At 44.9% G+C, this 72,089-nt stretch overlaps 1 protein-coding gene across 1 annotated transcript; it reads right to left on the bottom strand.

The window, feature by feature from the left end:
• Window positions 1-36,673: 36,673 nt before the first annotated feature.
• Window positions 36,674-69,655, bottom strand: LOC4576272 (polycomb group protein Psc). Its single transcript, XM_001237807.3, has 5 exons — window positions 67,164-69,655; window positions 65,785-65,875; window positions 46,246-46,446; window positions 43,250-43,463; window positions 36,674-43,119 (listed from the first exon to the last, which is right to left on the bottom strand). Exons 1-5 carry the CDS (start codon window positions 67,516-67,518, stop codon window positions 38,860-38,862), a joined length of 5,121 nt encoding a protein of 1,706 aa, XP_001237808.3. The 5' UTR covers window positions 67,519-69,655; the 3' UTR covers window positions 36,674-38,859.
• Between the last annotated feature and the right edge of the window lie 2,434 nt (window positions 69,656-72,089).

Below are 72,089 nucleotides of genomic sequence, written 5' to 3'. Positions count from 1 at the left end.
TTAATCGGAAGTGAAAAGTCAGCAGCGGCAGACAGATTTTGTGGCCACCTGGCTTTCTTCCCACTCTCAACCGTCTCCCCAAATAATCAGGCTGGCTCCATTTTCTTGCGTGATGTACTGCTCCCAAGAAAGTGGTTTCCGTCCTGAGGCGGTGGTTTGAATGGTGTCAGCTTAATGTCACTACACTTGGAAGGTGATGGCTCCCAGTCCTTCCTAGTCTGCTGCGGGGAAAATGAGAAGATAAATGTTCCCTTACACACACATCAACGCAGGAACAATCCGTGCATCCCGTCAGGCTGGCAGGCTGATGGAAGGAATGCCGATTTATGCGTGGAAAGCCTGAACGTCCTTTTCAAAGGTGAAGAGGGATGCGTGGTGCTGAGAGCGGGGAAAGAAATAAATGAAAACAGATTAAAACAAACAAACGCGTCAACAACGGCGAGGACACCGTAGTCACCGTAATCGAACCGATCGAGCGCACACCAATCGAAGCTGACGGTCGCCTGATGTCTAATGAAATTAATTAATTTAATCGAACAACATAAATTGGGTGATTGGGAGAACACTCGCCACGCCACAACGCTGCCCACCTCCACACCACCCCCTCAGGCTTTTCGAGCTGAAGCTAAATTACATACGCACACGCACCCAAAAAAACGCACGTCGGCTGGATGATGCGCCGCACATTAAGGGTGATGACGGATGGAAGAGAGGGAAACATAAATTCCACCTCGTTAAAGCCATGTTTATGGTCGCTTCTCTTAACTTTATTGAGCGGCGGCGGCGGCCGGGCTGTTTACGCGCGCGCCTTCAATGAAGGAAGAAGAATGCGTGTGTGTTGTGTGTAAAAAAAGATAAACAGGTTTAAAAAAATGCATCCGATATGGTGTGCTGCTGAACTGGGCATTTTGAAATAAAGATTTTATTCGATCGTTACGGCACATTATGGTCGATTTTGTAACGAGTTGAGGTGTCATTTGTGACATCCATACTTTTATGAGAAAAGTTTCCATTTTTTTTTTCAAATAACCAGAATTTTGTTTTTGAATCAATTAATAAGGATTGCGTACTATCCGTTCCTAGGTTTATTACAAATAAACGTTTCAAAAAAGTTTAAATTGAATGCTGTCCTGAAATTAACTTTACACTCTTTGGTAATACGTTTATAGTCCTGTGCTCTCATATGGTATGCTATACCGTCCATAAAAACCGTCCCATATGGTGTAACGCACACAAACGGTCATTTTATGGCAGTTTTTTTGTTATCTGTCTACATTTTTGCTGTTTCAGAGTTCGATGGTTGTTTTATGGCCAAAAGTAATAAAATTATAGATGATCGAAATCTCAGCCAAACTAGGCTCTAAGTGCTGGACTGTCGCTTTCAAGGGAATTAACCTTTTTGCCTGTGTTTTACCATAATATAACTGGTAATAGGCTCAATAACTGTAAGCATATCCGGAAGACTGACGAAGGAAAAATACGATTTCTTACTTCAGAGGATTCTTACTTCACATAGTTTTAGAGAAATAATTAATATGATCATCTTATTTATTTATACATGGAATCCACATTGTTTATATATTTCAGATAGATGACTGGTATACTGACAACCCTAACGCAGTTAATGAAGTTTTTGTCATAAAAAAAAACAATAACGATGATTCTAATTCTAACAATTGTTTAAGCGTCTATGAGGAGGAAATTGAGTATGACTCTGTTAGTATTTATCTGCATTCTTCTTTTTCTTATTATTATTATTATTATTATTATTATTATTTGGCACAACAACCGCTGTCGGTCAAGGCCTGCCTGTACCCGCTGGTGAAGTGAGCTTGGCTTTCTTTGACTAATTGTTACCATAGCAGGATAGTCAGTTCTACGTATGGGGACACGGTCTTTTTGGGATTTGAATCCATGACGGGCATGTTGTTACGTCGTACGGGTTGACAACTGTACCACCAGACCGGCCCGATCTGTATTCTTAGTACCTCTTAATTCAGAAGGTTGGATTAGAGATCCAAGCAACAGAAGCATATCTTATGATAGGGAAACAAGGCAGCAGTAAGGTGATTTTAAGAAACAATTTTAAGCTTTTAAGTAATGAACTATTTACCTGTTCGATAGTACATAGTATCTATCTGTCAACTTCCTACCCTTTTCCCTTCCTTGCCCCTTCAAAGAGGCGAAAGAGACCCACGAGGTTCAAAACCTCTGTAATTCTACAACAACAACATCTATCTGTTTACAGATATACAAATATACTTAGATTTTAACCACCTCATTCCGATACTACGTGAAACCTGCTCTGCAGGAGTGCTACGGAGCAATAGTATCTCTTTTATGAATTAGTATGTCCCTATTAAAATCATAATTATCTTTCCCATGCGAGCAGGAACATTCATGCACCATGTCTATATCTATTAATTGTAAGCCAGGCTTTGGGTGTAAGATTAACACGTCATACTGATGCGTGACGTCCATTGAATAGACTTGTTTTACAATGATTTGAGCTTAATCTGGCATCAAAAGACCAGGCATCGGACGATGAAACCCAACCCTCACACGCACACTTCTGCCCCAAAAACTTGCCCCGATGTAAACTGCAGTGACACGAGCACAACAAGCCAAAACAACACGCCCTTATCGTAGAATATTTAATAATTCCCATCACTATCAGCCCGATTCCATCCTGGCCTGCCTTGTGCCTGCAGCACTCATCCCCCCTGAATGCATGATTTATCGAGTCAAAAAGTTTAGCGTAAAAGTCGAAATCATGATTTATAAATTACTCTTACTCCCACCTCCTCTCTCCCTCACGCCATTGCTTTGCGCCGGTCATCCGTGATCAAGCCGGATGTAATCGTCACTTGGCAGCATCGTTATGGACGTACCGGGCGAACACTTGTGAAGAAAGCTCCAGAAAACTCGCAAAACTCCCAAAAACTAAACTCCCACTCCCACTATTGTTGTGCGGAACTTTATCCTTGTGCATCCTTCCGGCTAAAATTTGACCATTCCACGCGCGGCACCATGTGTGTGTGTGTGTGTGTGCACGGGAGAGTGGCAAGGGAAGAATGCGTTCGTGTGGACAGCACAAGTTTCTGAAGGCTTTCGAAACAACTGCTCTTCCGTGTCGCCGGAGATGCAACGAGTTCGTTTGTTCAGAGTTCCCCGAAGATCCTTCACAGTGTCTTCTCCGAACTTCTAGCCTCCAACTCCCGCCCCTTAGTGTGGTCTCTCTTGTTACTGCTTCCCGCCTGTTGTCCCAACAGAGTGGTGGCCACATTAGCCATATGATGTACGCCAAGCTAACCTCGGACAGCAGAACCCCTTGGTTCTTGGCTCGTTCCACAGCGAAGGGGAAACCCGTGCAACGGATATTGAAGCGTTTCGCTCACTTCGGCCCGGAAGGAAGTAAAGTTTTTATCTGTTAAACATACATTTGCGGTCGAGACGTGGATTAAGACTACCGGCCAATGCTCTACCGTTTCCCGGGGGGGTACGGGCTTAAAATGTTTAAAGCGTTGCTCTTGCGGTGTCCGTGTGTATGCATGCAGTTTTGCATGTGCTAACCAATATTTTAGAACCATCCGGGCCACTTGAGCTGTACCCAGCACCGTCGTACCACGTACCCAGGAAAAACCCGCCTTATCACGTTGCATATAGCAGCAGCTTGTACAGCGTTTAACGTATTTAGGGGTTTTTGCGTTTAGCCTTAACTATTGCCAACGTTTTTGTCCAATAATATTTAATCCTTGCTTTCGCATTCGGTCACATAGACACACACACACAAACAACGACCAGCTTGGAATGCAAGGGGGCGTTCTGTTGGCTAGCTTTTGCATCTTCCACCGGACCGAGAAACAGCGTTTGAATTGACCAAAGATTTAGAAGTTTTTCCGGACCGTTCGCTGCTCGCTGTGAAGAGGGTTTGTATTTTGGGGATTGCCAACAAGCATCGATTTTTTAATGGAATTTAGTGAAAGGATGTGGGAAAGGTTGGGTATGGAAAGTTTATTTTATTTTTCACACAATAGGTGGAGCTGTTGAAAATTAATTTCACGATAAAATGTGGCTCCTTGTGGGCTATTTTGTTGTATGAAATGTTGTCGGCTTAGTGTAGAGAGTAGAATGAAAAATGTTTTTATAAAGAAAATGAAGCTTGGAATTATGAATGGCATGAAACAATGAAAGTATCTTTCATTAAAGATAATATTGTTGATTGAAAATGAAAATGACATAATATAATTCCATCGAAACTCGAACCCCATGACGCTGTATGTAACAGGAAGAAATAGTAAATAGTTATCTATTTTTATAAAGTTATAAAAGAGCTTTTAAAATCTATGAGACATTCGATGAAATACAAGAAATCGATATTTTAATACTTTATTATTGAGGTTATATGGAGTCATTTACCGAGCTTGTAATTGTGTAGATGTTGATCTCAAAAAGCACTAAACCGTTTATACAATTGACAAATAAATCATGCCAACACGCAAAAGATCATGCAATTAGATCGTCCCAATCCAAATTCGATACTTGCACAACATTACATACGAAGTTAAAATCATTACTCTCTCTAATATCCAAAATAAGATTTGATATTAAAGTAAAAATATTACAATTTAAAGAAATCTTTTCTAATTAATGCACTTAATAGCCAAATTCTAAATCCTTTAACGATTCTTTTAAGCTGCAATCTTGACAGCGCTTTCAACGACAAACAAACGCACGAAAAATCAAAACCTTCAAAAATCTGATTGATGTTTTCTAAATTGATTTTCTTTCAAAAAACAGCTTTTTGTTTCACTTTGCTTCATCCGCGGCTGTTGCACCGTGCGACAAAATTACGATTTCCATCCAACGCAATCGCAATTGTTGCACACGCAGCGGGACCGTTTGAGTCAAATTCAATCGAATCTGCTGCTGAAATTTAGTTTGTTACCCAAGCAACCCAACCCAGAAGCAAAACAGCGCACAGTACCAAATCCACACACACACTCACACAAAAAAGCCTTTTTATTTGCACTACAAACCTGAAACCAACTAAATACCAACCGAGAACAAAAAAAACAGGTGAACTTAAACTAGAAATACTTCTAACCGTGAACGTAAACAGTCGTACCCCCCGCATTCAGCTGGGTCGGGTCGGGCGCACTAGTTTCGGTATTAGATCGGAACGCTCACTGAACACAATTTACATATTCCTCTTGCACCATCCCGCACCGCAGCCCGGCAAACCATTTCCAATAGCCAAATGGCTGCAGAAAGCTGCGGCATGGGGGGACGATTTAGAATTTAAATCTACACAACACGCCGACAGCGAAGCTACGACACAACGAAAACGATTGCTCGCCATTTAATTGAATCAGGAATGCACTTTGTTGCAGCATGCAGATTTCCGGCCTGATGGGACAGCATTAGAGTCCGGGGCCGAGGCAGAGAATGCATTTTCAAATCGCATTTTGCACTGGGGACAGCTTCGGACAAAAACCAACTTACACACACACTCTCTCTAACGACGACAAACTCTCCGAACTGAACATGGACCACCACGGTTGGTATGTTTGTAAAATAATAACGACATTTTTATGGCTCGTGTCTGTGTGTCCGTGGCAGTAAGTCTGGCAACCAGAATGGATGGGAAGCTTAGAGCTTTTCCTCCCGCGTGGCTGTTCTATGCGTCCCATGACTCGCCTGGCAGCGGTGGAAGCGTACCGGCAGATTCATTTCCGTCGGAATTTGTTATCTTCCGAGTGTGGAGATACTTCCTTTTTTTTGCTTTTGCTCCCCCATTCGGCTAGTCTTTGTGTTTTCGCATTCTCTTTATAACAATTGCACGGAAGGATGTATTGGAACACGGACGTTCAGATGGATCATTTTCACCCAGGCAAACAAAAGTCCCGGAAAAAAATGAAGGACGACAAGCGTACACACACATAAAATTGTAAAGTGAATTAATATTATTCAATTCGACGGTGTGCACACCGAATTTTCCTCGTCCTTTCTTTGTGTGACGCAAGCGTGGATGGATCCCCGGGATCTGGATGGGAAAAGACAACATAATTTCCACTGACAATGTCCACAAGGAATAAGCTCACTCCATTCGAAAGGAAGTGTTACTTTCGACGTGACAGCGTCACCCGAGCCTGCCAAACGCTGATGAACCATTTTTTGGACCGAGTGGAGGCCTTTGGAGGCGCAACTCCCTTCGCTTTCCCTCCCAATAAAAAAAAGTCCGTAAAACGTGCGTCGAATGGTAATGCTGCGCCCACCTGCCAATGATTTCTATAACTAACAGCACCGTTTGGAGTTAAAATTCCCCAAGAATCAACTGAACTGGGCATGAAAAACACTACGGCGGCCTCGAGCGTCAGCCGCTGCTATCTGACTGGTGTGGAATATCTATTTGGAAATTGTCCCTTTTCCATCCCACTTTCACTCGCACTTTATCCCTCTCACTCGGTCTCTCTCTTTCTCGTTTGTTATTATTATGGTAATCATTCGCTGAAATGTATTCCACCAAAGACACGTAGCGCCGGGGACGACTGGGTTTGGAGGTAGTTAAAAACCAGGCCCAGAAAGTCTCATTGTAACACAGGACTAACTGGGATAGCGAACAGGGCATTTGAAGCTTTGGAAAAAAATACACCCAAAAGCGTGTGGAGTTGGGACCGTTCCCTTTTGTGTGTGTGTGTGTGTGTGTGTGTGTGTATAAATACATGATCCTAACTGCTGACTCTAGGACTCGATTAAAAAACACACAGTTTGATCTGAGCCCTTTTTCCAGGGATATACATAAAAAAGGACAACGGAATGGAGTGAATTTGAAAATTGAATAAAATAATTGATTGAATTGATATTTGATTGATCCCACTGCTCGATTTGATATCGATTCAGCCCACCCAGCGTTGCTGGCGATCGGGAACGGGAATGGTTTTCCCAATATATCTTTTTTTTCCTTTCCCTTTTAGGGACTGTTTTGATTCACTGTTACCCAGGACACGCACACAGCCATACATGCACGCCCTTACGAGGGAGGGAAAAAGTCCTTACGGGTACGGTTTGTTTGTTTGTGTAAAATCCGACGATCGATAACAAAATGGAGCATAATTGGTAGCGTAGACTCGTATTTGAAGTCTGACCCCGGGTCTGACCATCTGTTGCCGGGTGAAATGGATAGCCTTTTTGTCTGTGGTGAAAGTAAGTGAAAAACGTGCATTACTATTGCAAAGCATAGCTGTGGGATATAGTTAGAAGTGAATAGAAAAATGTAATTAGCACAGTAAAGGAGAGGGGTTTCTAGGGAGGACTTATATTGAGCAACTAGAGAGTATTAGACTAGATAAATTGATCTATGAATCAATCGTACTGTAACTATAAGAAAAGCTTAGATGAACTACTGCTTACTATCTATCTGTAAATAAACAATACAATAACGTACCGCCTTTACCGCCTTAAAATTGGTCTAAACTACCCTTAATCCCAATCTCAACCATGTGGTCCCATCGTATGTTTTATCAAAATACCCATAATGGATTGAAATCCCATATTTGCTTAGGCGCCTAGAAGACACAGATGTCCAAGCTCTTAAATATATTAAACCAGACAAGTTTTGTGCCCTCTGGAGAGTTGGATTAGCTCCGGCAATATCGGAACCACTTGATCCAACTGAGGTCGTAGTCACCCGGAGTCGGCCGAAGTAGGCTGAAGCCGTCCGAAGTCAGCTAAAGTCGAGTAGAACCGACTCTGGGCTGCTCCGAAAGTATCGGGACGACTCCGAATGACTTCGGAGGATTCCGGGAAACTCCAACTCCGGACACGATTCCGGACGGCTCCAAATTATGTTGGGTGAACCTACCTTTCAAAGTCCTATCAGAGTCGACTCAGAATTTTTGCCAACTTTACTCATCACTAGACGCGACATGTAACGCGAGAGAAATAGAACAATGTTGTAAAATTCAAAGGAATGTTAAACACTTCAAGCCACATATTCTTGACTCTTTCTTTCGTTTTCTTATTAACGACAATCAAACTCTCACCAGCTGCAAATGTTCATCACGGTGTAGCACACCGATACCTAAGTACGTTGACAGATTGGCTCCCTTCTATTCCAAATTAGTATCCTGACATCTAAGTGTAAGCAATGTCTTCTACGCTTTGGAAAAGTATGTGCCTTTCGTCTGATGAAGTGAGAAATACTGTGAAATATAGCCAAATGATGGCTTTGCCGTTGGATTATAACACATTCAGCAAATCAGATCATACCACAGCAACACACGCGGAAGAGTTCAGGCCACAACCAAAACGCTCTACATATACAGAAACAGTTTATACGTCATAACCCAAAGCAGGAACAGTATATGCTTTCAACCCCACAGGAACATAGTAGCAAGAACCATCGTGAAAACAATAACTTTTCATCGTTCAGCCCGAATCCAAATTATACGAAACCCATAACTTTTTTAAGATATAAATAAAACCAACTCCGAACATGGCAAGTCAGATTCGATCGGACTGTCAGGATAGTAATATGTCCATCGTACATCTATCGACTTTAAAGATTTAAAGACATATGACTCTAGGCAGTCAAAGTCTATAGAGAGAGTAATAATGCTTTACGAAACAAACGTTTGAAGAACATAGGACGATACATCTCCTCTCGCAAACTAGAAGGAGTAGAAGAATCTATTGACTTCCCATTTAAAGAGTTTAGTTATGTCCCCCTACCCAAAGTAAGCCTTCTAAACTGCAACGTTTCCAGTAAGGGAAACCTCTTATAGGGTCCTATGAATGCCTAGACGATCAAGTGTCATAAGTTCGCTTCGAAACAGTGTCCACCTTAGTTCTGTCTATTTCTGCAAAACAATGATCTTCCTTAACGATGTTTGACGGCCATCATCGCCAGCGAGAGTTCAAAGTTATTACATGGCGATCGTATCCAAAATCTAACTTACGACATCATGATCATGATCGTTCCCCACAAACTCAATATAAACCCAATAAAATACCACTTTTATGCCGAGTGTTTGAGCTTAAGAGTTATTCCGAAAATCAAACAATCTCAATTTTGGATATATTAGAGTGTAATCAAACAGCAAGATTATGAATTATGGTAAAGTTAAAATAAAAATCTATTAAAATTATATAAACTTCATTAGTTCGTTCAGCAGAAGACGTGTTTTCTATACTAAAATTTACTGAAATGTATTCTTCAAGTAAGAATTCTCTCTATAAAGGTTATTAAGTAGTAAGAAACATAAAGTTGTTCCAATAGTAAACGCACACAATGCAAAACTCCACTTGATTGTTCCACAAAAGGAAATAAAATGATAAAAACAGAGAACCCAAATGCCCTGCTATCTCATTAATCCGACCCGGGCGAAAGCACTCAACTGCAAAGACGCTAAATCGCGAACAATCCGACGCGCTCCTTTTATTTTCCGTACGATTGCGATTGCTTAATTACCTTTAAATGTTTGCCAGTAGACAGCAGACAACATCGGATGTGAAATATATATTTAAAAAAAACCACACACACCCATACATACAGAAAAATTGTGTGCTTCCGTCGCTAGCACGGTGCTGATGAACTCGTTTAAGCTCGCAGGGTTAGGATCATTAAGACCAAGTTGAGCATAATCCGTTTTCATCCTCAGCTCACTGCGGCTGTGTCTGCAGTTTTCCACCAGCGTCTCGTTTTTTCTACTATCCACACCCCATTCCGTCTCCATGCATTATAATAGTTTTTCCTCTTTTTGTCTGTCTGTGTGTGTGTTTATGTGCCTGTGTTTCCGCGGGTAAACTTTCAAATTGTTCTTTTGCCACAGTTTGGCGCGATTTTGCTTGCCCGTGTCGTGTTTTAGTGTCGCAGTTTGAGGCTCGATTTATGTTGTCCCTTTCGCGGGCTCGGGACGAATGCTGGACAGTGGGAAAATGCATTCACAAGATGATGAAGATAAACCCCCGCGACAAAGCCACCACCGCACAAAACCTTCCGCACAGCGCCGCCTTTGACCGGAGTCAACACGCTAATGGCAAACGAAAGCTAGAACCAGCGAACCACTAAGGCAATAAGCAAACAAACATACAGCACAAACAAACAGCACAAACAAACAAGCAAGCAAGCAAAACGAACGGATAAATAAACAGACAAACAGAACACGGAGCGAAACATGCAAATTAGCATCGTTTGGTGTGGCCTTTTGCCTGTACATACGGTGAGAATCGTTGCACAATTCGAATCCACGAATTTTCCACTAGTTTCGCGCACCAGAGAGTGGGTGGGTGAACATTATGTTATCCAATCCTGTTTCGCCCTTCGCCCCAAACCCCATTTAACCTTTTCAACTTGGCACATAGAAAGCTGGCATGCACCTGTGCTAAGTACAGGTGGAATTGGACACTCACACGCTGCTTGTGGCGTTGTGGCCCACCCTACACACTCACACTCTGAGTGGTTTGTGCAAAAATCGAGCAAGAAAATGAGCAGTTTGGGGAGTTAGGTTTTGAAAAGAAGTTCTTTGTTTTTTGGGAAATTGGATCCTTTATTTCGGCAGTAAGAGCCAACCAATCTATTGAAACCAGTTAACGACCCAGAACGGGGGTTGAGTTTTGGGTTCCATTTTGGAGCCCCGTTTTGATGGCACCCAACAACGGCTGCAAACTTCATAAGCGTCATAATGGGATAAGTTTTAATGCGATACGGCCGTGCGCGCTCCTAACACCTACTAGCAAAAGCACGCAAAATACCATTTTCAAAGTTCTGGCTACAACTATCAACATCGCTTGCCACTTCTCTTAAAATAAAGAGAAAAAAAACACAGCAGAAAGTAAAGTCGCTACGAACTTTCGTGCTGGCAGATTTGCAATTAAAACTACTCGAAAATCACTTCCCCGCGGTTGAGCCGTACATCAGCATGCCGCTGGTTCGTGGTTCGGGCCCGGGTCCGGTTATCACGCCGAGAGTGGCAAAAACCGGAAGCAGTTGCAAAGTGTCATTCGAGCTGCGGACGCATCAAACCTCTAGAAGCTTTTGTTGATGAATTAGAAATGAATCCGTTCGTTGCTGTTGTGCCGTGGGTATGGGCGAACTGTTAGTAGCTCGCTGGATGGGATGAAGAAGGATGGGAGAAAATTCAATTAAAATAAATGATGAGATAGCAGAGATGATGTGCGCGATGTGGTACGTGTGGTATATAGATAAGGAAGATGGAGATTTGCTAGCAAAAGTAAAAAAAAGAAAGAATGAAAACCCCGTACTGAAGGACACAACCCACTTAAAATGGGTGGAAAATGACGGGAGACAGCAGACACATCGTCAAAGCACGTTTACGTCGGTAGTAATTACGTATTCATCCAGTTGTAGTTTGTAAAAGGGACAGTCGTCGTGTGGATGTGGAGTGCCCAGTGGGCAACGGGGAAAGGGAAAGGATCGTGGGAAGAGATGGGTTGAGACAGGGTGAGATCAAGGCACGATTATCCGCTGAACAGCGAGTTGATAATCATTTCGCGATCTACTTTGAAGCGGTGAACTAATGGGAAAGTAATCGACGGTGGTGTTAAAGAAACAGTTGCCAGTGTACTCAGCTAGTGTTAGTGTACGATGTGCCACGTTTAATGATATTTTACTGTTTGAGAGTTTTTTGTAATTTTATAAATTTATGCGTTATTTCGAATAGTATTCTATATTAAGAGTATCTTTAATGTCATTTTTATTACTGTTATTGATTGATTCATTGTATTCATTTTCATGTTTACATCTTTAGTTCTTTGGTTCAGTTTTGTACTTCTATCTTTCATTTAAACCTTGAATAATTGTTTGTTTTTGCATCTAAAATAATCTTTGTTTCCAATTTATACTCTTTTGTTTCACTTTTCTTTAATTGCAATAACTACGAGCTCGTTTATGTTTATTTGTTTGTTTTTTGTCATTAAATTTAATTCAAATTGTCAATTACCTAAACTTTTTTGTAGTTTTTGTCATCTCACAAGGAACTAAAGGTTTTAATCAAACATGTAATGACATAGGGTTTATTTCCGCTTACATTTTACAATCATAATGAGCTTTAAAGCTTTTCGGACGCATAAAGGTCCTGTTTTGTCTTTAAATCTGGCACAGCATTTTTTAAATAATATTTTTAATTAAAACTGCATTACAAAACGACCCCTCGCTGAATTAATAAATGGATACCATTTTTACCTTCATTCGCATCTGCTTTTCTCTGCAAGGCCACTGAGCAATAAAAAAAAGCAACCAACGGAAGCATATTTTTGGACCTCATTTCATTAACCAGCACTTCGCTTCGCTTCCGCGAATATCAAGCGTTAAGAAAATCAGTGCCCGACGGCCATACACGCGAGCGACCGTAACCCGCCCAGAAGGTGCCAACAGTGATTGATGCAATAAAGAAAGCTAATCCAATTTGTTTCTCATTTTTCGCACTTCCATTTCGGCGCTGACCAGCATTGGTTATGCCGGTAGCCACTCCAAGCTTCACTCCAGCCGCTCCTTACTGGCGCGTAATCGCGTCGACGGTTCTTTCCGGTTTTAAGAATTCCAGACATCAACTCGAGTGCTTTCTTTACCAGCTGGTTGCGAAGGGAAGCACATTCAAACACACAGAGAAAAAAGAAAAACCCCAGCACAGTTCTGGCATTGGCGTCAATTTAATTGAAATTAACTCACACAGTGGGAAAAGCGATAAAGAAAGAAAGCGAAAAAAAAAACAAAAACGCCAACGTAACGCGAAACTGCAACGCTGCTCGGCTTTCTTTGCCGCACCCCGGGCTTTCCTTTCGCCGGGTATTATCGGTGCATTCCGTTGGATTTCAATTTTAATTACTGGGCATTATTATTCCAATCTCGCATTCGTCAAGTGGGGCAGCGGTGAGGGCGGATAGGATTAAAATAATAATAACAATAATTGAAAGTGAGCACTGGCATGGAATGGATCGGGTTCAGTGTTTTCCCCTTACGGGTTGGTACCACCGGTACAGTGCTGTGTTTTGCCGCACGGTGTTCGACAAGGCTGTGAAAGGATGCTCTGTCTGTGTTAAAATTTGCCCAAAAGTGGTGGTAAAGAAATGGCTGCTGGATTACACAGCGAACATGCAAAGCGAGGATTCTCATTAGGCCGATTTGTAATGAAAATAATTCTTCAAAAGATGCACAAATTCACAAATGGGGGGAAGGGCACATAATCCCTCAAAAGAGTTTGAATAATTTGCAAAAATAAAGAAACAAGACGGACTGACAACAGGATTGAAATGTGAATTCTTTCTTTTTGAGCATCAGTTTCGACTGACAGGATAATGAGTCTGAAATAATATTACAGATGAGTCATTTTCTACAACGCAGCCAAGCCAACTTATGTTGTCATAAAAGCTACCAAATAAAATTGAACTTTTCTAGTTTTTTTTGTTTTCTCCTTGGCGTTCTTCTTATACATATCGTTCGACATTATGTCCTACCTATGACCATGACTCATGGCATTAAAGGTTTCCTATACTCATCAGTACCACACACCACCTGATAGACAGATGGATAGCAAGACAATCTTCTGATGGGAATGCAACCCTTGTGGCCTGATCCTACAACACTATCGTCATCAACAGTTCCCAATAAAATGTTACTCAATATCGATTGATTGATCTATCCAACTGCTCTGTTCAACATCTAAAAGGCAAGGGAATTATAAAAAATACATCTTGATTAAATACTAATCCACTAAACATCACAGCTGATTTACCGCTTCAAACTCTGTGTAGTATATAACAAGCTTTTATAAATTATTCGCTCTGCTTAGTGATCATGAAGAAGCCTACCTAAAAGATATTTATGATGGATCACGAAAGGACTTAAAGAAGACACACGATATCTTACTGACGATCACATGAAGACCTTCTGCTAGAGGTCCAGCTTGTGGAAAAATAAATGTTTAATTTGGCCATATCATTTCTGGACGAGACTTACTACATTTGGTCGGGTTTTACGGATGGAGAAACAAAGCCAGGACGATAGATTACTGTCGAGCTGTAGGTAGGTTGTAGCTAAACAAACAAACGGGCCGATTCTTCTTTGTAAGGAATCATTTAAAACATTATGGCCTGACAAGAATATGACGACCTAAAAGAATACAGGGTAGATTTAAGACAAAAGTCAGAATTTGAGCGAAGAATGCAAAGAGTGATAAGATACATCTTGCACTTAACGAAAGCAACAACTACGTCTCAACCTACACCCAAATTCGCAAATGCATTGGACAGGAAAAGCGGCGCATTCTTCGATTGTGTTCTGGTCAGTGATCAACCCAGTGAAACATTAACAAGAATATAATGCTAGATTCTATGTTTTGCAGAAAAAAGAATGATGCAATAGGATACAGGATCATAACCTGAACCAGAACATCAGTTTCTGAAACATTGTCATTTCAACTTCAACATACCTTAATGTGAGATAAAAAGTTTGACCACATCTAATGAAACTCGTCTCCTTCAAGAAAATATAGCAAAAACATATCATGGATTTAAGACCAAATGCTCCAACATTCTTGTTTTGCTCAGAATTTGTGTTATACTACTGCTCATAAACATTAGATCTTTGGTAGAAAATAACTCACAATAACCTTATTACTTCAAGTTCAACGTTCTTTATAGAGATTTTTACATTCAATGACAATATATCTTCTAATTCACTAAATCCATCCTTCGCTGTATGCAAGAAAACAACCATAACAGCTATTAAAGTCATTTCTGTACGCTCAGATTGCCCAACCTACACCCTCGAGCGTACATGTAAATCCACCGTGAACGCTGCACCAGCAAGTTTACGATCATGCTTGCCCATAAATCTGACCTTTGTCACTCTCGCCACCTCGCAAAGATAGCGTTGAGGGTTAGCCAAGTGTGCCGCGCATCAAAAGCCGTGAACATTTTGAAAGATTACATCATCTCCCCACACTCGCGGCGATTGGCGATCTTACTTTGACGAATTATTAACCGTATCTTTGACGGAAAAGCCACCATCGATATGCTTAATTCCGTCTTAAGTCTGTTTATAATTTTCACCTTACTGATCCTACCCAAAGCAGCGAGGAGTTTCGTTCTACGAATGATTTCTCGTTAAACGAATGATACCTTGAGCGGAATCATTTCGAAAAAAGAAAACCCCCAGCATAAGAACCACTCCACGAGCGGTAATAAAAATCCTAACTCCGAGAGTTATCATCGAGTTAAGAGCAGTTGGATTCACCCAACACAATGGTTCGTTCTGTGGCGCAGAGTATCGCATCTTCAAAAGGGCCATTTTATGTGCGTGAAATTTGAACCATGCCCAGCTTGCTCGCATGCTACAAGCGATGCCCTTTAGTCGACGATGATGATGATGATGACGCTGCGAGCTGGCAGTGTCGAGCAACTTCTGGGCCGAATACGCTCGGTGCATATCCAGGGGGCACCAGACACCACATGTGAGAAATTTTAAACACCACCGAGACGAAGGAAAAACGCTTCTCCAGACGCTGCTCTTTTTGCTTGGGCCCCTTTGCACGCTTTCCTCCACGCTTCCAGCACGAAGTGTGCTATAAATTGGCGGACACAGTGCAAAGCGAACGGTGTGTGGCACCAGACCGACCGGGGCAAGTCGTAAAAGATCGTGCTCTCTCCGGGATCAATTCTTTTCAACCGCCGGTCGAGTAGAAGAAAACGGATAAGAAATCTTCTCCTTCACCCCACGGGTCTGGCTCCCCCCACACACATTGAGTCTTGGGTGGCGGCAGCAAAGGAAACTCGTCTTCAACGATCGAACGATGAAGTTTGTGGCGCGATTTTGGATGCAAATTTGCGAAAAGAATCGTAAACCAATCCCCGACGAAACTCGATGAGTCAGCCGCAGCACACATACAGCAAGATAAGGGGAGGGTTTTTTCTTTCCTATTCAGTATGTCTTATTGCAAAAGGATATCATCGCGCCACCGGGCTACGGCAGCGAAATATGTGTCTGCAGACTTTCTTCCCCGTCAGACACAAACACACAGCGAACATTTCGGTGGAAATGCGCTGCGAATACGGGGACATTTTCCCCGGGCATCCTTTTCGTTAACGCTGATGTGTTGAAATATTCTCACCCATCACACCAACAACCCATGGCACGAACAGGGATTAGGGTAGGGCGACAGGCTGAATGCATAGATTTGTTGTCGGCAAAGTTTTGTCGACGGAGCAACAAATTAATTTCAACTATTTTAAATTGGCATTTACTTTGTTTTGGTTCCTGCGTTTTTTTTTTTTGCACGCGTGTGCCCGCGTTTATCTCGTTTGCCGGGTGCAGAGTGTTCTGGAGGTGTTTTGTGAAAGGTGAGAGTGTCAAACTGAACTCTAATCGAAAGTTTGGTGCAGTTGTCTCAGTGAGACAAAGTGTACCGGTTTGGTAAATTAATTTTATGGCGTCGAAAAGGTTTGAAATGGAAAATAAAACATTGGCAAGTGGCATACGTTGAAGAGAGGTGAAATGAGTTGGAATTAATTAGTTTTTTTTTCAATCAGTAACTGAAAACCAATTGAGCATTCAATATTTTCGATCTTTATGACTTTGTTTGAGTTATTAGGTATATGGAAGACTTCGATACACTATTTCATATTCATATAGCACGACACACTTCAGGGACTTTCAAGAAAGTCTGGATATTTCATGATATGTTTAATACACCTTACGATATGTTAAGTATTTCCTACGCATCTTTGAATCGGTCCCACAATTCTTCAGCTGTTTCTCGATATTTTACGAATAATTTGTTCCAAAAATAAACGAAGGATGCAAATAAATCTTTGGACAAAATGACCAAATTAAGAAAACTGTAAATGAACTATGAGATGAACACACAAAAATATCAGGAAGCATCCACGAATTCAAAGAAGTAAAAATTATTGGGAAACTTGTGTTCCCAAAAAAAACATTGGGAAACCGATCAGATACACATACACAACTACTGTTTGAAAATTTTACTATTTTACACATTGTATATTCTCATACATAAATCAAACAATCTTTTAGAAGGCTTAGAACCAAACTATAACACTACACTTCCACTAAACATAAATGAATTTGGGTTCTCTCGCCATAGGCATCAGCTCGCGGGAAAACAGTTGAGTCCTTTAAGATCTGATGATAATCCCCATTGTCTTCTTTCTACATCCCATAGCACATCTTGTCCTCTGCCTCCTCAGCAACAACCAGACGACTTACATTGGGTAATGTTTCGGGTCTATTTATACTCCTGTTTGTTATCAATACTTATTCTAGATATCAGTCTTAACTCACAGAGGGTTTTGGTTTTGCTACAACTCTAATCCTAGCTGCTATCTCTGTTTGTGTCTTTAACCTTGTCCTGGCTTTAGCTCATCTACTGGTTGATTCTTTTTTCTGGTTTAGATGCTGATCCTTAACTTCGTTCCTTATATTGTTTCTTGTTCATATTGTTGTCCAGAGCATTGCTACGCCTATCAAGTTGTAGGAAAAAACGTAGAAGAAAGTGTAATTGGACATGGACATTAGTCAAGTACTGTTCTCTGTTCTACTGTCCTACTGTTATATATTATTATAATTTAATGTTATTTTAGGTACGATACCTGTTAGTGATCCTTTTTTTTGCGATAAACTCTCTTGTTGCGGTCACATCTGAAACAGTAATAATATTCGTACAACAACGTTTGTTGTATTTTGTTGTTTTTTATGGTTTTGCTCCATTTTATTCATCATCGTTCTTTACAGCCCGTGCTGCTGTGACCCAAGGCGCATTTTCGGCCCGTTATAATTTTCTATAGTGCGTGCTCCATTTGGGCGTAATTCAAATTTAATCCCCCCACAAAAAACACTTTACAGCGCAGTACACAACGAAAGCATTCTGTTTGATTTATTTTTCATTAATCTAAAAGCACTTTAGCTTCTAACGATCGTCTCACTCATCGCTGTAGGATACTAAAACTGTGTTCCGCTCCACCCTCCCAGACACCCGCCCGTTGGAACAAAGGAGGGTGGAAAGCAGTAACAACAACAACACCGCCACCCACAGACTCACCCTGTCGAAGCGAAACAAAAGCAACAAAGCGGCATGGGCAGGCGGAAAGAACGAAGAAGAAAAAACAACGGCAACGGCACACACAGTCATCAACCTTCGGGCTGGCGGTTCCTATTGGCGGTCCCTGGCGAGCGCACACACACACACACACACACACACACACACACACACACACACACACACGGGTTTCTGTTGCTGCTGTGTGGTTAAACCCTCTCGGAACGCACGGAGTGCAGTTGCCCTAGCCCGTTTCCTTGGCACTCGGTGGCATTAGAAGCGCTTATGTGCTTGTGTGTGCCGTACCTTTGGCCGTCCGTAAGATTTTCCCTCTCGGACGCGTCGCTAGCAACAACGCGACGACAACGCAAACGCAACGCAAACCGTGCACGTAAAAACGCGGTAGGGTCGAATATCAGCCAGCCAGCCAGCCAGGCCGTGTATGCCGTTGACATTGTTATGTGCCATGCTTGGGCAGGGCCGCCAACAGACTCATGCTCACACACACGTGGAAGGTCTCGTACACAAGAAAGTAGAAAAAATAACAACGAAACGGTTGAAGAAAAAAGCCGCCGACGGTGTGACGGTGGGATTTCGTGTCGATTCTGCCTCACGTGTAGGGCAACTGGGAGAATGAAGAGAAGAAAAAAAAATGCTGACAGTGTGAAAAGATTGGTACAGTTAGGGGCGAGAAAAAAGCAGTTTTCCGATAGCAGGGGGAGATATTAAGAATAAGAAAAAGAAGAAAAAAACAAGAAAGAAGATAATAAAACATTTACAATAAAAGATGTATTTAACAACCATATTGAGAAATAATGAATAATACTAAACATAAGAAAGACATACTGTAAAAGTAAAGCAAATGAAAAGTGAAGATAAACTCGTCATAAAAAAAGATTGAAGAAAAAAGTATAAAAGACATAACTAAAATAGCAAACAACAACAAAAATGTTCACAAATCAAGTAAAAAAAGGTGAAATATTAAAGCCAATATAATAAAATAGAATAAAAACATAGCAAAAAAGAAGAAACATGCAATCAAACAAAAAAATGCACAAATAATCCAAATATAAGAATAAGAAATAAAAAAAAAAACATTATTCAAGTATTCAAAATGAAATGATTATTTTTTAAGGATAAAAAATGGAAAAAATAATGATTCAATCTTAAAACAGCAAACTTACTTATCGATTGATTTTGTATAAATTGATGAATTAGTTATTTATTCATTTATTTTTTTATTTTTTTTATTTAATTATTTTATTTATTTATTTATTTATTTATTTATTTATTTATTTATAGTCTTTGATCCGATCTAATGTGTTCTTCTTCACATCTACTTCCTTTGAAACCTATTTCTGTTAATTTAAGACTTCCTAAACACAAATTTATTCTCTGCTTACTATTGTTGGCACACTACTGTACGAATGCACGATTCTTGGACGCCTTTTGCCTAGCAACGACTATAGGGTGCACTCGCACCGGAAGAAATCCTAAACAACGCTCAAACACACACTCACACACACCCAGCGACCGATTTTCCTTCACCCAAACCACCCATAACCATCTACACACAATCCCTTCACCCCGCCAAAAACGCATAAATTCGCATCACTCACAAGGCGGTCTTTGTCTTCCCTTCTAGCGCGTGCCCTGCCATCAAGCGAGCACAAGAAACGCTTCGTTAAAAGAAGGTAATTTGATACGCATTCATGTACCCCCGCCACATAACAACCCACAACCCCTGGCACCCTCCAGGGTGCCAACCTCCCTGCGAGCGACCGAGTGAGTGAGTTGGGCGTACGCGCTCTCATTGCATTCATCTCACGCTCACCGGCGAGATCCCCTCTCTTGCGAAGGTGGATTGATTGTGCCGTGTTTTTCCTCCGTGCGTTAACCGTTGCCGCGATTTATAATGATTTAACGTGCAGTCCCGTGGTACGTGACGCCCCGTAACCGGGTACCGTTGGGTTTTGGCAAGTCGTCAAGTGCAACGTCAAGTCAGGCTGGAGATCACTGGTGCAATCAGGCACGCAATCTTCCCATCAACGCCCTGCCGAAACTGGAGCTGCCAGCGAAATGCTCGACAGACGGGGAACGATTGTTACCAGCAAACAGAAGACAAAAAAAAACCTAAAAGGATTACGCGAAAGACACCCAGGTGATGCGCTGTCATGTGCTCGTTTACTAAAAGATTGCTATTGTTGTTATCGCATCGAAACACACGTTTTGGAGTGCACACACACAAAAAAAGGCAAACTTAAACACCAAACGGAAAACACCAATCCCGCAAGGAATCGAATCGGAAGCTAGAGCATCGCAGGTGAAAACACAGATAACACTAGTAGCACACACACTTCTAAGGTACTGGGTAAGGTACACAAACGAGCGCGGCAGGTTTTGTTTTGCAAACACGTGTGCATCGTTGAAAAATCGGTACTCAGAATGCGATTACATACGCTGAGCAACAGCAGCAGAAACGATTTATCGCGTTGCGTTGCCTTTTTCGGGGGGGATGAATTGGAACGGAAAGTGCACGTTCGGAATGCGAAATGACACCCAAGGGGGGATGCCAGTTGCAAAAGGAAACGACGGTGAACGGTGATTAGATTTGCTTCGAGTGAGGAAACATGCCGCTGCTTGCACACGAGCAATGGGCATGGTGTTGAATGGATGTTTATCAGATTAACTATTGCATGCGCGGTGTTCTGTCTAACGATACAGTGTATCACTTTGAGATGTTGAGAGTCACCCGAAAAGGAGCGTTAAATCTGTGACGGAGTGTGTCTGCAACTAATTAGTTGAATGCCGTCGTGCAGGGCTTTTTGTGGGTTTTGGTGAACGTTAATATACATAATTCATGGTTCATGGCAATAAGATCTTAAAATGTCCCAAATGGGCTATTCAGCATGTCCTGAGACTCAGACCCTAAAGGTTGGTATTAGCTCCAGGAAACGGTGTTATTGAAATGAAATATATGTTTGAGATCGATGAGTTGGTGGGCTACGATACATGTTCTTCATATCCTGTGTCATAGATTGGTCTGGAGTTCCTTTGTAGAAGGTATATGTAGCCTATGTTAGTCCTTAAAAGGACTCCGAGAAGCAAAAGATGCGCAATGACGGGAGAGACCACACAAGCTAGGCTCTCAAGTTTTCTATATTTGAAGGAAATTTTAGAAATCCTACAATTATATACTGTATCACAAAAAAATTGTAAACATTTTCAGTTTTTGGAAACTTTCAAAATGTCTTAAATGGTACAAAATATATCTGAAGAAGAAATATTGCACGACGGCTGTATCTAATTTTTGGGAGTAGAATTTCACCCCATAGCAATCACATTCCCTTCATTACAAAAAGAGTTCAATATCAGATCATTCTGTCATGGAGAAGAGTTCAATTTCAAAGGCCCTGGCAAGACGTGAAGCACTTCTCCTTTTTTATCACCGTGAGATTTCACCTTGATAGGGAGTTTAGAGCTGTTGTTGAGGTTGAATAAATTATATTTATCCCAACTCGTCGCCTAGGCAACTAAGAACTGAGGTAGTTACAAAATAAATTTAAAAAAGGTTTATTCTGATATTTGGTCAGCAGAAGGGTTTCGTAAGATGTAATCATACAGAAAATGGACTACAAGATGATGTAATAGATTGTGGCAGGACTTGGGTCTATCCCTATCTCAACCATACGTGCGTGGTTAGAACTTATCTGTACAGTACAGTATCTGTTCGTGATATAAAAGAGAGTCCAAACTCTACTAGAGGCATCGTAGTAAATGAAACATCGGAAGAGTGTTCTATGTCAAGGACCAAGGCCAGACTATCTTCCGAGCATCTTTGACTGGATGAGCATGACGAGCGAATTTCGCGATTCCTTGTTAACTAAGACGCCATGTCGTTGCGATGCTAACACTTTCGATCGTTGTTAGACTACGAAACTAGATGTATATTTTTAGCTCTCCCTCAACTCGCAGATATAATTCAACACGGTAGACAGTTAGGTATTCATTATTATTCTTTGGCAGAACAATCGTTGACGTTCAATGCCTGCCTGCACTACTACTAAAAAGGGTTTGGCTTTCAGTGACTTATTTATTTCCACATAGTAGGAAGTCAGTTCAATTGAGGCTTGAACCCATGAACAGCAGCATGTTGTTAAGTCGTACGAGTTGACAACTGTACCACGAGACCAGCCCCGGAGGCATTCTTTACTGGACAATTTAATCGAAATCTCGACTGTCCTGTGATGCTTTCGAGAGTTCAGCTGTAAGTCTGCTGGCTGCTCGGTCAATGTTAGTTATTGATATGCCTCGAACCTCTTTTGGCAACCGTGACTCCATGCTGTACATGTGCCTCAGTATTAAACGTTTATTAAAATGTGGCGTCGTTATAAGAATAGAGTTCAGTGTGGGCTTAACAATACAGTGACAAAAACTTAGACAAATGATGAAAACAAAATAGTTTCAAAGCAGCTTTACTTGTAACTGGTTCGAAGAATTATGTTGCCAGTCACCGTTTGTTCTGTCTGAGCTTAAGTATAATTATTTATCAAATTATATGCTCAATATGTGAATAGCATATGAATACTTCGCGTATTAACATTCAACAAATGTTTGCTCTATATTTGCAATGATACGAACCTTATCAACGATATGTTGCAGTGTGAGTCCTTTAAGACTTACCCATTAAATAGGCTAATAGACCATTGAAAAGCACATTACACTAGCTTAGTTCCGGACTAAGAAGCTAGAATCATTTGCGAGGACTTAAGCGCTTTCAACATCGTGCAGAGAGTAACAGATTCGATACAAAACAACAATATGGTCTTTATACAAGAATACAACAAATACGAATCATTTAATCGTATGTCAAACTCACGATAATAAAATAATAAATCGGAACATGTTATCCCAAGACAAGCTATTTCCGTTGCCCAAGAACATCATGAAAAGTATCAACTTTTTTTAGCCTCATGTAAAACCCATTTCACCACAAGACGCAGCTCCTCCCGGGGCAAGTTATCATCTCCATTCTTGTATGCTAATATTGCTAAAGTTTTCCACCACTTTGCCCGCCACGGCAAAGCGTACAAACTAATGCACACGCAAACACACTCATTCAGCACTACCAACCAGTGTGTTATGGGCAAAGATTTACCGAACCCCATTATGTGGGAAGTGCTACATCCATTTGCACAAACCCCGGATGACGAAAATTGCCGATACCAATAACGATAACCGTACGAGCATGGTATTTATTTTTATCATTATGTCCCTCCCTAAAGGCTCCAATTCGCCCACAGAAAGGGCGACGCTGGTGGACGGCCCACCGAACACAGGGGAAGGGAAAATCATTATTTTGACCATAATTTCATTAATTTCCATTTCGACCACACAGCCACACAGCGTAGAGCTTGGAACACGTGTGGACGCTTTCTCTCTCTCTCTCACACGCGTACGCTCTCTGCGGGAGCTTCCGTTGGTAGGCGAAATGCTTTGAAATGTCGTCTGCACGGGAACGTGTGGACAGCCAAATGTGGAGCTGTCGTCTGGATCGGGATCTAGCTTTTTCTATCGAGCGATTTTATAGTTTAGATATTTTCCCTCACGTTGAAAGTATCGATTTTCTTCTACGTAGTGCGTTGGGTTTTGGTGCTGGATTTACAATTAACCCGCGCAAAGAACGCTCCTGGCCGTGCTAATGCTCATGCTGTCAGCGTGATTATAATTAAAGCTTTCGGGTAATGTATTTTCCACTTTTAATGACAACAGCCAACCTACCAGCGAGGGACACATTGGGGGGAAAATAGCACACTAATTAAATGTAACGCTCACCTATTCATTCCCTGTGCACGGTTTTGGAAGAGTCGCCACCGACGACGGGTGAAGACGACGAACCTTTTTGGGACGATAATTTGCAAGAAATCTCCACCCGGCCTTCCTTTGCTCGCTAGCTCAAAACTCGGCAGACGATTTAAATTCATTTGAATAAACACCGAAATTGAAGATATATTTTATTGCCACACACACACAGAGACACCCACAAACTCTCCCGTAAAGCATCACAAAAACCGTGTCGGGATCTCCCAGAACTTTTAGTCTTTTGCCCTTCAGCAACAACAAACCCGGGAGTTTCGAGGCATAAAAAACAGGTTCCCAACCACTACTCTCGGGCGCAAAGCTTTCGGCCAGGCTGCTGCGTTGGCCAGCAGCGTGGCCAGCGTAAATTTGCATGAATAATTTTCATCCATTTGCTGCAGCAGATCTTTGCGCCGAGCAGCAGCAGCAGCAGCAGCAGGGACACACTTGGCATCCCTACCAAGAGCAGTGCTACACGGACTGAGAAAAACTGCCCAGCAAAGCGTAGCTCTCAAGCTCCAGCGTTGTCCAGAGGCACGGTTGCACCTTGCAGCGGCTTCCGATGGAGATGCGCGTCATGGACACCGGTCCTACGGGCAGGGAACAGACTTGGACGGCCACACTCAATTGCCTTCTTTTCAGGCTTGTTGCGTTTGCGTTTGCGAGGCTGGAGGCGAGCGAGATTTTACTGCAGTCATAAACCATGCCAAGGTCCGGGCGAGCTGTGCCCCTTGTGCCCGCTATATGTTAGCCATACCATCCGTGTGTGTGTGTGCGTTTGGGGCGCTCTCTGTTCGGTTCGCTCTGTTCGGTTCGGGCACGGGGAGTCAAATATTTGACACAGCTTCTAACCATTTCGCATCGCGCTGCCTGGGGGCCGGTAACTTTCAGACCGGCAGGTCTGAGTTGCTTAGGTTCCGCTCAGCAAGCTCAAGGTAGGAACGGCGGGTTTGCTATCTGCCCGCTTGCAGACGCTTTTCACATCACGACCGGAACGGAGGTTGAGGGTGATTTCCTTTCGGTTCGGTTGAAAGGGTTTTTTTTGTTTCTTCTATGCCTGACACGTACCTTTACACAGATGTGTTGGCCTAGCGTTCACAGTGAAAGGTGGACAAAAATGTAAACTTGTCGTTGGGAAAATAAGATTTAAATTATTTGAAATAGTAATTGAAAAATGCCATTCATAGTGTAGCAGCTGCCCAAGACATAATTCGTTGTTCGATAAGGAAGGAATAATGGAATGAGAAGAACTCTCATCTTGTTTTTAAGTTTTTATTTCCCACTTAGCTTCTTTGTATGGAACAACTTATGTTTTATGTTATTTGATGGCCAAAATGATCATAAAAAGCCTTGTTTCAATCTACTTTACGTACAAACTCTCAACTTAATTTTGCTTTTACGAATGAATGACTTCTTTATTCATTTCATTTCATTTACTAAATTTATAACACTGTCATGTAGGCTACACTATAATAATAATTCACTTCACTCAATTCAATTCACTTTTAATAATAATTGTAATAATAATAATAATAATAATAATAATAATAATAATAATAATAATAATAATAATAATAATAATAATAATAATAATAATAATAATAATAATAATAATAATAATAATAATAATAATAATAATAATAATAATAATAATAATAATAATAATAATAATAATAATAATAATAATAATAATAATAATAATAATAATAATAATAATAATAATAATAATAATAATAATAATAATAACAACAACAATAATAATAATAATAATAATAATAATAATAATAATAATAATAATAATAAATATAATAATAATACAAAGAATAATTTAAGAAAGAATAATTGAAATTACAATAATTATAATGCAATAATCACGCATGAAATAATAATCTTAAAAAATAATTAAATGCAAACGCAAATAAATTTTTAGACTTAAATAACATTATAGAAACGAAACAAATAATTTAGAAAAGGATTGAAAAGAGTCGAAATCAAAGAGATCGTTAAAGTAGTTCTGAAACTATCTGAAAAAGCTAATCATCTTTTTTCTTCTTTTTTTGTGTGTTTATGCATTCATTCAACTTAATTGAATTAACAATAGTTTAATAATGTTTTAAGTTTCTGCTCAGTTGCTTTATGCAATGTTTTAGTATTTTATTTTTATAATTGATTGTTTGTTCACTTATTGAAGTTCAACTTATTTTTCAATCGTCTTTCCTCACTTTTGTTTAAAATTTGTATGGTTTTTTTCTACTTTATTATTTTGTAGTTGTTGTGGTTATTTTGTTTTGCTCCCAAATTGTTTCTAAATTCACATATTCAATACAAAATCGAAACACTTAACCGTAGCCATAATTACCCATGCAAGTCACTTGTTCCTTGTCACCTTACCGAGCCCAAAAGTGAACAAGTGCCTGCATCTAATCTCCCTGAAAACCCTGAAGATATCTGTCCCAAAAACCGTGATTTCCTACCCTCTGGATGTTGCTGGGGTGGATGTTCGCTCTCGCTGAAGATTCCCAGATCAATTCCAGCCCTGAAACGGACAGCTGTACCGCCTCTTGACCGACCGACGGTGGCCCGTCGGTAAAGACACTTCAAAGCGGGCAAAACCCAGCACTGCTTGCCCAGGCTGGAAACCTTCACGCGTGGCACTAGCAATAGGGATTAGAAACTGGCGGTGGTGGACGTGGAGTTCAAAATTGGTGTGCTAAAAATTTCGTGCAACTCAACAAGAAAACCTTCAACTAAACAAATGGAGAAAGTGTGTCCAAGGGGATGATGCTGCGGACACATTCCCAGTGGCACTGGTCAAACGCGTTAACGGTCGCATTTAGCCTTTTACCTTTCACCACTCCAGGTCCAGCTTTCCAGCCTGTCATTTGCATGTGTGTCTCTCGAAGGCTCTTGCTCTCTCTTTCTCTCTCTGTACAATTCCCTTCAAGATTCGAACGTCATTACGGGAAGGGAGATTACCACGTGGCAAATCCTGTGCCGGCAAACGCCGAAAGGTCATCCAAAAACGTATCCCAGCAAGGAATGCATCTGGCAAAACCCGGGTTGAAGTGCGAATAAAATTTCCTCTCGCAATCTCGCACGCAATTTCTTTGCCTCTTTTTTGTGAACACTGCTTTGTTGTTTTACGTACAACACTTCCTGTCCCATTTGCCGGATGTGTTTCTGGCGTACCCCGGAATGGCCCGAAAGTCCTAAAGGGCGGGTGATTGCGCTCTCTTCCCACCGGGCCCAGTGGTCGGCATGTGTGGTGTTCCTCGTCGTCGTCATTGCTGCTGCTGCTGCTGCTGCTGTGGGCAACGATGATGTGTGCTATCGGGTGTTGGTGCCGTTGTGCCTGTGCAAGAAGAAGCGCCGTGAATTATGGGTCCAGTCCCGTTTGGGGCATTCGCAGACGCAGCCCACACACACACACACATACGCAGAGGCGCCCGTATTGCGTGCGACCAAATGTTGGCCGAATGTGTGTGTGTGCATATGAAACGCATAAAAATAACGAGCATCACTTTACCACTTATGTCCAGCCGGGCCAGCCGCCCCAGGTTGGACGAGGCAAACGAGCAGAGCGAATGGATGTTGGGATTTTTCCTTCGGAGCAGAAAATGAAAAATTATTCGCCCCAGTCGAGTGATGTCCTCCGGGAGGCCCGGGGTTGAGTGTTTCCCCGCAGCAGGAACGGAACGGGGACGAGCAGCATTTTCTTGTTCAAGTTTTTTCCTGTGCGTAGTTTTTCCACACTCAAATTCCATGTTAGCGGACGCAGCAACGGCCCGCAGCGTACTTTAATCTGATACGGGTTTTGGATTTTAAGTTTGTAAGCAGCAGGGGGGGTTTTTTGCTTTCTTTTTTGTTGTCTTTTCTTTTGTTTACTTTTATTTCAGTACTCTGACGAAGGTATGAATTGTATCGTTTTTTTTTACAGTTTTGGCGAAAGTTTTTCTTTTTTTTCTTCTTCTGAATGCTACTTTACCTGTGGGAGTGGGATGGCTTTAAAAAGGTGGGTTTAAAGTAAAAGTGAGTAGATTTACAAAGTAAAGTGTATTTTTGCGAGATCAACAACGACGATTGTGATAGTAAAACAAGATTACAGGTCCGCCGTTTGTGGCCTTAAATAAATAAAGCCAAAAAAAATCGTAAGGCTTCTCTGAGAGCACTCCCTAGTGTATGCAGAGCATTGGCTAAGAGTTTCCTAGCTGTAATAAATTTTCAAATATCACACAATGTTTGTCTTCTCATTCGTCTTTTTCTACATCGTAGCAACGGTATTGCGTCCTAAACAAACACGCCGGCTTTATACAAACTAACGAGACTTCCCCATGTAACAGGCAACGAGACTTATTTGTTTTCCCTGTTTAATGTTACTAAGTAATATCTCTATACTTGTTATTATTTTCATAGAAAAGTGCCACTGTTTTGCTACTCTAATCACATATACACATATCCGAAATGATTGGTACTGCAGAATCAGATACTGGAGCTGAAAGGCACTGTCTCATTACTGGCAGAGGTTCATTATTCGTTCCAGAGCTGTAGCAGGTTTTTGGGAGGAATTCCTGCTACATTTGGATTCAGTATCAATTCCAGGAACAGTATGGGCTAAGGCTCATTTTTAGGATCAGAATTGATTTGTAATCAGTTCCAAAACCGGTATAGGTTTAGTCCCAGGACGGAAATGTATGAGTTAGTGATCTGTTCCTGATCCAGCGTGTGCTAGTAATCAGTTCCATGACAATTGTAGGCTCCAGGTGAGTTTCAGAATAGATGTATAATCAGTTATAGCATTTGTTTGGGTTCAGCGTTAGTTCCAGGAGTAATATGAGCTCAGGACCTGTTCCTGTAGTAGGTATAGGTTAAGAATTAGTTCTAGCACCGGTTTTCGGTGGGAATCAAACTTTAAATCGTATCAAATCTAAACCTGGAATAAGTTTGCTATCAGTTCCACAACCGGTATGGGTAAATGATCAGTGTCAGGACCAGTATAAGTTAGTGATTACCTTCAGAACCAACTTCAACTGCTGCATAATACAATTACGGAACATTTGAAGTTTATCTATGAAATTGGTATATGTTTAATATGAGAATCTAATAGAGTGATGCTGGCTAGAGCACTATCCAGATGATAACGGGATTGGGAAATTGAATATAAGAAGAAAGATGTGTGTAGCGAGTTCGTTTCAACTATTGTTATTATTAGCTTGATTTTGTTTTATTTATAAAGCGCTTCGGAAGAATTGTTGAGATGCAATACAAATTGTTTCAAAATCCAGGGTTTTTTTTAATGATTTTTCATATTATCACAATAGTTTTTTTTATTGTTCCTGAATGTATGTTACATTGACGTTACAATTTTTCCCTTGTAAGTGTTCATAATTTGGTTGTTAAAGCATTTTTATATAAACTACCGAAACATTCTTACAAACAGGACAGCTTATTTTCAAGAAATCTAAGGAAATCGTATAGAACAAAGCCATAACTAACATATTCTTCTTTGGCACAACAACCGCTGTCGGTCAAGGCCTGCATGTACCCACTAGTGAAGTGAGCTTGGCTTTCAGTGACTTATTGTTACCATAGCAGGATAATCAGTCCTATGTATGGTTTAAATGGTGACACGGTCTATTCGGGACTTGAGCCCATGACGGGCATGTTGTTACGAGTTGACGACTGTACTACCAGACCGGCAACTAGCATAGATGTGATAGAATAACATAGTAATACATATCAAAAGACCTACCAATAAATAATCCGAATCTACGTAGGCGTGATGTACAGATAGGTGAACGCACTTTTGAAGTCGTCCCAGAATTCACCTATCTTGGGTCAAAGGTCAGCAACGACAACAGTATGGAAGTTGAGTTGCGCGCAAGGATGCTGGCTGCCAACCGGTCATTCTACAGCCTGAAAAAGCAGTTCACCTCAAAGAACCTGTCGAGACGGACGAAGCTGGGACTATATAGTACCTATATAGGACCAGTACTCACATACGCCTATGAGACATGGACACTGTCCAAATCTGACGAAGCCCTCTTAGCCGCGTTCGAGAGGAAGATGCTCAGAAGGATACTTGGCCCCGTATGTGTGGAAGGACAATGGAGGAGCCGCTATAATGACGAGCTATACGAGATGTACGGCGACCTCACTGTCGTACAGCGTATTAAGCTCGCCAGGCTCCGGTGGGCTGGCCATGTTGTACGCATGGAAACGGACGACCCAGCCCGTAAAGTCTTTTTAGGCCGTCCACAAGGGCAGAGGAGGCGTGGTAGGCCCAAATTGTGGTGGCAAGATGGCGTGGAGGCGTCCGCCATTAAGGCCGGGATAACGGACTGGCAGACGAAGGCGCGAGACCGTGAGCGGTTTCGGACACTCCTGAGGCAGGCCAACACCGCAAAGCGGTTGTAGCGCCGGATAAGTAAGTAAGTAAGTACATATCAAAAGAGTTCCATATGATCGTCTTTCAGGTCAAATCTTGTATTTACCAAATATCAGCAGAGGAAGGTCAAAAAATATCAACGGTCGATTCGATCTTACGGCAGGCATTCTATGAAAGAACAGGCGACAGAAAGCGCCTTAAATGAAGGTTAGGAAAGGGAGAGTGGCTAACGTTGACAACGTCTAATATTCCCGAATGATCGAACTATCTCTTCATTATCGTTCGCAATGAAAGGCATATGACCTAACGCCACTTTTCCTCCTATGTCCACAGACAAGCGATAACATGTTAAAAGATAGTGAAAATAATACATTGCTACATTATACACTATTTTGTTATAAACTAACTATTTTTCCCTTGGGTGCTTGTTAGTTTGCAAGGCTACAATATGCGCATGCATTTCTGTACAGAAACAAACAAACTCAAAACCACATTTTCCCCCGAAAGCTACCTACAATCTATTATTCACCCCAAATAAAAAAAAAACTTAGCCAAACCTGCATGCAACAAGCAACGCCCAACAAAATAAAGAAGCATTTCAAACAACAACAAAGCCACACAGCCACAAAAAAGAATAGAAAATCGCTCATAACACCGAAAGTGTTTTAATTTGCGCAAATCGACAAAAATTGTTCGCACACTTTTTGATTTCAAATGAAGCAGCCGTAAATGTGAAAGACATTCATCGGGTTGGAACATCGCCGAAAAAACAAAACCAACAAAAAAAAAAACCAACCAGCGATGAGCGTCACCAAAACAAAACGAGAAAAACAAGAAGCGAGAGACAGACAACACACCGAGACACCGGGACAAATGAACGCTTTTAACAGGCAAACATACGCGGGCGGAAGTGCAACATTGACACAAAACTTTTTGGCCACCGCGCGCGCACAGACACACACGCACACCCGCCACGGCCGGCCAGCATGGTTGCTGTGGAGGGCAAAATGCTGGCTTTGCTATCGATTTCGGTTCCAACCACGCTCACTTCCCGTTTAAGGGTGTATGTGTGTGGCCCCAAAAAGCGACACTATCCTGCTGTCCGGTGCCGGGCGAAAAATGTTTAATGATCAAAAAATTCAAATAACTTTTTCCTCCCCTCAGCACCCCTTCATGTCCGGTCATCATGTACCCCCGGTCTTTGTGTGTGCCCCCACCGTGTCAATGATTTCCACTGATGAAGGGAGGTTGGTGGGCGACTGCGATACTGCCGGCTGCTGATGATAATAGCAGTGTCTCTCGGAACACCAGTTGGTTGGAGAAAACTGTCGCACGGAGTAGTGACAGTGACCACCAGATAAACAGGGAACGGGAATGATTGGGTAGTGATATTATTATGTATTTGTTTTATACGCGCACGCCGAGAATATGCTATATGCTGCCCCAACAAAAAAAAAGAGTGGCCAAAGTCCCGGACACACAACTCGGACACATGCAAAAGGGAGTACTGACTGCGTGTGTCTGACGCTACACCGAAACACGCTCTTGTCCTTGCTTTGGCTGACGACCTCGAAACGGGACTGGGTAAAAGTTGGAGGTATTGATCTTTCGACAGCATGGCAAAACTACTATTGCGAGAAACTAGAGGGGTTTTTTTTGCAAACAAGAAACAAAACAGGGCATCCAAACACTCACACACACACACAAAGACCAAAACTTCCCTCCAGAAAACAGGGGGGAAATACCATCATTTCGTCGGTTTCAGGGTTGTAGCGGTGGAGAAAATGGTACAACTTTGCTAGTGCCGCTAGTGCGCCCTCCGCCAAGTGCTAAATAGAATTTTGATACACGCCATAACAAGAGGCGGCAAAGCCGCCCCATTTCACATGGGGGGAGGTGGATGGGCGATGGGGGAATGTGACTGGAAGCACTGGTGGCGGAGTGGTTTGGTTCTAAATCGATTTTTATCGAAACATCAAACCGTCTCTGGAACTGGAATGGGAACGGAGCGCAGGGATGGAAGGTGTCAAATAATAATGAAGAATTTTTCCTTCCCACTACTCGGGCACTTTCGGCAAAGGGGTGAAAATGCTTCGTTTGCTTATAGGAGTTGTTGCAAATTGTGCAAGAATGTGCTCATCGCCGCAGGGAAAACCCTTTCACCGGCGGACTGAAGAGTTGGATGGAGAGAGAGAGAGAGAGAGAGAGATTGGCTTGATGTTGGTGGTAGCAAAAAAACACGGAAGTATCGCTCGGTTCCCCCTCTTTTTTCTATTCTACACGAGATTGGCTTCAAGAAATATGGTTTTTATAGAGAGCACTTTGTGAGGGTAAGAGTGATGAAAGTGCTGGTTGTGAATTTTTCATGTTCGACAAACGGTTTAACTTTAACTTAACACTTTTGACCGAAGGGTTAAACCTGATAGCACACTACGGCCTTTTGCTCCCAGAACCAGAATTGTGTAGCGTAACTGTTGAACGAATGACTCTTCTTGCTAAAAGTCAGACGTAGATGTACCAACTTGCAGCCAGATGGTGAGACAACGAAATTATTTAATTAAGTAATGTACATCACACACACTATACGGCCATGTTTTCGATTACTACAGACTTCTAATAAAGACGGCGAGGTATCAATTGTATTTTCGATAAACGCTATTTAACTAACTCATAACAAATTAAGTTCCAAAATTAAGGCAAACGTAAAGGCATAGTTGAAGTTGAATATTTGAAATAGAAAGAATATGGCACGATACAGCATTTTAGGAAGTGTGTGTGTTCGACATACAGATAAGGAATTTCCAGAAAGATTTGAATGTTTCGAAAGCTGTTCATGGTAACAATGATGAGGTCTTCTTGACAGTGGCGGCACTACGTGAACCTACCGGCCACGTCGGACTATATCGGTAATACCAGGAATAAATGGTAGCAGGTTCAGCCCAAATTCTCCAGCCATCGATCTCCACTCGATTCTTTAGCAAGATCACTATCCTTTGGCCGCTTAGCGCCTCATCCAGGCCCTAATGAGGCGAAGTCTTTGAAGTCATTGAAATATGGAAGATTCAGATATATAGTTTTTAAATAATATTTGCTACCCGTAACCAATTACAGGTACCAATAGATCTGATAATCTAATAATTGATTGGCAAACTTCATCATGCAAGACTCACCAGAGTTCTGAGTGAAATCTCATTAATGTTTTTAAAGGTAATAATGTATAATAACTCTGTTAACCCATACTTGGAACCAAAGGAAGAATCCTCTTCTACGTCTTTGATGGCCATGGGTTAGAAAACAATATTTGGTCTATTTTTGATGTAATTTAAGCTTACTTACTTATCTGGAGTTACAATCGCTTTGCAGTCTGTGCAGACCTGCTGCAGGAGTATCCGATACAGCTCACAGTCAGGTGCCTTTGTCTGTCCATTCCATTAATATCGCTTCATTGTCCACCATTTGTGCTTCCACACATACACAGGGCAGGTAGCGAGAGGTTCTTCGAGGTGAACTGCTTCCACAGGCTGCAGAATGACTAGTTGGCAGCAAGCTCAGCTTCCACACTGTTGTTGTTGATGACCTTTGACCCGAAATAGGTGATATATTGGGAGACTTCATAAGTACACCTCTACATACTTTTGGATTTGCTATTAGGATCACTGGTGGTGCCACCATCTGTTTGGTCTTTGCCTATAAGGTTTCGAGGTTTATCTGCTATTAAAGGTGCTCTTTGTTGGTTTTTATAGAAAAGCCACAGACCAATGATGTCTATATCATCATAATATGCCAGGATCTGGGTTGACATGTAGCAGATCTTCTATCTTCTTCTTCTATTTGGCGTAACGTCCTACGCGGACATGCCGGCCTATACAGGCTTTCGAGATTTAATGTAGCTGATAGTATTCCCGATATACCAACCTTCCTAAGGTCACGGAAGGCCCTCTCTAGCACCAAGTTTAATAGGAGATAGGTGGACAGTGGCCAAAAACCTAGAGAGTTTGCCATCCACCTTCACCATAGTCATTGTCATTGTAGTCATGTTGGTCATAGTCATTGTGCTTGTAAGATGTAAGATATATGCAATAAAAAACATCTGAATTCCAATAACTCTAATGAGGGCTACTTGTCTCCTGAAAATCATTCAAATCTTTCGGAAAATCATTCAGATTCTTAGTCATTTATTTAGATAGGACACAAAAGACGGGTTTGAAAATGATTTCGTTATTGCATTTCTAAACTAAAACAAGCAAACATCGTATAACCTGTTGTATGGAGACTTTAAGCCTGTTGGCCGCATTCTCCTCATCAATATCTAAATGGAAAATTGATATGGAAATGATTATGAAACTCTTGAAATATACAACGCTCTTTAGTCTACGTAAATGATTTTCGGTCTATAATCTAAAAATTTAAACCTGCACAAAATGTACTTATTACCGTTCAGCACAAGTGGTACATCTTGAATCAAACAATTTCTTCCTTTACCTTAACCTCATAACCATTTTCTCCCAAATTTCCACCACAAACTTCGTAACCTTATTGCCTTATTGCACCTTTAAACGAATTCAAAACTTTAAAATTTGTTGAGGCAAACTTTAATATTAAAAAAGTATCGCCCAGCTGGTGCTGTATCGAAAGAAAAACAGATCCCGGTAAAGAACTCTACCTCGGCGCAACCGTACCAACCTTGTGGACAGTGTGGATGAATACCAATACACCAACACACCAACACATAGCGGACTCCCCACCGACTTGGAACGGCGCCCGTTAGAAGCGTGATAAACTTCATTTTTCAAACGTTTCAAAAGAAAGAACGCCTCGCTTCTCACGCCTTTCCCACCCTCTCTACCAACAGAGCCGTTTTGCTTTCATTTATTCAATACATTTTCTCCGGGAGTTTCTATCCACTTTCCCGGGAGAGGGTGGAAGTGTTGTGAAAAGGGGAAAAAGAGGGAAGGGGGAGGGGAAGCCACGGTAGTCAAGACAGTCATAAACAATGTTCCAATATTATTGCACACGCTCGGAATGGGTGAGCCGATGCTGGGTGGAGAAGATACGGGAAGATAGTGCTGCAGGAAGGCTTAGAGCTTCCGTGTCAAGTGGCCACCGGTCCCGCGCGAAGGTAATCACCGGTGCACTGATTACCGGTCGGTCGGTGGTCAGCTTCCAACGGTAGCGCGTGTCGTCGAACGAATCAATCGAAGACGCGAGCAGCGAGCTGTCGAAGACGATCCTCAAGCTTGCGGACGCTTGCTCGGAAGTGCTTCAAGTTCGCGTGAATGAACCGGTGAACACACAAGGAGGACAGCAGGAGTACGAAGGCACGAAATGGAGCATAATACTGCCACCGCAGGATATTACCAGCGCGCAGCGTCGTCTTTCGCCCGTCATCTTTCTCGAGTTCATTCGTTTATTCCTGTGCACACCGGGTGGACGCAAAGGGGCAACGGAGAACGCACAACGAGTGACGGCAAAGCATCCTTCTTTCTCTTCCTCTTCAACGGCTTCGAGCGCGAAACTTCAAAAGCTTCCGCAGCGCAACGTGACACGATGAAAGCGAAACCCCCGGCGCGAGCGCACCGTCCGGCGTGTATCATTTAATGAAAAGAATGGGCAAGTAGGGAGTCCGGAGGGGGGAAGCAGAAGAAGATAACCCCCCCCCCCCCCCCTCTCCCACAGCAAGCAGCACACAGACACACACAACGGGAAAGGGAATGAGAAGTGGAGAAGAACGCATTCAGCATAATGCTGCTGCCGATGTTGCAAAAGATGAAAAGAAGCGAGCTGTTGGTGCATCATATAAAAAGGCTGGTGCGAAAATACCCGCAGCCAAAGGAGCCCCTCGGGCGTGTGTGCGAGAGACGGAGAGAGAGCGAAGTGGGTGCAACGTGAAATGGAAACCCGTTATTTGGTCGGTTTGTGTCGCGCAAAGGGCCAAAACGGGATGGATGGAAGGAAGAGATGTGACTCGCACGCGCGTCCTTCAACCCAAACCGCCCACGGGGCCACCAGACCACATTTTGCACATTCGCACAGGCACAGAAAACACAAGCCAAATGATTAAAGCAGCACCAGCTAGTGGAAGAGAGAAGAAGGAGAGAGAGAACACTCAAAAGAATGGAAAAACGAGCGCTAGAGCTGTAGGAGTATCTTGATGAGACCTTGCTCTTTCTCCAAAGACTGCAAAAACCCTTACTTTCCTAGGGGCAATTAACGGTTGGTCACTGCTGTTCCCCGCTCTTTCTTCGCCTCCTCTACCTGTCCTCAAAACTGGGCTGAAATTTAAATGACTACATTCTACAGCAAAAACAAAAGCTTTCTTTCCTTCGGGCGATAGAACAAAACGCGCTTTACATTTCATTTTTAATAATAATAATAGTAATATGTGCATTTATTTGCTGACTTTGCTGTGCGCAGTAAAGGGTTGCGCCAGTACTTACACAAGAGATTTCACGGGGTTTGGGAGGGTAAGGGAGGGGTGTACTATTATGTGTATATGAGCTATATTTACAATAATTTACACTCTGCTGCTAAAAACCCTATCTCCTGCCGGGTACAGGATGGGGGCGCATACGACTACTTGTGTAGATTATGGGCGATTCACTTGTTCTTGTGAGAGATTATGCTAAAATACACACACACATACACAGTCACACACAGTACAAAAACACGTGTATATGTTGTTTAATGGTATACAAAACTTATGCGCATTAATAGTATACAATGAAATCGATTTTGGCGGAATTTTTGGATTCCGAATCCGTTTCCCTTTTGCATCTCTTCTTCTAACATTACTTTCCTTTCTTTCTCTTTTTTTGTTGTTGCGAAAAACATAAGCGAGCTTTTGAACCTAAACCCCGAAGCTGCTGCGTTCACACCTTCTTTGTGTGTTTCTTTTGCGAATAAGAATATGCCCAATATAGAGAGAGACAGAGTGAAAGAGATGACTTGCATTCGTCATAAATAATAATATAATTCCTCCGGCTACCTGCTCTAAATGCGCCCGGAATGGCCAGGTCAACAATAAATCGTAAAACACAACAAGGCTTCTTCTTGCAGCAACAAGAAGAAGAATAAGAAGAAGAAGAAGAAGCAAAAGCAAGGTTAAATGCCATTCTTCCCCTTCAAGGACGATTATTGATACAGTTCACTCCTATAGATCAGGGTTCTTTTTCTTTTGGAAACTTATTTCGTTACATACTTTTTAACATTGAGTAATAAATATTGTTAAAATAATTATAATAATAATAAAAATGCAACTTAAATCGTAACAAAGAAGGGCGGCCTACCTCTTACCGGCTATGGCTTATTGCCAAGTAAAAAAAAGCATATTACTTCATTGATTGTTTTGCGTTCCCTCGCGTTCCTGATTCGTTTCGTGTTTGTTTTTTTTTACAATCCAATTCGATTATCTCTGCTATACGTTTGTGTAAGTTTTGCGTTTTCGTACTTCATTTTGTTTCAGTAACAAACACAAAAAAACACTTAATAGTTCACACTTTTTCACTTTTCTTCGCAATGCTTATGTTACATTTTTTGCTGTTGCTATTATTTTTTCTTATTGCTACTTATTCGTTTCCTCTTGTGCCTTTACGTACGCGATAAAGGCGACCGCATTTGACGTTGCTTCTATTGCGGTGTTTCTCGTGTATGAATTTCTATAGGCCTCTGTAGGCGCCGCGAGATATGATTTAGTGACACAAGGCGCACGAACACGCTTCGTTGCTGCAGTTTCTACTAAGACATAGCTTTATCAAACGTAGACACACAGAAGGACACAGCGATAAAATTCGCGCAGCACTGTAACACGAGCGGCTTTTTAAAGGAATATTAAGGAAGGACGCGTGCTGAAACGAAAAGTACTGGCTTACGCATAGGACAACATCGACCTAGTGTCGAGATAGAACAAGAGAGAGAGCTAATAGCTTTGTCCTTTTTTTTCAGGGCAACAAACAGGTATGTGTCTCCTTATCATCGCTATTATTTACAGTGTCTGTTTTAGCTTAAAAATTTCAAAAAAAAAGTAAAATATTGCCCATACTACAGACACATCGCGCGCAGGTAGGTGGGTGTGAAAGGCTTTAGAGTGTAAGGGTTGTAATCAACATTCACAGTGTAACACACAATTAACAACGACAACTATGCATACTTATACATCTTAAAAGCTTACTTCTAACAGTTGTTTTTTGGGGATGACAATTCCAAAGGGAATTGATCCTCCTGATCGTTTCTCTGTCTCGTTTCTCGTTCGCACGTGTGCGAAATGCAACACACGCTCACACGCCTCTTCTCTTTTCATCCAAGTGTCCTATGAAAGGATCGTTGTTTATGTCTGTTTCTATAGAAACAAACACACACACACACACTAGTAAACTGGCACTGTAGCCCGATGGCTGTAGAGTAGCTTGTCTGTTTGATGATGATTGCACGCAAAGAGGAAGAAAATGAGCCAGCAAAGCAGCCCCATTTGCTTCCCCCCTGCTCTGCACTGCGCGGAAACCCGCATCATCCACAAGCACTCTACAGCTCGATCAGCACCACTCAGGAGGAGTTGCGTGAGGCAGGATTTGGACCACCGCCCCCAATACCACCGCGCGGACCATTCAGCCCACCTCCTCCTGAACCTCTGGCCCCACTCCCTCCCCCACCGCCACCCTGCTGCCCGGGCGGGATGGCAGTAACAGTGAGCGAGTTCTGCGACACGGCACCGCGCGCCGCTCCCATCGGCGACGCCGTAATGGTGACCGAGTCCGAGCCGAGACCGCGCGGGCCCATGCTCGTGGCGCCCGGCTGATGGTGCGCGAACTGCTGCAGCAGGTACGGGAAGGGCAGATTGTTGAAGCACTGGCGGGCAAAGTTTTCGCTCAGTATCTGCGTGAGGGCGGCGTGCTGCTGCTGGTGCGGCGTGCCGAACAGCGGCCGGGACGGTGGCGCTGAGGAGGAAACGGGCCCTTGCGGATGCAGCGTGATGTAGTCGGAGTAGTTGCTGCTGAGCAGCTTCGAGCCGGCACCACCGGCGGCGGTGCTGGGCGATGCCGCCACGGGTGACGTTTTGAGCGGCACGAGCGAGGTCGAGTTGCTGGTGGGGACGATCTTGCGCCGCGGCACGGTGGCGGAGGTGAGTGTGGTGGAGGAGGTGGGCGGTTTCTTCGACGGTGTGGTACCACCGCCGCTGGCCGCAGCCGCCGCTATGGCCGACTTCATCTGGATGTCAAACATCGGGCCCATGCTGGCCATGGAGGGCAGCTGGGAGGGCGGCGTTTTCGATTTCGGCTGCTGGTAGCCGCTGGTGGCGGTTGGGGAGCGCTGGATCGGTGGCGACATTGCCATCCGCCCGTTCGCGAACGATTGCAGCTGCGAGGAGGAGGGTTTCGGTGCGATCGGCATGATCGACTTGGAGCTGGCGGATGACGTCTGCGGTGGCATCGTGCGGGAAGACGCTCCCGAGGGCGGCGACGGGGCCGACTTTGGCCCGCTGGCAGCAGCCCCCTTCGGAATTAAATCCACTTCTCGATAGTTGTTCAGCTTGAGCGTCCCGTTCTCGTTCACGGTCGCGTTCGGCAGCTTAAACTTGTTACCGCTGTTAACGGGGGGAAAGCTGCCCGAGCCTCCTCCCTTCGGTGTGCTGGGACGCGACACCGGTGGCATGGTGGGGGGCGGCTTTGATGACGTTTTCCCCGACGAAGAAGGTGAAGGTTTGTCGATCAAATCGATAATTTTGCGCTGCAGCGCATCAGCCGGCCGGTTGGCGGGCGGTGGCGCTGCCGAGGACACACTCGTTTTGGGCGGCGCACTGGCAGCCACACTGTAGGTCGGTGCCGCCACGCTCGGTGAGCTCGATTTGCGTGGCATCGGCGATCCAGACAAAGTGCCCGGCGACCCGGCGGCGGCCGCCGCCTTCCCCGGTGGCGTCCGACGGCCCGGTTTCGACGCCGTCGTAGTTGTGCTGCTGCTCGGCAATGGCAGCGGCAGCTTCACCTCCGTAATCGGCACCTCCGGCAGGGCCCGTATCTCGATGAAGTTGTTCTTCAGCTGCTTGTTGACGTTCTTGATGCGGGCCGCATCGTCATCGTCGGTCGCCAGCGTCACCGACAGCCCGTCCGGTATGCCCGACGGGAACTTGTCGGCCGGATTGGGGGCGGCGACCGCGGCCGACAGTAGGGCCGGCTGCTTCTCCGGCGGCTGTTGCTTTTTGTCGTCCGCGGTGGGACTGAGCGCTGAGGCGGGTCGCTTGTTGCCGGACGCGTTGGAAGTCGTCGCCGCCGGGCGGTCTTGCGGGGGTGAAGGCGATGAGGCTGGGATGGCGCTGGTGGAGGAGCCGGGCGGTGAGGTGCTGCCCGTCCTGCGATCGTTCAGCATGTTCTGCAGGTGGCTGTTGTAGGCGAGCGGGTTCGCGTACTTGAACTGCTTGGAGGAGAAGTTGAGGTTCGGGCTGTACTGGGGCGAGTCGGGCGAGTAGCTCGGCGAGCTGGACGAGTAGGAGGGGATGGGCGTGCGGGACCCGGCCGCGGCCGCCTTGCTGTTTAGCAGCGCGTAGTTCAGATAGTTCACCGGGCGCGCCTTCGTCCCCTGGCCTGCTGGGGCCGAGCCAGAAGATTTGGTGGCGTTCCCAGCGGGCACCGCCGCCGAGGATGAGGACGGCTTTGGGGCGGCTTTCGGTCCCGGGACGGCAAAACTGGCTCCCGTCGCTTCCATCGTCGTGTTGGGCTTCTGCTGCTGTTCTGGTCCGTACACCTTCTGGTTCTTCTTCAGATCCTCCGGCCGCAGCTTGCTGATCTCGGTGTCCCGCGGCACTGTTACGGGCGGGGCACTGGTCTGTGGTGGTGGAATGTTGATCGACGGGTTGCTCTGGGCACGCTTCAGCTCGAGCCCCTTCTGCTGCCTGTTGGCACCGGCCGCCACACTGTGGGTGGTCGCGTTCGAGGCCTGTTGCTGTTGGGAACCATTGCTGAGGGGTTGTTGGGCGGGCGGGCTGGCACTCTTTACACCGGCAGTTCCGGCCGGAGCGGAGGTCGGCAGTTTGGTCGGTGCCGTTGGCTTGCGGATGTGCGTTTGCGGGACCTGAGGAACGGCTGGTTTCGGTGCGGTGGTGAGCGCCGGTCGGATCGGGACGGGTGCCGGTTTCTGCGGGACGGGTGCTGGTAGTACCTGCTGGGAGGGTTTCACCGCCGGGATGTTGTTGGCCGACACGATCGGGGGCGGTGGCGGCGGTGGAGGTGTTTTGAAGACGAATGGCCGCGGCGAGTCACGCTTGGGCGAGGGGTCTTTCGCTTTGGTCGGCGCAGAAGAAGAGGGCAGCGGTGGTGACGGTTGGCCTGACGCTGCCGCTGCTGTCGTCGTTGTTGGTGGCTTCGGTTTGAGAAAGATCGGCGGCACGATATGTTCCGACGGGGAGCGAATGTTTTCCGCCACCGTCTTCTCCACGATCGCCTTGATCTCGTCGTTGGAAAGCTTTGGCTTCTTTGGGCCGGAACGGGGCACACCACCACCCGACGACGCGTCCTTTGCTTTGCGCTTGGTCGTCGTGCCCGTGCCGTTGGAGGCTGGTGGAGACGTGCTATTCGTAGGAGCAGCCACCGGTGGGACACTGGAGGTGGAAGTGGGAGACTTCTTCCCAGCCGGCGCAACACTTTCCACCGCAGCCGGAGGTGTCGTCGTCGTCGCAGTGGTAGTGGCAGCGGCAGACGTTTTCGAAGGAGACGACGACTGTTCCGACGGCTTAATCGGCGTGAGCTGGAACGAGTTCAGGAACTGGGACTTCTCGTCGGCAAACTTCTGCTTCGGTGAGGGCGGTGTCGGTGGAGATGGCGGCAGTGGCGGCGGGGAAGGTGTCATGCTTTTCTCCGACTTGCGCGGCATGCCAAACTTCAGCGTGGCCGTCGCCATCTCGGGGCTGCGCTGATCGATCTTCAGCACAATCGGATGATGATGGTGGTGGTGCTGCTGCTGCTTGCCGTCCTCGGGACTGCTCTTCTTTATCTTAAGCTTGCAGTAGGCAGGCGACGAACCCGACGCGCTGTTTGAACCGTTCTTGGCGCTGTGCAGTCGCTTCGAGTCGGAGCGCTCGGGCTCGGGCACCGCCGACGGCTGGCTCAGGCCGGCGCTTAGCTCCACCTTGTACGGGACGAGGGCCAGCTGCTGCTGGTGCTGGTGGTGCTTGGCGCTGCTCTTGCCGCTCTTGCTCTTGCTGCCGACCAGCCCGGTATCCTTCATCTGCTCGATCTTGAACTTGAGCTCGCGCGAGTTCTCCTCCATCTGCTGCAGCGTCGCGAGCGCGTCCTTGCGCTTGCGCTTCGACTTTTCCGACTTGTGGGACGACGACGATTTGGCGCCCTCGCTTCCCGGCGAGCTGGCGGAGGAAGAGGACGACGACGACGACGACGAATGGGTGCTCGGTTCGTCTGGCTGTGGGCTCTGCAGGATGCTCACGTACGTGTTCTTGTTCAGCCCAATCTTGAGCTTGATTGATTCGTTCTTGCGCGGCTGCGTTGGGGTGGCGGGCGATTCTGGCGCGGGCGTCACAGGGGCAGCCGTCGGCGGTTTGGACGCATCGGCACGGGGAGTGTTGGCGATGGCGTTGCTACTGCTACTGCTACTGCTGTCACTTTCGTTCGATGCCGCCTCCGACACGATCCGATCGAGCCGCACCCGATTCTCCTTATCGTCCTCCTCGTCCACGGACGGTCGCTGGGCTGGCAGGGCAGTGACCAGACTGGGCGAACGGCGCAGCGCTACCTCGGGCAGCTCCACCGGGTTCGATTCCGTCGTGCGAATGCGATAGTAATACTTCATCGGTGCATCCTGCGAGCGCAAAAAGGGAGCAAAAGAATCGAAAAAACGGTTGGCAAAATGATGACATTTCCACATTTGCAAAGGGACAAAAGGATATTAAACAAAAATGAAAACAAAAAAAAACAATGAAAAGACTTACCCGCTTCCAGGTGTAGATGTACGCCACGTCCATCAGCGTGTAGTAGTCGGGCAGGATGATCGTCTTCACCTTGTACATAATCTCCACGCAGAACTGGCGCTCCGAGATGCCGTACTTGTAGATGATAAACTTCTTCAGCAGCGCGATCGAAAACACCGCCGGGCAGAGCAGATACTTGGCCTTCAGCAGCTCCTCGTTGTCTTCCGCCAGCTCCCTGCACAATGGAAAGAATGGACACACGCAAAACGAAGAGAGAGATACGTTAAGGACATTCTCTTAATATAATTGTTGGCGAATTTGTGGACAATTTTCTCCCGCCCACCAGGGGAGAACTTTCAGACCAGTTGGGAAGCAGAGATGCTATTTCTAATTTCCTTCCTCTCTCTCTCTCTCTCCTTCTCTCAGCTTCTTCCCTCTGAGCTGCCTCAACTACTAAGAAGGAAGCTGGCGGTATAAATTATCGTTGGCAATAATTTTCGCGTTTTCCAGACATTCCTTTGGATGATATGCTCTTGGAGGTGCTTCTGCCGGGATGCGGTAAGATGTCTGGGGAGAGCATCGGCGAGCCGCTTTAAGCAAGCAAAACCTCGGGACGGGAATTTTGCACGTACTAACCTTCCTCTTCCGTCCCCATCCAAACACATCCCTTTCTCTCCACACACACACACACACACGGGTGAGAAATTTTCGGTAAATGTTCATGCCGGGAAAGGTTTATCTTCGTTGGAAGAAGGTTTCCTGAAGGCGGGAGAAGCAACAACCGAACCTTAGGGGGAAGGCGAAGGTGGCTAATAGTTATTGTCGGTATAGTCCGCCCTCCTCCTGGTCGGTGGTCCCTGCTGCCAGCCGGAGCTCGGAGTGATTCATTGGTATTTACCGAACGTGAAGAGGAAACTCAAATTAAGGAAAATACCGTGTTGAAGACACGTCCAGCGCGTCTACCGTCCGCCAGAGCGTGTGTCTGGAGGGAGTCTTTGGGGGAGGAAGGTCTGCCACACTACAAAGAACAACACAACCAACCGACCAAGGCAGCTCGAGACAGAGCCACAGAGAGAGAGCGTCGTCGTGTGAATTCTTCTTCCCAAGCAAAACGACCCCAAGGAAATGGCAGCTAACGAGAGCTTCTAGAACCATCGGTCTGATAAGGAAACCCACACCCACACCACACCACTCCCACACCGTAAGCGAAAAGGGAAAGGAAAATGGGTTTTGATTGTCTGTGTTTGTGTGTGATGTCCTTTCTAGTGGTGGGAGCTCGGAATCGAACCTAACCGATTCCGATTCCGTGTTCAGAGTCAATTCCTAAGCCGATTCCGATGCTGTAATCGATTCCGATTCTGGAGTCGATTCCAGAGCCGATTCCGGAGTCGATTTCGAAGCCGATTCCAGAGCCGATTCCAGCGTCGATTCCAGAGCCGATTCCGGAGCCGATTCCAGAGTTGACTCCGGAGCCAATTCCAGAGTTGACTTCGGAGCCGATTCCAGAGTTAACTCCGGAGCCGATTCCCGACTCGGCTCTGGAATCGATTCCGCTTTCCGATTCGAGAGCCGATTTCGATTCCGGGACCGATTCCGATTCCAGAACCGACTCCGATTCCGGAACCGATTCCGATTCTTAAGCCGATTCCGATTTTGGAGCCGATTTCGATTCTGGAACCGATTTCGATTCCGGAACCGATTTCGATTCTGGAACCGATTCCGAATCTGGAGCCGATTCCGATTCTGGAGCCGATTTCGATTCCGGAACCGATTCCGATTCTAGAGCCGATTCCGGAACCAATTCCGGAATAGATTCCGATTCCGGAGCCGATTCCGGAATCGATTCTGAAAATTGATTTCGGACCTACTATCCGGAATCGATTCCAGAAAACTGAGGAGCTAACCGAAATTGATTCCGACAAAAACTTAATTTCTCCCATCACTAGTCCTTTCCTTACCAACTGTGGAGGGTGGTTATTTCAACGCCGTTCAAATTGTGCTCTAAAATATCGATTCGAAATTCCGTGTGTTGAATTTGAACCTGGGAGAAAGGGAAGCGATACAAAGTCTTCAAAAATCATCTCAAAGACGAACGGTAACGTTACATCCGCCGCTGATCATGCAGGCTCAATTGCGAGCGATGTAATCAAAATAATCAAACAATCCGACCACCACCAAGAGCGGCGTGTTGTTGGGGATGACGCGCGAGGAATCGTTTCTTTCTTTCCAGTTTTTTTCCAATATTTTTTTGCCTCCATTGGACAATCCCTCATGAATTATTCGACATCTTTATCATTTTGCTGAAGAAGCAGGAGAATGTTTTTTTTTTTTTGTTGGTGTCGTGTCGTCTCTCCAAACACAAGCGAAGAAGAGCAGACGACCCTACACACTACAGTGGGCGAATTAAATAAACAATTAAATCACCCACCGCAACAACAACAGAAAAACCCTCCGTAAGCGTATCTTTTTCCATCTTTTTCTCCTTCTTGCGGGGGTGTATCAAAGATCAGTGATCCGTAGATTATATTTTGATACAGCAACGAGGGATGGAGAGAGAGCGAGAGCGATGGATCCTAAAATCATAAATAGATCCTTTCTGGCTACATCAACTCACTACTCCGCGCCAGATGGAGGACACGTACGAAAATCAAAACACTCACACACGTACGATGTAGAAATCCTATTCCTCAGTCCCACCAGAATGCAATTATCTCTTCTCCTCCGCACAAGGAAGGAAATTGGAAGCCAAAACCCACGAAAGCGGAACGGCGTGCGACAACAAGACGCGGTAATGATGCTCTCTCTCCGTCTCCCTTTCTCCTCGGGTTGCACAAACACAAAAATTAATGAGATGAAAATTGATTCTCAAGCTGTTTTGACGATCTTGCGCTTCCCTCCCTTGGGGGATTTTGCTTGCCTGTCTGTATGTATGTGTGTATCACAATATCGACGGTTGCAGCACAGCAACCAGAGCAAAGGCAAAAGCATGAAAGTTTGGTGGCGCTAAGGGCACTTACTTTTCCGCGTACTCGAGCGATAGGGAGATCTTCTCGTTCGGGCTGAAGATGAGATACTCGGTGTCCTCGCCGCGCTGCTCCGGCGTCGCGACGGTCGCCATTTCCGGGTGCAGCCGGTAGAAGGCACGCCGCCGGCGCAGCTCATTTTCGTACAGCCGCGGCACCAGCTTGTACACGATCGCCTGCAGCGTTGCATCCGGTCTGGAAATAGAGAGAGAGAGAGAGAGAGAGCGAGAAGAAAGGAAGATGAAAAAACACAGTTAAATGAGACTGATGAAAACTGTCGTTGGGTGGGTGTTAAGAAGCGGGAAGAGAAGGAGGAGGTCATTTTCAATCTCAGCGAGGGTGATGACGCGTGATGCGGTTGACACACGGACGGATGAAGATGATGATTTTGGTCGTCTTTGAAAGCTTGTGGAATGTCTCGCAAGAAGGAGCTCTGCTCTGCGATCGTGGCGTTGGCATTGGAATGAAATGGAAACGAATTTATCCCAACGTTGGAACCGAACACACAAAAACACGGCGCACCAAAGAGAGATAAATGAGACCGACGCTGCACACCTTTCGGGGTTTCAGGAATAGCTACCACGTCAGCTTATTTCGGGAAGGCGAAATACGGAAAGGAACGAAATTAAGAAGTTTTTCCAACCCATTTCCAAACACTACACACTTCGCCCCACCGTTGCTTCCACTGTCCACTGTCCCAGAAGAAGTAGAGGGACAGGAAAAAAGGGAACCGAGCTGACCAGAAACTGACATGACCTGGGATGGAAGGCGAAAGCCCCAAACCCACAGTTCTGTTAACGTCGTGGTTCTTCGGTGTGTGTAAGCCTTTTTCGTCCACAGTGCAAACATGGTCCAAAAAAAAGAAAGAAAAAAAAGAGCAAAAGAAGTCATCCGGACAGACACTGCCAAACGGTTTGGGCAGAAACAAGAGAGAGAGAGAGAGCGCGCGCGCTCCTGCAAAACCCAAAGAAACTAATTACAGTAGTGGAATAATGAGACAGTGGGGAGCACTAAAAACCATCCGAACGTCAACAATCTCCTTCACCAGGGGGAAAGAAAGGGTGGCCAACTAGGAGGAGGTGCAGAGCGAAAGTGTTGCGTTCCGGTTGGAAGGATTTGGCTTTTTTCGCTCTATCTTCTTACTTTCTTTGCCACCAAGGAAGGTCGTTGTGATTGCATTTAGGAAGCAAGCCAGCAAGCGCCGTCAGGATAAAGCATCTTCTTCCACAAACACACTCCCCAGTCCCAGACAGGCACAGAGGAGCGCCGAAAATTGCAAACCCACATTAAAACAGACCTCATAAACAGCGGGTTTCATGTCCCTGCAGTACAACTTTCGGACAAATTAAATAGGACTTCCCTCCTCTTTGGGCTGCAGAAAAGATGCGCCAAAGGGCGCTTTTCGCTTCAAGGCGAAAGGGACTTCAAAGACACACACCGGGCAGCGAGGATTGTATTCCGGTGTCGGGGTTTGAGTTTTAAGTCGAAAAGTTTGAATCATTTGCGTTAAAAAAGAAAAGTGAAAAGTAAAAGGAATGGGTGGGGAGCTTGTTTAAATTTCAAGCAAAATTAGAATGATCGTTATAAAATAAGATAAGCAGAAAATTAGGATACTTGCAGTTGCTATTTGCAGAAGGTAAGAGCAGATCCCGGGTTACTATCATTTCCGGATTTTACATTTTAATTGGCTTTTAAATTTGATTTTACCATTCAAATTCCAGCGTAAAGCCATCAGACTAATAAATCACTGCTGTCTGTGCTGTTTTGTGTTATGCTACATAGAGACAAAAAATGAGTAAACCCCTTTTGCAACAGTAAAACGACTGATGCAGGGTTTGGCGATACATGGTGCTGCGCTATTTATCGCCCACGAAGTGCAATATTGCTAGTGATATGCACTCGTACTGTCCTAGAATATTGTCCGTCTCAAGAGGATTGCAAAACAACAGTGCAAAGCATGAATATATGATCGCATGCTTTTGTTGAGATTTCGATCACAAAAACAGTTCCAGACAAACAAATATGTTAAGGAAGTTGATATTTGGTAAATTAACTAGAAAAACTTCATCTTTCCGTCTTCTAAAAACAGTTACAGGCACTTATAACTATGCTACACACTGTATGCAAACGTTTTACTAAACTAAACTAAAACGGAAAGTGAATAAACCAGTTTAGAGAAGACTTTCAAGCATTCACAATTTAATAAATGAATCGATTTAGTAGTTGAACGGTAAATTGAAGTAAAACAAGGCTCTTCTCCTTCAAATTTATGATAATAAAATGCTTCAAGATTCGTAAATGAAACCGGAAGGTGTCAAAAATGCACTGCAAATAAATGTTAGGATGGCTACAATTGCTTAAAGTTATGTAAAAATAAGAAAAAAAAACACTATCAAAATTATCAAAATAACTAACATTGTAAAGTGACTCAGTAAACCCTGTATAAGACTACACCCTTTCTAAAAGAACACAAAAAATGCTTGGTTATTGCTTATATCCCATCCCCAGGGCGCACACACACAGTCGGATGGTTCAATTAAAAATTTATCCACGTAACGTCAAAACGCAATCATACGCATCATCGTTGTCGGCCCGGCGGCATGGCCCTGGGAGGGAATGTTAGAACACTCATCCATCATCGCACCACCCTGCTACAACCACCCCGCGATACAGCATAAACAGCGACCAGCAGCAGCAACATACTGGCCCATGTTCCCCGGGAGCGACGAGATCGAGAGAGCGCTGGCGGCTTCTTTTGTGCGTTCATTTCTAAAAACCCCCCCATCTAGCGCGAGGCTTTTGAATGGAGAAAACGTACGGAAAATTCGGCACGGATTTTCCCTATCATTGTCATTGTCAGAGGGACTCATCCCAACCAGTGCAGACGACAGCCGTGCAGCCGGCGAAATAGAAGACATTTATCGGCCTCAAAGCTCTCCCTAGGATGGGCGGATGAGATTGTGTCATCTCGCGTAGTAGTAGTTGCAGCACCACCACAATAGGCAGAGAGAAGAGAAGCTTTCTTCAGCACAGGACCGACCTTTCGCGACAAATGATGACGCTCTGCTGGATGGATGACCTGGCTGCGCGCGGATTCACCTATGCAATCCATTCATTTACTGACTCAAGGGAGGACACGACGCTGGCCCCAGACATGGTCGTCTTTCGCTGATCAGCGATTTATTTCGCGGCGCGATGGATGAGTTTCGGGAGCTTCTGACACACATGATGATGGGTTTTGTGGAACACACTGACACACACACACACACAGAGTGTGCCCGTCGGCAGTGGCATCACCTACACACCCATTTGGAGGAGGACAAATTTCACCCCCGGGACAACCAAGCTCCAAACGACCACCACACGACCATGTTTTGGCTGCTCTCTTGTTTTCCTTGTTTTTAATTTTCATTTTCACGATAAGGACCTACCGTTCCATTCGTTTTGGACACACCGAAACTCCCGATGGCCACCTCATCCACACGTCCAATTATGATCGCAAGGTTTGCCCGCTCGCTCCAAAAACCGGTTCTTCGGGGGGGATAGTTTTTGTTCCTTTTCTGTGCCCTCTGGACCCGACGGAAAAAACCCCGTCGCCCACGGGGTGCGCGGTCGAGGTGTCGCAAGGTGTAAAGAGGCGTCTCACACTCATAACCTTCTGTTCGGGGGTCTTGTCCGGTAAGGTTGGGATGGAATTTATGGCGCTCGCACACACGAAGAGCACGCGAAAACCCGACGACACAAACGATTGGCGTCGTTGGTTGGTTCCTGTTCGTTTCTTTTTTTTTTTTTTTTGGGAACAGAGACATGCTGGGAGGATATACGGTGATAACAACAGTTGAGATGAGGTTGGGATAAAAGGTTACGATGCCCTGTGTGTGTGTGTCCTCATGGTTGGTGATATAAAACTGAACCATTGAGCTCCAAAGACTCCACAGCACAGTGAATTCTGAGCTTTGAGAGCTTCACTAGGAGAAGACCTTGTCCGTCGTTGCTGGATATCATCGAGAGCAGTTCTTTTTTATGCTCTGCACTAACTCTACGTCTAAACCTCTGCCATAAAATGGTTCTTTAAAAATGATAATTACACACAAAAAAAGGAAACTTTCAGGAACAAAGAGAACTCTAGGCCACAATGCGGCGCTCTGGTGTAAGTCTGGGTAAGACTCGTACGGGATGAAGCGCTTTCTTTTATCACGAATTTGTCCCATCCGGGTGGAAAATATTAATCTAAAGCAGCAGCAGTAGCAGTAGAAACAGAAGCACCACTGCAACTAACCATCTAACCATTCTGGGGAAGACCGCTACTAACTTCCCTGACGGTAGCAGCGCACAGCAGGGAGTAGTAGACACAGACGGGACACACTCCACAAGTCCCCAACTGCCACAGAAGGGTACCGTGACATAAAGCGATCTGTCTCCCGACAATTAGCCGTTGCGTCTGGGAGTGGTTGAGAGTTGAGGAGATGAAAAGTGGGTTTTGGCAAGCAATGAAAGAAGAACGGAGGAGAACAAAAAAAACTTACAACAAAAAATGCAGAATGATGAATCGCATGATGTAGAAACGGGGATACACTACACCACAGTGAGGAGTTAGTCTATGCTCTCCTCTCTTCTCATCACTTACCAAAAGGGACGAGAATGGGGAACTGTTATTGTTTTACGAAATATTTAAAACCTCCCCTCGCTGTCATTGTGTGACCACGCTTTTTAAGCTCGTTTCGCTTAAAATTTGCATAGAAATGGGTTGTGTTGTGGGCAGACGCATAGCACACACATAATAAAGCACCGTCCAATGCTGATATGGGATATAATTTTCTATTTTCCTTTCTAATGAACTTTAATGCGACGCGTAACAAAAGACGGGAGGGATTAAGTTTAATAGCAACAACATGCCAGCATCATATCTTTCGCGTTTTTGTGTGTGTTCTTTTTCAGAGATGTATTTAAAACATTTTACTTCTTGACATCCTTGTTTTAATCCACATCCCAGCCCCGTGCGTTACACAACTCAGTAAAGCGCATTACATGACCTCAAAATCCAGGCTTTTTGTTCAAAAAAGTAAATCCTTTTCTTTTGCAGTTTTTGGGAAGAGTAATAAAACCTCCCGAACAGAGGATATAAATTCCAATCTCCAACGCACCCGTCTGAAACAGACTTTACATGAGAAGGTCAGTCCAATTAAAAATGACCAGGATCAAGCCGATTCATTTTTATGACCACACACGCCAAGTATGGAAAAGGATGAGGGGTCACGAATTTCTTGCAAAGACACTCTCATTCCCTTTATTACCCTTAAGTGAGGATATTTTTGTTAAAGGAGGTTTTATTATTATTTTTTTAGCGAGTCAGACATTAAGAGTCAAATAACAACAACAATACTTCACACACACAAAAAACACCATAAGTCATAAAGCAATAATCTGACGTATGTTTAATGCGTTCCTTTTCGTGTGTTCTGATTAGTGATGGATAAAGTTGTGCAAAAATCTGGAGTTGACTCCGATCCGACTCTGAAAATTTCTGAACCTACTCTGGAAGGTTGATCCGCCCAGCATTATCCGGAGCCGTCCAGAATCGCCCGGAGTCGTCCGGAGTCGTCCGAAGTCGTCCGGAGTCGCCTGGAGTCGTCCCGAGTCATCCAGAGTTGCAGTCATTTGCAGTCATCTCGAGTCGGCCAGAGTTGGAGTCGTCCGGAGTTGAAGTCATCCGGAGTTGGAGTCGTCCGAAGTTGAAGTCGTCCGGAGTTGAAGTTGTCCAGAGTCATCCAGAGTCATCCAGAGTCATCCAGAGTCATCCAGAGTCATCCAGAGTCATCCAGAGTCATCCAGAGTCATCCAGAGTGATCCAGAGTCATCCGGAGTCATACAGAGTCATTCAGAGTCATCCAGAGTCATCCAGAGTCATACAGAGTCATCCAGAGTCATCCAGAGTCATCCAGAGTCATCCAGAGTCATCCAGAGTCATCCAGAGTCATCCAGAGTCATCCAGAGTCATCCAGAGTCATCCAGAGTCATCCAGAGTCATCCAGGGTCACCCGGAGTCACACGGGGTCGGAGCGGAACTAGTGGTTCCGATTTTCCCGGAGTCAGAATCTGAGTCACAATGGCCGGAATCTAATTGGAGTCGTCGCTACGCTTCAGAGAGCACACCGCTAGTTCCGATGCTCCCAAAACATGCAAATATTCAATATAAAAAAGCGATAGCAGTAAAACCCGACGTTGTTGGAGCGACTCTGGATTTACAACCGGTCACCGGTTAGGATCATCAACGATCGAGGCATAAATGCTTTAACCGCACAGCAAACCCCTTGCTGAGCGTGCGAGCACAGGCGAATCTCAAGCCACATGATGTGTTATTATGACCAAAACATGCCCATAAACACGCATACCAAAATGCCCTCCCCACCGTCAGCTCTGCGAGATCAAGTGATCGGTTATGATGAGCGGATTTGTGTGTGTGTGTGTGTGTGTGTGTGTGTGTGTGCGTGTTTTGTATTCCATTCTGCGAGGGTTGCGGTATGCCTACAGTCACAGAAATAGAATATAGAACGATGCTGCTGTCTAGGAGAGCGGAAATCGAATCCAAACACAAACTCCTAACCATATGGAACCAGCACAGAGCGCTGCGTTGGGTGGTGGTAAGCGTTTCGAGTGCTCCAAGTGTCTTGCAGGCGGCCACCATCAAGCTTCATGATCTTTTTTTGTTAACCAAAAGGCACCAGAAGGTATGGGTTTCGCACTAAAACGAGAGGGTTTAAGCTGCCCTTTTCCCCCAGCAAACGGCACCAACAGAGAGAAGAACCATTCGTTCACAATCCGTTCGTCGCCCAGCACCAGAAGGGCGCGCAGCAGAGGGTTGAGTTTTATTGATTTTTTGTCTGCAACCTACACCGGGGGGGTCTCGTCGGTCAGTCGGACGACGGTTGTTGGCTGCTGTCTCTAGACTAAGCAGGAGAAAGCGAGCGCGCGCCTGTACTCGGGTGCAGCAGCGCGCACAGCCAGTTTAACCATAAAATGCAATTGTGCATTGTGCACACCATCGTTCCACCTTTTCAAAGAGGTTTTTTTCTCTCCTAACAATCCCTAACTCCTTCCCAAACACAGAGAGAGTGACAGAAAGAGAGAGAGAAGAAGGGAGAGTCACACACTAACAAAACATTCCCAAAATAGTTCTCGTCGCTGGTGCACGGGGTCGGTCGCGTTTTGGGAAGGAATTCGCGAAAAGGGACGGGAGACGCAGCAAAAGATTGAGAATCGGGAGGTCACACCGTAAGAGAGAACGATAGTATGAGTGGAGGCAGGCGTAGATAGGCAAACTGCACAAATAAAACATTGAGAAAAAACAAGTGCACACAGGAAGCGGGAGACTCCGGCTCCGACGATTCGTTTTTGCAACCGTACAAACCGTGTGTTTTATGCCCGGCCCGGAATGAGGACGTCTCTTTTGGGCAGGGGAAGGATGGGGGCATTTTTCGTTGTTGTTGTTGTTGTTTCCGTCCGTTGTGTGTGTGTTTTTTTGTTGTTGTTCCCCAATCGCATCCCCAAAAAGAGAGAGAGAGAGAGAGAGTGGGAGCAAAGAGTTGAAGAGAAGGAGATTTGGATTTTCGATTTCATTTCCCCCGCGCGTCGGTTTCTAGGGGGATTTGCGAATGAAATCCAATAGAGAGAGCCCAGCGTGGGCAGGACGTTGAAGGGGCATTGGAGGTAGAAACTCGAACCTCTCGGACAAGAGAGATGAAGGTAATCCGCAAAATGTCGATGGGCGAGTTGCTATGGCGCGCGCGCGGAAGGGTTTTTGGGGAAGAGACAGAATCGGAATCGTATTGCGGGCGCAATTGAAACATGATTATGCTCTCTGGACTCTGTGCCACAGTGCCTCCGATACTGATGGCTATTACCCCTTCTCACGGCAGCACCAGCATCACACTGCAAAACTTCCTCCGGGTTCTTCGTGTCTCCTGTCCTTGGGTCCGCCCGTGTGACGACGATTGGTGAAAGAGCATCATCCGCATTTCGTTTCGGTATTTTCGATGTTAATTTTTCCGTTTTGCCCTGGACCCCTTCTCCCCACACAGTGCACACCAGAGTGAATGTGTGTGTGTGTGTGTGTGTGTGTGTTTGGCCGCATCCGATCCGGATGGATGTGCGATTTCCGATGCGATTAAAGTGCAACGGTGGAACACAAGCGACGAACGCGGCTGGCTGTGCCTTTCAATGAAACCGGATAAAACCGGACAAACTGGAGGCCTTCGGGGCGCGACACACACACACACGTTGAACCTATCACCCGACAAACACGGTGACCAAAAAAGCAGGCACTCTCCTCCTCACACGCTGGGGAGTCTATTGGCAGGACTCGCTCAACCAATCAGCTCTTCAAGCCCTTCCGCTCCGTTCCGTCCATGCATGGGACCCCAAAGCATCATGTTGTCCTCCACCTCCACATCAGCACCAGGCAGGCAGGCACGGGATGAAATTTAAGGACGAATCAGTAGTCGCACTTTTTTTGTTTTGCTATTTTTCTGTTGGCCTGTTTTAAAACATAATCTTGTGTTTTGAGTTTTGCTTTCGCTCTGTGGAGGACACACACAAAAAAATGAAGAAAAATAACCCAAATAACCGGGCGGTCTCTGTCTGCCCGCCACCCCCCCTGAATTTGCTCAAAATGTCGAAAGCGCAACAAGGCAATTTTCAAACAGGCGCTGATCGCGGAAAAGCCAAATGGAAAGAAATAAACAAAACGAAACAACAACAAAAAAACTTTGGGCACCAAACCCCATTGGGGACTATTTATGTATGTTCATCATAACACACAGGGAATATTTCAGCAGGATATTAATAATGGAGGCAGGCTGGCTGCGTACCGAACTACAACACGCCGACTGTTTCATTATGATTACGTGGTGATGTGTGTTTGTTGGCGCTTTTTTCGCTCACTCACTGTTGCCATTTTTTTTTTTGTATTTTTTCGACCCTTCATTTAGGATGAAATTGGGAAGCCAAAAATTGCTTTTTTGACTAAAAAAGAAAATACACAAGCTGCTGCTCTTCTCCACACACCAAAAAAAAGCGCCAGTCGAGTGTGATTTTTCATATCCCTCAAACACTGGAAAAGCCCTGTCAAAAATGAACCACTTTCAATCAATCGGTGAGCTGCTGTTTTTGTCCTTCTTTTAGTTTTCCACATCAAAAAAGATGCAGACGCGGTGCATACAAAAAAAACAACAACGGACACACCAAAATCCATCCACGGCGGCGCAAGAGCTGGGGCGGAAAAACGGAACTTACTTACTACCTCTCTTCGACGGAATTCGATGAAGGGATCATGATTAATGCATGATTGAATGAGTTGTCAACTTTGGCATCCCTTTCCTACCTACTTTTGCTGCTGCACAGAGCACAACACAAAGCCACAAACTCTTTCCAAGGGGTCTTAAAGGGATCTGGCAATGTGTTTTTTGCCAAATGCACCGTTTTTGGTGTGGTAGTGCAAACCCTGTGACCCCACGGGACGCAAGCATTTTTGAATGAATTCAATTTGCTTTTGTCAAAACCGTTTGTCTCTGCCCGTGTGTGTGTGCCTTATGGTTTGAGAAGGGCTAGTAGAGCAAGACCCCTTGGCTTTCTGGTGACCTCACTAATCGAGAGTCCTCCGGTACACGCGGGTCTTAATCTTTCTTGCCCGACGGAAGGGCTTCTTTTCGAAGCAACCCCTTTTTGGGATTCATTTACATTCCGAGGCGAAGAGACTTACGAGTTCTTACACACTTGGATGTGTGTATGTGTGTGTGTGTGAGTAAAAAGGAACGTGTTTTTATGGTTTATTCATAAATATAGCGCAAAGCGGAGCGTTCACAGCTCATTTTAGGCCAGTTAATTATTTTAATCCGTCCGGGCGATGGCGTTTCTGGGTGCCCTAACATTTGTCAGCTCATAATTCATTTCACTCTTTCGTCATCCAATTAATAGGGCGGGTAGGATTTGGCTTAAATTCCACGCTGCGTTGAGGTATGAAGAATCCGCGCACGTAATTGATTTGGAGGAAGTTCAAACAAATCTGCTTTTATTTACAAAATATTTGCTATTTAAATACGATGGAACGAGCCATAAAGGATAAAACAGATTTGGCGACATTAGCACGTCCATAACGTATGGGAATGATTAAAAATCTTTTTAGGAAATACTTCCATTAGCAGTTTTTGTAAGTAATTAATTAGTTTTTGTTAATAAATTATGGATTTGGAAATATTTCTTCAAATCTTAAATTGATTATCTTTATTTATCTATCAACCTATTTAAAAAAAAAATATGTTCAAGTTATAAGATATAGTTATTAATGGGACATTTTGAAATGTTATTTTCTAATTTTTCCAATTCCTTTTTTCTTAATTTTCTCCATCCATTAAACCCACCAAGAAAGCATTTGTTAATTTTTAATTCCTTTCTGTGCCACAAAACAAAAGAAGAACAAAAAACAACCCCTCCTCCCATAAGCTGGGACAACCTTCCGTACTTGGAGAGTGTAGCGGCCAACCTCTGGCCATGCGTATCGGGCGGGTCTCGATCGGTCCAGAGGCCGATCGATTGACAAATGTTTGTCGTCCTACACACACACACACACACACACACACACACACACACACACACACACACACACACACACACACACACACACACACACAGGCGCAAATGGTTTGCTCGTTCCGCTGCGGTGGCGACGCGCACAGCTGGAAAAGGGCACGAGGAAAAGGTCTCCTCGCCGCCGCCGCCGCCTGGGAGTAGAGTAGTAGAGGCGAGAGGAGGTGCGGTGCACACAACAACCCTCGACACACCGGTTCAAGAGGAACAAAAAAACTTCAAGGGAGAGAGTGAGAGAGAGAGAGAGAGAGAGAGAGTAAAAACAATATTCGATCTACTGATCGTACAGAGCAAGCGAACCAGAGCAAGAAAGAGCGATCGTCAAGGGCTGTCGGCTGACAATCAGTGGAAGAAACCTCACGAGAACAGGGAAGAAGCACAGAAATCTTGTACGGGGTCTGTGTGTAAATGTGAGTGTGCACGTGTGTGACACATCTCACCCAGCCAACACAACACAGCACACTAATGCAAGCAGCAAGACCGGGCTAAAGGTTCGTTAAAAGCGCGATTTTTATCGCGTCTTCTTTTGTTCGGGGTTCGTCGTTTCCTTCGTTTCGGTCCCTTTTTTTTCTCTCAAATTTAAGGACAAAAACACAGACTTCTTATGCGCTTCTGTTCTGTTCTGTTGTTGCTATACACATACACATCTGACACAACAGTCAGCTACTGTGAGCACAGGCACAACATGCCACAGCGAGCATAACGAGCCAAGAAGAACCAAAAAGGGCAGATACAACACAATACAGACGGCTGCTAAGGGGGATCTCGACTGCTTTTGATCGTTTGGCGCAAAATTAAGTCACATATCTAGGCAGGAGCTAGAAATGGGATGAAAATTAAGGAAAACTATTTTTCCCCACTCCCTTTGCTGCTGCTACACAATCGAAACGCAAAAAGTTATTAATTATTTCTAAGCAAACGACGTAGCGGTGTGGTAAGGAACGATCGCATTTGTCTTTTAATTTTTTACATATGCCACATTTAATCACGTTTCAACACCACACACACACACACAGACAGCGTCCCGGTTTATTTCAATTCCGTTAACTAAAGCCCGACCCTCAACAACACATATTTGTTCAGGAGGAATTTATGTGTGTGTGTTTGTTCCGTTCCCGTTGATGGAAAAGCGCCCGTGGTGCTCGATTTTAGTTTTCGCTTATGTATTTTTCCCGATCCCGGCTCACTTTTATTTACCACACCCCACACCCGGACCTGTCAAATGCCGTGGTCCTGGCCCGATTTTGACATCCCTTCGCTTTTTGCCCTTCTCAAGAGAAAGAGAGAGAGAGAGAAAGAGAGAGAGAGAGAACACAGAGCGGCAGCAAAACCATTATATGCAGGGAGCATAATAGCAATGATAATGATGGAATACACACGCACGCACACACATACACCTTTACAACCTTTCCAGAATAGGGCATAAACAACCCGATGTTTAAGCCGGCTAGACACGTGATTGAAGAGGAAAGGAAAGGCAGCACACCAGCGTCACCTTCTCTCTTTCTCATTCATCCTACAGTGCGCCCCCCTGTTTATGTGTAGTAAAAGGCGGTATATTTTTGCAATTTATTTCACTTCATGATGGAAGAAGATTTGGTTCCCCCCTCCCCCCTCGTGTGCTCGCATAACTACCCTTTCCTTCCCTTCTTCCACAGTTGATGATGGCGGTATGGGGTATTAACCAGATGAGGAATTCTGTTTTTGACAGTTTTTGCGTTTTTGCCTGAGAAGGTTGTTCCGGCGGGATTGCACAGAAAAGATTCCGGCGGGCTTGCACAATTGTAACCACCCGTGTTGCGTCCCTGTCTTCCCTTCCACGGCTCTACAATTGCTGTTGAATGTGTTTACAACATAATATTCAACGAGCGTGCTCTGCACCTTTGTGAGCAAGCAGTAGGGACAGAAGCACACAAAAATAGGACGAAATAAAGGCTTGCCTAGTAGGCGATATGGCCGTCGTTAGTAAGCACAACCGGTCTGCGGAGGTTAGTGTTTGGCTAAGGCGTTGTTTGGCGGTGGATTTCAATTTTCTGACCACTACGCCACTATCTGCCTTTTGGTGGAGTTTGTATGTTTGTATGCGGAAGGAAGCAAGCATTCGACTTCAAAAAAAAACCATTCCCCCGATTGAACATAGAACAACCCCACACTGCTGTTGATTTGACTTCTTCTGGTGGTGGGATAGTGGAGATTCCTTTTGTTTAGCGAGACACACACGCATACACCAACAGACACACGTTTTAGGGAGACACGACGCCAAAGGTTCGCGAGAAAAACAGGAAACGCCACAAAAACAGGACATAAAATGGACCCCCGATTTTTTTTGTTACGTGTGTTTGGTCAAACAGACGGGGAAAAAACAAGAGCCACACACCGAGACAAGACAAAGTCCAGCAGAGTACTCCTCTTCACGCCACACGACGAACTAGGGATGGAGAGTTTTTTCCGGTCTTTTTCGGCAAGGGTGCAGGATTTTGTTGTTTCTTTGGATTCCAAGGACCAAAAACAAGTTTGAGGAGTCTCGGCTGGAACCACCGCACTGTCCGCGGTTGTGGACTCACATGCCGCCGTTCCTGGGAAGGCTAACTCTCCAGAAGTCCAGCGCCGTGTCTGTACGCTGTACTAGTCAACCCCGATCGACGTAAGACTTAAGCTGCTGGCTAAAAGACACCGAACTCCAGGGTTCGGTGCGATTCCCCCAAAATTCCTCCTACTGGACCGACTCCTGTGTCCCCGTTATGTGTCCCCTACCACAGCGGTGTGAGTAGGGATTAGATAAGTCCAGTAGAAAACTGTTCCGACTTCTCTTCAGGGTTCAGGCCGGAGCGGTTACGAAAGCAAGAAAATACAAGCAAAAAAAAGGCGAATATATGGCATATCCTCTCTTCCCATATATACATCATCCCAGTTGCCCCCCGTTATACGCCTTATGTACGCCTGGAAGGAATATTAGGTAAGCGAGCGAAACAGACGACGAGCTGGAACTTGCATTGCAATAAAAAAAAACCTACAGAAAAGGCATTGAAAGGGAGAAAGGCATTGAAATGCTCTCCAAACGGAGCTCTTGGTCGAACAAACATGACACACGTACCATATCTTCCCGTGCCCGGAAAGGCGGCCGAAAGAAGCACGGGGGAATTGGGCTCGTAAAACGGAAGAATGATGAAGTATTGAAATGTAAGAAAAATTGTTCTTCCCCCTGTTTCCCCCGGAACCTATCCGTATGCCTATTATCAGTTCTTCCGGCCGGTCGGAGATCCCTGTCTTATTGGCCCGGGGTTGCTTTTTTTTTTTGGGTTGTTGTTGCTACTCCGCTCTGCCTCTACTGCCCAAAACGTAAGGTAAGAAGAATTTCAGTACGAAAAATGAAACCCCTGTGCGTGGTGGTGCTCGAGACGATGTTGAAAGTGCGCGCCTCTCGCACAAGGGTGATTTTGTAGATTATTTTCGCTCATAATTCCTTTGCAGTTGCGGCGAATTGCGAAGCGAAGCGAGAAAAAAACCCCCTGAAGCCTTAATCCTTGTCAGAATGTCGGACCGGATGCAACACACTGACTCCTCTTAACGCCACGCACACACACATACCCTTCATTGGGCAGTAAGTTTTTTGTGTTGGTTTTCTTGCTTGTAACTTTAACGTAACACGAACGAGAAGGACCAGAGGCAGATAAGTATTACGCCATTGCCATAGACGACGGGAAAACCGCACCGCAAAAAGGCCATTAGAATGGTATGGATATTTTAAGCTTAGTTCCTTTCCTGACAAAGGTTTAAGGGTTGGCAGGGAGGGGGGAATAATATACAGTTCCAGAATTGCATTTTAACCTGAGGTTAATAAAAATATGGCGGTTAAAAGCCTACTTCTGAGGTATGCGCCACCATCCCCAAGGGTACGATTTTGCTCGCATGAGTGTGTGGAGTGTGGTGGTAGAAGGTGGAATGTGGATATAATATTTGGTACAGTAGGCTTAAACTTTTCCGTGGTCATACTTATATATTTCGAGTTGGTCAATTGGGGTGAAGTTGTGTTGAGAATTGTGCATACAAATGGTTGTTAAAATGAGAGCGAAATTTCTTTTCATCGTGAGAAAGTGGTCCCAAAGGAATAATTGATAATACAGACACATCATTCTTCTTTTATGTCTTCTTTTTAAGCATACACACACCTATGACATTAAATGTAATAAGCCCGTCTTGTAAGCACAAACAGCAACTCAAAACTGATATGAATTGTGTTTATCACTGCATATTTGTAGGCAAATTAAGTTTGAGGTTTTATTGGTTCCAGCGGGATTTCGATCCGGTACCTTACATGTGATAGACCAAGCGCTTGACACGATGCTGTGGAAGCACGTTGGCTTACCTCCGCTAAATTGCATTATGTACAAACGGTTGGAGTTGTGCAATAGCTTTAAACAATACTTTTTGAAACTTTTTAGTAGAATTTCACAGTGTTTATGTAACTAAAATGATTATTATATATCACTTAAAAATAATAAAGTATCTCTAGGGAAAATCACGTACGGATCTGCAGCTTAGAGAGTATTTGAAAAACTGCTATCGACCAACCAAGAACAAAAGTGTCAAAATGACATGTCTTCGACGGCAGAATCAAATATTTGCTGTGTACTATACTTGAATAATTCCGTTACTAGGAGACAAAATCTCATACACAGTTTAGAGAAATTGTTCTCGGAGAGACATCTTTATTCGAAACAACCATTTGAAAATTCATATCAGACAAACAATTCATCTCGGAGAGAGTAAATATTAGAAGGAAATGTTTTCATTTGAATACCTTCATGCATATATGTTTATCACCCCCATTCAGACAAAGTAATTAAAAGCAAGCAAATTTATTACAAATGTTACAGATAAACCTCACCACTATTTGCAGCATCAACATACACCGATCCCAGACACTCGATTTGTGTGTGTGTGTTCTCTTAACCAAATTCCCATTCCCGTTGACCAAATAGTATCCCACCCACCAAAAAAAACCGAGCGCCCAGAAAAACCTGGAACGACCTGGTCACAAGTTGGTGCAATACCGAAAATGAAAATGAATTGTTCCGCAACTGGAAAAACTCAAGTGCCAGCAGCAGCAGCAGCAGCAGCAGCAGAAGGAAACGAGGCGAACATTGGAGAGTTTGGTTGGAGTGGTGCTGCAAGTGTCTTGTGCAGTGGTGTTATTAATTGCTGCAATGCTTCAACCGGTTCGCACTCGCACACACATATTTTGGCATAGCTTGAGAGCGGTCGTCTGGAGGACACCGTCTCTTTCTGGCAGCCATCTCCGAATGCTCCGAATGCTAGCTAAAAGTTGTTGTTTTTTTTTCGGAAGAAAAGTTTAGGAATTTACGACACTCGGTGCAGTTAAGCATAACAAGTTTTGTGCTTTTCTGCTTTTCGGGTATCAGTTTTTTCCCAACCATCCAGACACGTACAAGTACAAATTGCAAAACGGACCAGCCACATGGAACACCTTTCCACGTTGCACAACGCAGAACCTTGGTTCACCAATACAGAGCATTTTACATTTCAAAGCCCTTTAGCTCATCTCATTATAAAGGATGAAAGTGTGAACGAAAGCGGATCTGCTGGGAGAATAATGGAATGGAGAGTATTCGGCAACAGTTATTATCATTCTGCAATACCGTCCTTCCCCCAACTCTTTATACAAAATAGCCTTATCGATTACTACCAGCAACAGCGGCATCATCAGCAGCAGCAGTAGCAGCATCAGCACCAGAAGCGGATATCGACAAAGGTGTCATAATTAAGCGCGCGCGCGCGCGCCAATAATAGACGGGATAGGAAGGAGGGAAGCCGTCGGCGCCCTCAAGGGCAAAAGGGCTCATCATCGGGGTGACATTCGCGCGCATCCAATGCATTCCATTTCCCGCTGCACTGGCCCCATGCCACCAAGAATGCCACCGCCACCGAGATTGGCGTCGACGTTCGCGTCAGTGACAGCGCCCCGGGTATGGTCGTCCATCGGTCGGGAGCCTACAGTTGGGCCCCGTCCTCGGTCCTCGGAGCGACGGGTGGATCGATGAAATGTTTGGCGATATGTTGTGTGTATCCCTTCCACACTACCTGTTCCTTTTGGCTCCAGTGGCTCTCGTCATCATCAGCCCGGCCCGGCTGGCTCGAGGTATGGAAATTATGATTCGGTATTTTTGTCCATGTTGCTCGTTTTCAACATCATCTGCTCCATTATTAATTCTTAATTAAGTGCTTAAACTCTCACACTCACGGCCCGATTTCGGTGGCCATTGTGTGTGTGTGTGGTGTGCGAAAAAGTCCCCGCTTTGATGGACGCACGGTGAGTTACAAGGTGGACAAAATAAAGGGCTTTAAGGGATGATTTATAAAGACTTGATATTTCTTAACACAATAATATAAAATGACCATCAACCAGAGAGTAATTACATATTAAAATGAGTTTACAAAAATGATACAAAAATTATTAGTTATTCTTAAATAAATCCACAAAAAACAACCTTACACATACCCACAGTGCATTTGCCTGATAGTATAATGAATACAAAAACAGTCCTGAAAAGGGAATCCGAGGGGGTGGAGAGGGCAAATTGTTGCCCTGGTCGGCTCAATTATGGCTCACAATTGTGTGGGTTTTAAATTTAAATCGTATCGTGAAATTGTATTATTGTTTAATTCAATTCCCATTTCAGCAAACACAACCAGCGCAAAGGGGAGGCAGTGTGTGTGTGTGTGTAAAATTCCACCCAAAATTCCTGTTTCGTTCAAACAGGAGTTTTGTTGTCCCCCTGTTTTCCCTTTGAAGAACACACTTGCCAGATTTATGAATTTATTAGCCAGAACCCATATTATTACAACATTTGCGATTGCACAAGCCGCCCAGGTGGACGTAATGTTTCACCTCCACTCCACTCCAAACCTATGTTGATGTATGTGTTTCTTTTCTTAAAAACGTTTCACACTTCCCCCCCTGAAGGGCAGTGAAAAGGAGGTGTGTGGAAGTGCCGAAACAACCTAACTAACAAACGTCTTCATACATTCCGGCGAGGCCCAATCCTACGCGCGAGACCGCGCAATGTACCGAAAAAATAGAACAACACCACCACGTGTGTGTGTACCCATGTAGCCAGCCCGTAAGGGTCTCCTTTTCTTGTCTTGCCATAAAATGCAGCCTTTGCCACGGATCGTAAAGCCCACTCCTCCAATACCCTTCGCCAAATTGGTGTGCCGCCAGCAGAAAAACACTCCCGCCCCGCCGTAAAGTCATAAAACCGGGCGGTACACACGAACGCTGAAGTCACACAAAACAACACAAGCAGACGGAAAAATGTCCCACAAACACACACACACACACGCGCCGTTTGTGGCACACCGAGAAAGAGGCGCGAAAAGCAACACACACACAACGGGCGGGCGCGTTGTTTGGTCGCGCAAGGGCCGAAGAAGGTGTCACGCGGGCGGGTGTTTCTTTTCCCTTTGAAGTCGCAGCCCCCGCGGAACGACGACGGCTTCTCGGGGCCGAAGAAAATGCCGAAGAAAATCGGGAAAAACACGCAATGCTGCAGAGGAAGCGGGGCACGGAACACTGGAACTGTCCCTAAGGATCCTGTCAGCACTTTTTCGAGTGTTTTCGTGTGGAAGGAAAAAAAAAGGAAGCCCGGGAGACAAGGCACACTCTAAGCGACAAGCGGAGAAGAAACGGTGGAAACGATGAAGACCGAGACAGCTGTAAAATCTGCCCAAAAATGGAAACACCCGGCAACGCAGGGGGAACTGACACAGAGAGCACGAGAGAGCAGCAGCAGCATTCCGAGGTTTGTTTGTTCCGAGAGCATCGCGCTACGTGTTGTTTGTCACGGAAGCGTATCCGGGTGTGAAACCTCCACCAACGCGCTCCCTCTCGAAAGATCCACCATTACACTTTTGTTTTAAGGTATGCAGTTTGGTGCAGTGTGTAGGATGCTTTCAGGGGTGTATTATTTCAAGGCGAGTGAGAAATGTGGCGTACCAATAAACATAAAACAACATATTTTAGCCATTGTAAGTTAAGGAATTTCAAATATGACTCCCTGGGAGAAATAAAGCAATTGATTTAAAAAGTTTTTTAATCATAATTGGTATAAAGTATATAAGGAAATGTATAAGCAAAAGAAACGATATTCTAACACATGTAAAGACACAACACCAACACAATACGAACCACATTATAACAAGAACGACGACCAATAATAATGAAACGACTTAAACAATTTGAAGAAATGAAAAACAGAAGATGATAAACAATGCAATAAAAGCGTAAATGAAATTTAAAAAAAAAACACACACACACACAACGTAAATTGCTTTCATTGAGAAGCACACAAAATTCCACCCTAATGCATTCGCTTCCCCATAAAACTTTCAAATAAGCTAATATAAATTTAAATTAAATTAAATCACACACTCGTGTGCAACAAGAATTGATTGGGTCAGTTCGCCGGCGTTTCGCCGACTGGTTTAATCAGCTTCGCTTCACAACGTGCTATCATTATCATCACCATCATCATCATCATCAACATCGCCATCATCATTATTTTTGTTATTATTGCCAATCGTTGCCAAAAACGGAAATGTTCAAATTTAATTCATCGAAAGGCGTCCGTGTACGTGCTCGGCACGCATGCACGCACGCACGCACAGCTGCTTGTGCACGGGAGAGAGCGTGTGGGAGGGGTGGTTGTGTGGTATTATTATGCTTTCATCCTAAATAATTAAAAGCAGCTCACACCGCCGGGTGGTGTTTTCGCGTGAATTTGGAAGAAAATTATTGTGGAAAGCTGAATGACTAAAACAAAACAAAAAAAAAACAAAAAGGAAGAAATGAAGCCATATGTTTATACTCACTTGATGTTGGGTTTCGCCTTGTTGATCATCATTTCGCACTGGGGGCAGTACTGTTCCGTGCGCAAGTGCTTCATAATGCAGCTGTGGCAAACTGCGGCAGCAGCGTTGTCAAACGTAGGGCGAGGCGAGGAGTAGCATACCCCAAGGAGCAGGGAAGAGAAGCAAAAAAAAACACAGACAGAGTTGATTAGCGTTAGTGTACTGAGAGAAATAGAGAGATGGACGTGGGGAAGAGTAATCGAAGGAACCAAAGTATGGCGAAGCACACACACTGCAGCAGCTCCACACAACACTGTAAACATTAATAACGCACCAAGTTTATTTTGCTCCAAAACACACACACACGTACAGAGACTGCGATGCAACACATTCCTTCCATTAATTCATTCGGCAGTGCAATGATGCCGTTTCATGTCCCCCCCCCCCCCCCCCTCTGCTTCTCCACCTTTATGATGGTTTTCTACGTCATCCTAATTAGAAGCCTACCAATTACGCTGTGAATGGTGAGGGAGAGAGAGAGAGAGGTCCATCTTCATAAAACCTATCATCATCGTCGTCGTCATCATCATCATTCACCTAGCCCAGCTGTCATGCCGAAAAATGTGTCATCCCGTAAAATGACAGATGGTGGTGGATGAAGGTCGAAAAAGGGAAGAGGGGAGAGCCGTCATCATTTTTCGTCTATTCCGGGACCGTTCCCCTGTCCCTCTCTCACGCTCTCCACTCGGATGTTGTTAGTTGGTTGGTAGTTGATAGTGTTTTAGTTGTGTGGTTACCCGTGCAAAGCCCGTCGACCCATTCCAGGAAAGGTTTCTATTACTTTTGTTTTGGTTGTGTGTTTGTGTATGTGTGTTTTATGTCTCTTTGTTGCACTCTGTATGGGTATGGGTGCGATGGTGATGGGCAGAGCGGAACTTCTAAGCCCAAAATGCGTTTCTCGTGCTCTCTCTCTCTCCCTCCACACACCTTCCACGTTTCTATTCAGTGCGTGTGTTAGCGGTTTGTGTGACATGACGTGAGTTCGCTTCCCGCTGCTGCTGCTACTGCCGCTGCTGTATTGTAAACAAACGCGCGCTCGAGCTGTCAACTCGATTCCGCTGACAGTTGCCGGTTGGAACACAAACACACACAGACAGACAGAGACCGCGCTCACAACGCTCGCTTACTTTGTGTCTGCTCGACTGTTGGTTGTGTACCTTGGTGGTGTGCGGTGGTGGTGTGGGACGTTTGAACTGATTTTGCTCTTGTGTAGCTGCGTGTGTGTGTGTGTGTGTGGCTCGATAGGTTGTTTATTACGGTAGCGCGCGCGGAAATCAAATCCCGCTCAAGCGTATCTAATTGGAAAGAGTTTGGCGGGGAGAACTGCACAGCATACTTACAGGAATGCAAACACTCGACGATCGTGGTCGCATCGATCAGATAGCCCTTGCACAGGTGGCAGGTGATGCACGGGTGGACCGAGCCGAGCTTGACCCGGCTCGGCCGGTACGGCGACAGTGGCCCCGCGCTGCCAAACATTGCCTTCGCTGTGACGTCATCGGCGTTTGCTGCCGTCGCCGTGGAGATGCTGATTGTCAGTGAGGGTGGCGGTGGTGCCGTCGTATCGGTGGTGTTGGTGGTATCGGCCACCGCGGGTGGTGGTGGCGGCACGGAGGACACCTTCGCCGGCGTTCCCTCGCTGGCCATTTCCGTGCTGGCGCCCGACAGGACGTCGTTGTGCAGCAGGAGTACCATTGGTGACAGTGGGGTGAGTTATGTGTGTGTGTGTGTGTAGTTAGGTTAACGGGAAATTGTGTGATATGGTGTGTATGGGGGGGATGGGGGTATGATATTGCTTTTTAATCCTTTCGAAATTGACAACGAACGTCGATGGTCGCCGGCAGCATGTTGAATGGAGGGGGGTTGGTTTTTCTCCCTCCGTTTTCACACCCACACTCTCACTCGCTTCTTGAACTTTTAATCCAAAACACGACAGCGATGACGACGACGTCAACGGTGGTGAGATTTCACTCGATTTTCCATACACACACACTTACTTACACGTTGGGCACTGTTTGCCCTCGTTTGAGGAGCCCAGCAGAAATTGCAGTGCAAGAAGAAGCGGAAGACAGAAAACAATCACTTCTTCTCACAATTTTTGTTTTCTTTTTTTCGCATTAGCTGTTTACAGCTAATTTCTTCCGTTTTTCACCACACACTCAAACTGACACACACTTTCTTTAGCACATTTCCAATGCTGCTTTTTAACAGCTCACTCCACAGGGCTTGCTTCGTGTGCGCCGTACACTTAATATGCCTTTTCTTTTCCCAGCCTCAGCGGGAACAATACAGCTTTTTTGTTATTCTTTTTTCCACTTCCAATTTTGCTTCTTTTCTTTGCTTACACATACAACTGTGTGTGTGCGAGTGAGTGTATTTACACTTCACTTTCCCACAGCACGTTTCCTTCGCTGCTGCTGCACAAGCTTCAAATGCAGGCACACATTTCTTCTTTCTCGAATGCAATTTATCATCTTTTTGCACTTAACTACATGCGCGCAAACACACACTCACACACACGCACAACGTACTGAGGTTTGCGAAGGCCACGCACACGCACGCACACACCGACTCTCGGGGACGCTAAAACCACCGTTGCTATGTGTGTATAGTGTGGTGCAGCGCCGACTTTGGTTGAACTGTGCGCGCACATATACACACACACACCCAAACTTAAGCACACAGGCGCACAGGGCAAGGTAGCTATGTGTGTGTGTGTAGTGAAAACACTTTAAAATTGGAATATTCACCTCACCAGCACGATTTCACTTATTCCTTTCTGTGTGCGAAACAGGCTTACAAGACACTTGCTTTTTATATTGCTTTTCTTTGTAAATTCACGTTCACTATTTGATCGCTTTTTTTCTGCACACACAACCTTACGTTTCACCTAAAACACACGCCGATTGCGCGCGCGCATTTGTCGCACACGGCCGCTCACTTACACCAGCTTAGCGCACCAGCGTGTAAGATCGTACACGACGAACCACACAACCGGCTCAAGGTAGGGTTGTGTAGGAAAAAAAAACACGCACCAACACAAGCTTATTTCTGATCGTGTGGAGTTGCTGCTTCTTGTTGTTTTGCTCTGCCGCTGTTTGCCGCACACACTGTAGAGGGCGCTAGCTGTTATACCGATATTGTGTTAGGAAGCGCACACTCTTTCTCTCTCTGGCACACACATACAGTTAAGTTTGCGCGAATTTGCCAATACACTGTTGAGCTGCGGGTAGAAGCTCTCACTTAGCCCACCGAACAACGCACGTCCGAACAGCACGGCAGTTCCCGTAACTCTGACCGGTTCTTATTCGTTTGCTCGCTGCCAAGCCGTCGAATGTGGGCCCATCGATGTATGGGTGTACCGTGCCGCGCGCAAGTATATAGCACATACAGCGCTCACGCTGGCAGCTCGGCCGGTACTCACCACTATTTACCGCGCTGGGCGCTCTATGTTCGGTGAGTTTCGGTTACCCAGCGGACAAGCCGCGAACGGACGGCGCACGAATTGGAACGACGCAACAAGAGGGCCCACTGCTTGCTGCTGCTTTACGGTGTCGGGATGTATTTACGCACTGGCAGTGATCACATTGAACTGACCTTTCCTGCTTACGATGTGATAGCTTTCTACTAAAAGTACTCTTTTTCTATTTTGTCACTGAAATTTGTTCACTCTACTTAGAGCGGTCTCTTGCACTGGTTATGTATTGCAACAACGAAACTATACTCCTTTTAGGTCTAATTATTCCTTTGCTTCTGCTTCAAAGACAGTTGGAGAGCTCCGTGTGCGACCGACTCGATCGAAGCCATCAGGAAAACTGATACGTTTTTAGCAAACTATGTACATCGCACCGGGAACGTAACTCCAGCAAATACACACATATACAGCTATCGTCAGTGCACTGCACGCGTCATCACCTTCCCTTCCTTCTTTCACACACCGGCTCTGCCTGCACTCACTCGCCAGTGCTCACGTTTTCTAAAACGTTCATATTTATTATTCCATCAGCAGTGCGAGTTCAAGCCGCGCTCCACGTGTGAGAGTGAAAGAAAAAGAGAGCTTCCTTGCTCTCTCTCCGACACACACTCTCTAGCATGCGCCGCTGTGTTGCTGCACTCCAGCACCCGAGTATATAATGGTACGGGCAAATATAAGTGCTCTCTTGGGGATGCTTACCCCTTGCTGGCCCTTCTATCGCCCTTCCGTCTACCCTTTTCATTCCCTTAAAAACGAACTCATATGACATACGCACTCACCGTGCACAGCTTTATGTACAGCCACGCGTGGTACTCGCATTTGTGCTCGCATTTCGGATACATAAATGGAAGCATCTCACTCAGCAGTTTGCAGTGTAAATATGTAGCTACAACCACCAGTGGCAAACGCAAAAGGCTCCCGCGAGTGCCTGCCGGTTGTCTATATATAGCAAATGTGCATCCGTATGTGTGAGAGGGAGTGAGTAAGAGAGAGAGAGGGAGCGAAAGAGGGGTTCAACATTATAATAAATTAGAAACAGTTGGAATAGCATTTTTTTTTTGTAAATTCGCTTTTGCTTCCACACGGCAGCCGAGAAACGAGGAACTGAGCGTGCGGACGGGCGAGCTGAGCTGAGTGACGGTGGCACATGGGCCACCGGGTCGGTACGGCTTTAAATGTTGGGTACGATTTTCTTTTTTCACTCGCTGCGTGTTGGTTCGCTCCGCATTTTGGGGCCGAACTGTTTCAAGCATATTTATGACTCGTTTGTTTGTGTGTTTGTATGTGTTTATTTTATTTTTTTCTCTCCCTTCTTTGTCGGCACCCCGTGCGCGCAGTATCGATAAGCTTGTCATTTGGATCATTTATTTTAAGTCTATGTACTCGTTAGCGCTGTTATCTTGCTGCTGCTACCTCCCCCGGGGGCAGGGCACATGCTACATTGTATTGTAAACAGTTTGCTATTTGTTTAATCGAGTGTACCGATAGATAATACCCACACGCCGCTACTCAGCTCCTCCTTGTCCTGCTACTCCACCCTACTGCACTTTGTAATGTAATTTGATTCGTTCGCTCATTAGCAATGAACGTAGCGGGCGGCACAGTTGCTGGAATTCGATAAATTAATCAACATAGTATTGAGAGGCTCATGTACGTCAGTTTACTCTCATTCCGTATTCACCACCACCACCACTGCCACCACTCGACAACATCATCATCATCAGCGCTACAACCACACTCGCAATCCCAATTCGTCGCTAGGCCTGGCAAACGCCACGCGGGCCACAGCTGCTCCGTGTCTGTTGTTTGGCTTTCATCTTCCTTTTTTCGTGTTGTTGTTGTTGCTGCTGTGTTCCTTATTTTGTTGCACACACTCACACACACACTGACGCGCTACAAATCAAACACACGGTACGGTACGCTTTACATAACAAGTCACCCGTAACCGTCAGTTTGGCCACCACCACCCTACGTGGCCCCGTTCCCCGTCCCTCTGTGTTCAATAATATTGGTTGAAACGGTTTTATACGGGACACCGGGACACTCGGGACTTTTGGCGCCCTATTAACGTGAAATGTTTTCGCTCCACGTACCCACTCGCCTTCCCATTCAATGCCAGAGCGAGCCATCCTGTCATCAGCTGCTGAAATCAAAAATTCAGCCTCACCAACCAAAGCCGCTCAGCAAACAAAAATGCAAAAAATAGCAATGGGAATCGCGCGCAAAAAAAACATATCGGAGCCCCCTTGTTTACGCGATCCCCGTTATGCAGGCGAACAAAAAAAAATCTTCATCATTACACACACACTTCCCTCCCGTGTGTTCGTCGGTGCGTGTGATTGTGTATGCGCGGTAGAAGAAACGGTGGTACATAATAACATATCTGGTGAGCGGTTGCTTTTTTTCTTTACTCCTCTTTCAATTATTCCTTCGATGTGCGATGCGAGGAACTCTTATAAAAGAGGGAAAGAGATAGGATAACTAGCGTGAAAAAGAGAGCGAGAGAGAGAAGAAAATCTCCGTTTGAGGCACAGCGAAGGCAAGCGAGAAAAATACAATCAAAGCAACACCGAGCGCGGCCGCGTTGAAAGGAGCTTTGGTGAATTTCTCGACACTCGCAGCGACACTCAGCTCCTTATTCACCACTGACACATATAGGCGAGCTCCCACTGAGCGGCTTGCGGCGGGTTCGTCTGCAATCGGAAACCTACATAAGCGGGAGAGGAAATTTTGAATCAAACATCTGTTTTGAAGGTATTTTGGTAGATTTTGTTAAATAGTTTGAAATTTT

Source organism: Anopheles gambiae, chromosome 2 (genome assembly GCF_943734735.2).
Source record: "Anopheles gambiae chromosome 2, idAnoGambNW_F1_1, whole genome shotgun sequence".
Lineage (NCBI taxonomy): Eukaryota > Metazoa > Arthropoda > Insecta > Diptera > Culicidae > Anopheles > Anopheles gambiae.
The sequence above is the reverse complement of the archived record's forward strand: the minus strand, read 5'-3'. Positions and strand labels throughout refer to the sequence as shown.

Excerpts from the sequence above, each read along its gene's own strand:
- LOC4576272 (XM_001237807.3), bottom strand. The coding sequence starts at position 67,518 with ATGGTACTCCTGCTGCACAACGACGTCCTGTCGGGCGCCAGCACGGAA. Across the intron at positions 46,447-65,784 it reads AAGGCGAAACCCAACATCAA|ACCGGATGCAACGCTGCAGG; the intron begins GTGAGTATAAAC and ends CTCTATTTCCAG. Across the intron at positions 43,464-46,245 it reads TCGCTCGAGTACGCGGAAAA|GGAGCTGGCGGAAGACAACG; the intron begins GTAAGTGCCCTT and ends TCCATTGTGCAG.